The 72,089-nt window shown below is 36.7% G+C and overlaps 1 pseudogene; it reads right to left on the bottom strand.

Annotated features, from left to right (window-relative positions):
* Positions 1 to 31,105: 31,105 nt before the first annotated feature.
* Positions 31,106 to 57,903, bottom strand: LOC114085398 (elongation factor 1-alpha 1-like; annotated as a pseudogene).
* Between the last annotated feature and the right edge of the window lie 14,186 nt (positions 57,904 to 72,089).

The raw sequence follows: 72,089 nt of genomic DNA, 5'->3' as shown, positions 1-72,089 counted from the left end.
CCATGGGTCCACTTGATCTAGAACTTTAAGCCTCCCAAACTGAGGTTAAAAAAATCCCTTTCTCTTCTGAAATAGGTTCTATCAGGTATTTTGTTACAGTGACAAAATTTAAGCCATACACATATGATTGGTTTTGTATATTTGTCTTATATCTTATCATCTTGCCAAAGAGAAGTTTATAGCATTGAAAGCATATGTGAAAAGTGAATAAATATTTTTAAATCAATAATAAATTATCAGTTCTAAGAATTTTGTTTTGCTTTGTTTCTATAGATTTCTTAAAATTTTTCTATGTAGGACATTAGATCATCTGCAAATAATGACCTTTTTTTAAAAAAAAAAAATCTTCCATTGTACTCTGAATGTATTTTCCATTATTTTCTTGCTATTGCACTGGCTAAAAATTCCAGAACTATATTGAAAAAGAATAGGAAGAGTGGACATACATGCCTCTTCCCCAATTTTAGGAGTGAATCTCTCAGTATTTAATAATTAAGTGCTATCCTAGGAGTAGGAATTATTTGTAGTTGCTCCTTACCATGTTTATACCTTTCTCTATTTCTCAGTTTTTAAAAGTTATCACAAATATTTGATGAATTTTTCAAATCATTTTGTGCACCAATTAATAAATCATGTGGTTTTCCTTTTTTAGCCTGTTTAATATGGCATATTATATATACCCAAGTTTCAAATATTTAACCAGGCATGTTTCCCCAACCTAAACCAATTTTTGTCATGGTATATAATTCTCTTTGTTTTTTGTTGAATTCTACTTGCTAATATTTTGTTGAGAAGTTTTATTATTTTTTTCATTAGGAACAAAAATAAACTAAGTTTCTTAATTTTTAATGTTATTGTTTGGTTTTGATATTAATATACTATTAACTTCATAAATAAATTGAGGAGTGTTCTGTTTCTGGTTTTTTGAGAAAGATTGTATGTAACAGATGCTAATTCTTTAAAAGTTTGATAGAATTATTCAGTGAAATCAATTGAACTTAGAAATTATTATTATTTTGACTCTAAAATTTTTCAAGGAAAAAGTTTTCATTTAGTTATTTTTGAATCTTCTATTTCTTACCTGAGGCATTACTCTCTTTTGTTGCTGAAACTTTGAATTTTCTAATTTTGTTTCAAGTATACTTACCACTTCTTTTTAATGCTTCTTTCAGTGGCTGTATTAAGAGTTTTGTCAAGCCATTGCAACATCTCTGTCAGCCTGGTGCTCTCATCTATTTGTTACTTTTAAATTTTTAATTTAATTCACCAGTTTTTCTTGTTCTCAATGATTTTCAGTTGAAATATGGACATTTTTATGTCATTTCATGAGACTTTGGTTTTGATTTAAATTTGCTTTGTCTTTTTAAATTTAGTATAATTTAATTTTTTTTTGAGACATGCTCAGCCTGGGGAAGTGGGCATGTGCCTTCTCTTGCTAGGGAGTTTCTAGGCTCCCATGTCAAAAGTTGCAGCTCTCCACAGGGTTTCAGTGATACCACGATGGTGCCTGTCACAAAATTCCCTTTCTCTAGGCTGTATACTTTCTGGTTATTTGGTTGGAGACAGTAGGCTTTTCTTGAGTATGTGTGGTGTAGTGTGTGTGCATTTACGTACGTTGGGGTTACTTGTTTCTTGATGTTCAAGACTGAAATAATTGAAAAGCAAATCTGGACAGTTATAACAATGATATTTCATAGAGGCCCTTTGTAGGTCTATCTTCTCTCCATCTTTCAGAGCTATTTAAAAATATATATATTCATGGTTTTTAGTTGCATTTGTCAAAAGAAATATGAAAAAACACATATACTCCATTTTTCTGAAAGCTGAAGTCTGCACTAACATTTTTATTTAAAAATGCTGACATCAAAGATCAAATTATGAAATTAGGACACACTTAGCTACCCAAGAATAAACTGTTTTCAGTACTGATATCTCTTATAGTCCCTCCATCTCAATGCTTCTCTATCCATATTTATGACTGTGCTATCTATAGCTATTGATATATCATTGCCTTTATTATCCATAATAAAATTTATTCACAGGCAGCAACACACATATCTACATAAATCTCTATTTATATTTGTAGCTACACTTTACTATCAAGTTTTATAGGGAATAATTTTCCCCTTACATGCAGAGGTCAACTAACACTTTTAAATTTATTTATTTTTAGATGTGTGTGTGGATGTTTTAATGTATCTTTGTTTTGCATATGAAATAATGAAATATGATTCAATTTTAAATATAAAACATAATATATAATATATATTTTATATAAATATGCAACATTTATACTAAATATATACATACTTATATATATGGGTGTGTACTTTGTGTGTATGTGTGTGTATGTGTATGTATGTGTGTGTGTATATATACATACACACACACCTTGGTTTGGTTTTAGAAATATACAATACTCCAAAGTATCTTCAAATTTTGAGAGGGACAGAATGGAACTTGAGGCTGCCTTAAACTGAAGTTAAAGTTCTAATCCATTCCCTCTCTTTCTTCTTATCTAGTGATGAGGCTCCATATAACAAAGTACAAAAAAAATCATTTTTTAGTAGAATATAATCTGTATTTTATTGTTTAGGTAGTCTTCTCTGTTTTTTTGAAGAAAAAGTATTTGAAATATATTTTATAGTCTTTAAACTTTCTCAATTCAAAAGTCACTCATAAAGGCAGAGATTACCTCTCAACCTTTTTTAACCAGCTCTGATCACTGTGAATCATGTGCCCTCTCTCTCTCTCTCTCTCTCTCTCTCTCTCTCCACACACACACACACACACACACACACACGATGTGTGTAATTGCTTTCTGGAAAAAAATATATATTTATTTATTTCACATCAAACTGGATATAATGCATATACTACCCAATACTATGGGTTAAAAAAAAAAAAAAAAACAGATGTGTCACTTCTTTTGGTAATATATGAGAGAAGAAGAGTTTTAGAAAGTTAAAAAATTAAGATAATTGTAATTTTGTGGGTTTAACTCTATGTCCTCTGTTCTGTACCATTGGTCTACCAGCCTATTTTGGTGCCAATACCATGCTGTTTTTGTCACTATTGCTCTGTAGCATAGTGTAAGGTCTGGTATAGTGATGCCACCTGCTTTGCTCTTCCTGCTAAGGATTGCTTTAGCTATTCTGGGTTTCTGATTTTTCCAGATGAATTTCATGACTGCTTTTTTATTCCATGAGGAATGTCATTGGGATTTTGATTGGAATTGCATTAAATCTGTATAGTGCTTTTGGAAGTATGGTCATTTTTTGATATATATTCATTCTGCCTGTCTAAGAGCATGGCAGATCTTTCCATCTTCTAAAGTCTTCTTTGACTTTTTTCTTTATGATTCTGTAATTTTCATTATATAGGTCTTTCACCTCTTTCTTTAAGTTGATTCCCAAGTACTTTATTTTTTTCTTTGAGGTTATTGTAAATTGGGTAGTTTTCCTCATTTCCCTTTCTGTAGATTTGTCAGGTGCCAAAAACATGCATTGGAGAAAAGATACCCTCTTAAACAAATGGTGCTGAGAAAACTGGAAATCCATATGCAACAAAATGAAATTAAAATCCTGTCTCTCACCATGTACAAAACTCAACTCAAAATGGATCAAGGACTTAGGAATAAAAGCAGAGACCCTGTGTCTAATAGAAGAAAAAGTAGGCCCTAATCTCTATCATGTGGGATTAAGCTCCAACTTCCTTAATAAGCCTCCTTTGGCACAAGAATTAAAATCAAGAATCAATAAATGGGATGGACTCAAACTAAAAAGTTTCTTATCAGCAAAAGAAACAATCTGTGAGGTGAATAGAGAGCCTACATCTTGGGAGCAAATCTTTACCCCTCACACATCAGATAGAGCACCAATATCTAGGGTATATAAAGAACTCAAAAAGCTAAGTAACAAAAAAACAAATAACCTAATCAATAAATGGGCCAAGGAACTGAACAGACACTTCTCAAAAGATGATATGCAATCAATCAACAAATAGATGAAAAAATGTTCATCATCTCTAGCAATTAGAGAAATGTGAATCAAAACTACTCTAAGATTTCATCTCACTTCAGTCAGAATGGCAGCTTTTATGAATACAAACAATAATACGTATGGGAGAGGATGTGGGGAAAAAGGTACGCTCATGCATTGGTGGTGGGACTGCAAATTGGTATAGCCCATATGGAAAGCAGTATGGAGATTCCTTGGAAAATTAGGTATAAAACTACCATTTGACCCAGCTATACCTCTCCTCAGTCTATACCCAAGGGACTTAAAAATGGCATACTACAGGGACACAGCCACATCAATGTTTATAGCAGCACAATTCACAATATCTAAACTGTGGAAGCAACCTAGATGCCCCTAAATAGATGAATGTATTGAAAAATGGTATATATATATATATATATATATATATATATATATATACAATGGAATATTGTTCAGCAGTAAAAGAGAATTAAAATCATGGCATTTGCAGGTAAATGGATGAAGTTAGAGAAAACAATGCTAAGTGAAGTTAGCCAATCCCAAAAAACCAAATGCCAAATGTTTTCTCTGATATAAGGAGGCTGATTCATAGTGGGGTAGAGAAAGGGAGCATGGGAGGAACAGAGGAAGTGTAGATAGGGCAAAGGGATGGGTGGGGAAGGGAGGGGGCATAGGGTTAGAAATGATGGTGGAATATGATGGACATTATTCTCCAAAGTACATGTATGAAGACATGAATTTGTGTGAATATACTTTCTATACAACCAGAGATATGAAAACTTGTGCTCTGTATGTGTAATAAGAACTATAATGCATTCTGCGGTCATATATAAATAAAAATTAATTTTAAAAAAGAAAGTTAAAATTTACATACTCATTAACTACAGAAATAAGCTCCTAAAAAGAAGAGGGATGGATAGAGAGTGATATAAAAGTTTAGGTTGGTGGAAACTTAATAAAGTGAGGGACTCAGTAATTTTTGAGTTAAAAACTGAGTATCTGGGAGCAGGCAGTGTGGACGTGGTGACTGAGTTTTCTAATTCAATGTGATGGTTTCCTTACGAGCTTTCCCTAAGCTAAATCTCCTGTGTTAGTGCAGAAAATAAAATGATTAGATTATGAAATCTGTAATCAGATTAGTGATTAATCCACTTGATGGATTAGTAATTTGAGTAGAATAACTGGATAGTAACTGTAGACACGTGAGGCATATCCTCACCCAGTAAAATCATCAGTGGATTAATCTACTGATTTGATTAAAGTTCTCACAATCTAATAATTTCCCCTCTGAATGTTCTTATATTGTCTCACACTGGAGCTTTTGAGTGACAACCACATATCCAAATCACAACATATTGTATGACATATATAGTCACTGCTAAATCAATGGTTGTCTGTATGTTCTAGCTTTATTTATTCAACCCTCCACATATGAATGAATATTTATTTGTTTACTATCTAATAGGTCAAGCACCATAACAAGCAATTTTGCATGTATTTACTGAGAGTTTTCAAAATGACTTTATCTGCCATTAGAAATAAATGACTTGGAAATACCTTTTAAACCATTACATACTTGAGATGAATGTGACTAGGATTTGCTCCACAGGACTTTGATACCTTCTAGCACTACATTGATGGTATTGTAATGTACCCTTCACAGTTCTTCTCTTATCTGTATACATTTTTGTGTAAGCTAAGTGATTCCTGGAGTCTAGGTTGGGTATGGCACTAGTGAGAGAGAGTTGGCACTTCCTGGGGCCATAACCTTTATTGTGTTCCTTAGGGATATTTCCCATAGTTGTCTGATGAGGACGTAAGGTAGGGCTGCATGAACATCTCTCTGTTTTGCCTGCTATGTATGCCTCTTCTCAGCAGAGGAGCTGGGAAGAGACTAGTTTTCATCTGACAATGATCATGAAAGTGCAAGGAGTTCAAACAAGAAGGAGATAGCCAAGGGCCATTGCTTGTTGAAAACTATTCTTTTTTAAGCAATGGGATTGAACCCAAGGTCCTGCTCATGCAAGGCAAGGGCACTACCACTGAGTTGCATCTTCAATAAAATCTCTTTAAACAAAACAAGACATGTTGTTCTAGAGAATCTTTGTAAAATGTTAATGTGCCTCTAAAATCAAACTTTGTAATTGTGTTCTCAATCTCAGTCTTAACCTGAAGCTACCCAATTCTCTTCTTCCTAAGCTCCAGAGCTCTGCTGTTCTTTCCCTTTGAAACACTCCATTGCAGTTCCAATACCTGTGATTCCTCTCAGGGTGACCTGGAAACCTTAAAAAACCCCTAAGATCTTAAATTTGTGTACCTCCAATTTGCGAATCACTAGCATACTCTCCCAAATTTCTCAATTGACTGCTGGTAACTTTCACAATTGTAAACTGTCTGGTGTTGGTTTGGATTGCTAATAGCTACTCCAGGGCTATTGTCTGATCCCCCTTGATTTTTAAAAAGTCTGATTTCCCACATGCTAACCTAGATGGCACAAAAACTACCCAAATATAGGAAATTTAATACCAAGTGCATAATTGTGGGGTGTGGTCTCTCACTGAAAGTGTTTTAATTAAGTATGAATAGTCAAAGCTACTGATTGATGAAAGTTGACAGCTATAGCTGTGCCAGTTCAGTCTCCCAATTTCTTGAATGTGGCTGCCACCTATCTGATTTCTTATTCCAGGCTATTTATGACCACTAAACCACCCATTGAAAAATGAAAAGACAAGAACTGACCTATTATTTGCAAAGCTGCCCTGACTCGAGATGAAAATGTGCCCTTTGTTTTGTCTCTTCTTTGCAATTATGTTTTGATTTTCCTTAAAATAACTTTTAAAGTTGTATATCACTCTCTTCTGCTATGACATGCCACTTCATAAAAAAACTTATTTAAAGAAAGAAATGCTGAATCTATACACTATGAATGTAATTTATAAATAATTACTTGTAGGCTTAGAAATGAACACTGCATATGTCTGAATTTTCATTGCCAGGGATTTTCATATCCTCAGGCTCTCTTTTTTCATATGTGAAAGTCCTGCTAATAAATCAGTGATTTTTAAATATACTAAGCCCTCAAGAAAGAAGAGAAAAATTATCATTTTAGACAGGAGTGATCTAAATGAGGATTCTCAGGAAAGACAGTGTCTCTGAATACTTCCTGGTCATCTATAATGTGGGAAAATATCATTATCCTCCTCTGCTATTTTTTCAATGTGATTTGAAAGGTGACTTGAGGTTCCTCTCTTTCAGCACTGTTAATCTGGAACTTTGAAGATGTCAGTGAACTGCAATGTTCAGGTAGATGTTTGCTTCAAATGCCACAGACAGAGAGGCATCCTGAAGGGGGGAGGTTGATGGTGACAAGGATTTGAGGCATCAAGGAAAGCTTCCCATCTCAATGCTCCATTGCTCCATTGTGAACACAGGGCAGGGAAACTGAGGAGGTGATTGACAAGGTGAATGAAGAGTAAGACATATTAACATTTTCCAACCAGAAACAAATCACAATTCTACCTAGAGTACTAACTGAACTTCTCTATGTAAGAACACTCAGGATTTTGGTGGTTCAGGCAATCCTCCTTCACCTGAGTCCTCATTTACATATTCTATAGATAGCTGCACAGCCTGCCACTCACGGGAAGCCTATACCTGTGCGCCTGGCATGGAAGTGGAGGGAAATTTGATGATTGCTTATTGCCATCCACAGCTTCTTCTTACTTCTCTCTTTCTTTCTCTCTCTCTCCCTTCCTTCCTTCCTTCCTTCCTTCTTTCCTTCCTTCCTTCCTTCCTTCCTTCCTTCTTTCTTTCTTTCTCCTCCTCCTCCTCCTCCTCCTCCTCCTCCTCCTCCTCCTCCTCCTCCTCCTCCTCCTCCTCCTCCTTCTTTTCCTCAAGCAGAAAAATCAGTGGCTTCAGAGTAAGGATGCAGGGTTTTGCTTTTCAGTTGAAATGAGGCTGTTCTACACTCAAAGATAAAGTAAAAGGGTCAGGGAATTTTTTGGTTCTCTTGGGAATAAAATTTCTGCTCTTCTTGGTGAAAAATACTTTAAAAGGAAGATAAAGTTTGGACTTTAAAATGAGGTTATTTTCCCAACATTATTGATGTGTCATTTTTCTACTCCCACAATTCAATGAAAAGGGAGAGATCATTCGGATACACTAAGCTCTGGGCTACAATATATGGTGGTTTTAAAATGCATCTTTCATTCTTATAATAGTTCTTTCCAGCCAATGCCAAACCTTGAAATAAGCATAAGAAGTACATTTTAGCATTCAGTAGGGATATGTCCAGTATTTGAAAAGGATTATATCAGACATTAAAGATGATTTCAGAAAAAAAATCACTGTAGTAACAATAGGTATTCATTACATCGTGCAAGCATTCATCTTTACAAATAGAATTCTTTTCTGGTTCTGTTAAAATTACACCTAAATATCCAAGTTTTATACAGAGAGGCAACTGAAAGAGAAGCTTATATAAAAAGTAGAGAGTGCTTTTAGTTACACCTTAACAATCACAACGGAAAGATTTGATTTTAACTTTAAACTTCAGGAATATATTGGAATATTGTTGTAATTTCTTCCTTGCCTTCAATAATATTCTGCAATCAGTTTTTCATTTTGCCTTTCCTCCATGAAATGGCACTTACCTCTTTAGCAAAAGAGATCATTGTGAAAATTATAACTGAGAGCTAATAAAAAATGGCTTCGTAAAATGTAGGTTATTCTTCAGAGAAGTGAACCCAGTAGTTGTGGATGAACCATTCCAGCTTATAAATGCAATTTAAATTGCAAATGTAAACTATCAGAAGGAAACACCTGTAAGTTTTCAACCAGGCTTCCGCTGATTTTTAACCAAATCAATAAATTGTAGCAGGACAATGAATTTGAACCACCCAATCAAAACAAATAAGCACTATCTTCTTATTATCATAAAAGCAATAAGAAAGGCTAGCACAACATTCTTCCCTTAATTTGTCTTTTACTCTGCACCATAAAGATAACAAAGTGCCACATTTCCAAAGAACATATTGTTTTACTCTGTATGTTTTTCATCACTGAAGTCTGAAGATATTGTTTTTTAATTTGCTGATGGAACCCATTCATTAGAATTAGGCTAAATGCTGTGGGAGAATAATGACAGTGGGTATGAAGACAAGAGCATGTGTAGCCTGAATTAATGCTGCTTTTATAGCACTTCTCATAGGATTCGTGGTGGAGCTTATCTGATGAGTAAATAACTTATGGGTATGTCAAAGCTGGGAAGGGGGATGTGGTTAAAGAAATCTGATTAGAGATGCTAATGTAAGAATGTTGGAATCAACCTCTGTGATGAACTGTCATGAAAATCCCTGTATGTGGATGTTTTGCACAACTTGCACTGTCCTTAGGTCTCAGTGTGAGCTGAGTGTCTTGCCTGCCACTAACAAGCTACGTGACTTAGGGACATTCACTAAAGTGAACCTATGAGTCTTTGCATTTCCCCTATAAGAAGGAATCTTTAAGCTTCCTTCCATCTTTCAAGCTCTGTGATTCTAGTTACTCTAATGGATGGTGATTCAGAGGCCAAGGCTCTCTACAGGTAAGTCCTGATGATGTGCTGACCACCCTGTCCAGCATCATGGAGGCATGCTAGTCATTAAAAGGTGGAACAGAAATGTTATGGATGACAAGAACACGGTGCAATAATCCTTTCCTGAAGCACATAAAGGGCATTCAAGAGGCCTGGGCCATTCTAGAATACCTCAGGGGCTTCATCATTGAGACAAAAGACATAGGTGGCATATGGGTGGGCAAGACAATAAGATGGTCTTGGAGAAAGGTTGGAAAAAGAAGGGAATAAGCAACCAGAAATGCTCTCACCAACCTAAGGTAAAATGTCTTTTGTTTTACCCTGGCCAACAAATGGAGGAAGAATGAATGTGAAAAATATTTTTGACCAAATATTAAGAAAAATTACAAAAAAAGTATTAGATGCCAACTATTCTTCTCTCTGTTCATTATGTATTAGCACAGCTCTTCTCTGTACCACAAATAGCTCTTAATTTACAGTCTGTAAAAAATTACTTATAAATACAAGTGAAATTAATATAGGGTGGCATTTAGCAAACAAATTAGACCATCATTCTTTATTGTTGCATACAATGCCATTAATGTTTAAAATCGACTGTGAATTTTACCATTATTTCAGGAAAAAAAAATAGTGAAGTTCTGAATATTTTAAATTCATCAAAAGACAGAAAAAAATATTTCTATTTCAACCAAGTATGGCAGGATAATTAAATCAGTCAGATTGAATTAAAACAGCTAAATTAACATGAAGCCCTTTCTGCCATCCACTGTAAGTCTGAGATTTTTAATTAATGTTTAAAATGCAGTTTGCTTGTAGCTGATATTTAATTTATAGCTGTAAACAAAATATGTAAGCTTATGGTAATTTGAATATTTTCCCCATGAAAGATTCTTTTGGCTTTAAAATGATAGAAAATGAATACAAATACAATTTAGCTCTTTGGTAACTAAAATAAATGTTTTACTTCTTATTGTTTTACTTTTAAGTAAATTAAAACTTAATATACCATAAACCCAAGTAACTGGAGTATTAACAGTATTTAAAATATAGTTCACAAATTATGAAGTCTGAGCTAAATGGTTGCTGACTTCCCAAGTATACCATTTGAAACTCTAGAAATTCCATATCATAGTCTATAATAAATTATGAATACAGTGATGGTCCCTCTGAAATGTATAAATTTTTCAGTGTACAAACAAGATATAATCTGGGTTTTGTTTCTTTGAAATAATATATATGGCTTATTTAGACACATTTTAAAATCTTCGTTATAGGCAAAATACAAAAAGTAGAATTAAACCCATGTTTAGTTTAAATAATTCAAACAAACATGTGACATCTCATTATAACATTTTATGTGAACATGCTAAATTTCTTATGTGTGTGAGTATAAAGAATATTTTTGAAGAAAACAAATATAATGTTGAATTTGAAAATAATAAGAAAGTCAAAAGCTTAAAATTTTTTAAAAAATGAGCTTAGGAATATTGTATCGACTTGTTGTGGTTTTGAGATCTACAAAACATAATAAAAAATATGTGAATCTTGCAAAGTCTTCATTATCTTGACCTAATGGACAGTCTTTAGCAAACCAAGCTGCCAGTGCTTTTATGCTGTAGGCTTGTGGGCAACTTCTTGAAGCCTGGATATGCTTTTCTTAACTGCCCTCTCCTGATGGTAAGGAGCATTAATGTAGTTCAAAGCTCCCCAGGTAGACACAGTGCTGAAGAGGCACAATTTTTTTCTCTTTAAAAAATCTTAACTCGGTGAAATCTTGTCCAGACTGTTTCCTTGGCAGGTGCAAATAGAGTGAGTGTGTCCCTTTTTAGGTATTTTAATATTTTGACCCTTTTCCAAAGTAAATAAATTGAAAAATCAAATGCCTTCCAAGATGACCTGTGACAACGCACGCACTCATAACTCCACCAAAATCAAAACACACATAGTGATTTTCTTTGAAACTAGAAAAAAAAGTTTGTACATCTGAAATTTTGTACTGATCATTTACAAACTGTAAATTAGGAATATTTCATGAGTCGCCTATCATCAAAGCTTTAGATTTTCCTCAGGAACATTCCTGGCGCCCAGGGCAGACAGTGAGCTGCTTAGGGTACGCCTGCTTCCTTTATTTATAGGATGCCGGGAATCGCTTTAGGGCCACTCAGGTGCCCTCAAGCTGCTGAAGACTCAGGAGGACCAAGGTTAAATGAATCCACATAAGAGTTATGCCCCAAATCAGGATAAACTGTGCATTTTCTGTTGTCAAGATTATGGGGATTAAAAAAAATCAGTGATATAGATCAACATAATAATCAATAATCATGCTTGGTTCTAAGAAGTAAGCATGCTCTTGATGGTGCTCACTTTTTACATTTAATACTTTTCAATTTTACTTAAGAAACATGTATCACCTTAGTAAAAAGAAAAAACGAGGAATTATTTAGAAAAAAATCTCTTGGTATACACATTGTGTGTTTACAACTTGCTCGTCATAGTTATTACAGAAAATACAGAGAACCACAAGTCAAGATGGAAATAGATCATAAAACTGAAAGTGGCTGTTTTTGAAGATCAGAACTTTAGGTTATGTTCTTTCTTCTACTTTTTAAAAACTTTCTAACTTTTCTTTATTCATTTATTGTTGACAAAATATTTACTTTTTAAAATTTTTGATACGTTCTAACATGATTACATTTGAAAATTATTATCCAAGCAAAAAATGACGATCCAATCTGTTTCCATTTGTATTTTGATTTCTGTTGAGAGACCATACAAGTCTCAGGAACACTCCTGTACCCAAATTCAAAATGAATTGTGAACATGAGGAAATCATTTTTGTTTTTAAATACAGGTGAGTATAGTGACATTCTCTGAGGCATATGCATTTAAAATATTTAGATTTGGACTCCTTTGCTAATGTCACCATCATTAGTGAAAATGCTTCTCCACAACGATTTCTGGTTAGCCAGAGATGGAATGACTTGAGTAAACTTAAATGAGTTTTAAATAAAAATCCTTTAAGAAAATAAAAGCTTCCTATAATGGGAAACATATTCTGAGTGCAGTGGTGTACGTCATGAGTGCAGTTCATTAAGCACTATTCAATCTTTCTTTGATGCCTGGGTTTCGCATTGCTTAAACGTCATCATTGGGAATGGCAACTGGATTGTACAGGATCATGACAGACATATGAGAAGCAGACTTACCTACTATTGCCTATCAACTTTTATTCTACGCAATTTGTGGGACGTATTGTTCTCAACGTCACCCAACCAGGTGACTTGATTCTTTCTACTTCAAGTCATTCACGTTCCACGGAGATGAAACGGGTTTCCACTTCCCCATCCTCCATAAATATCATATACATGTCAAGTATCTCCTCAAAAAAGTTCTCCATAATGACACCTGTCCTCACTTTGAAACTGTATTTCCCTTCCCCTACGGAAACCTGTATTCTTCTTCTAAAAAGTTATATTTAACCTGCCTCAATTCCTTCGTAATTTACAGTCTAATTTATAAAATGTAATGCTTAAATGAGCAGCATATGTTTTGAGTCAAGCGGAAGAAGAATTGGCTCACATATGCATGAGCTGAGACGGTAACAAGGATAAATCTCCCAAGCTTAAATAACTGTAGATTGCTTCCTTCCTTCTTTCCCTCCCTCCCTTCCTTCCTTCCTTCCTTCCTTCCTTTTGAAAAGTAATAGGTCTCGTTTATTGAAAGTAGTTTTCTAATAGAGATATGGTGACAAAAAGACTTTTTTATTTTTTAAAAATTTTTAATTATGCATAAACATTCATATTTAGGGGCTGGGGTTATGGCTCAGTGGTAGAGCGCTCACCTAGCATGAGCAAGGCCCTGGTTTGATCCTCAGTACCACATAAAAATAAATAAATAAAGGTATTATATCCAACTACAACTAAACATTTTTTTTTAAAAAATCACACTTATATGCAAAAAGTTTTGTGTATTTAAATTAAGAATAAATACATTGAGGGGCTGAGGATGTAGCTCAAGCAGTAGCACATTCGCCTAGCATGTGCAGGGCGCTGAGTTCAATCCTCAGCACCACATAAAAAATAAAATAAAGATGTTGTGTCCCCCCAAAACTAAAAAATAAATATTAAAAAACTCTCTCTATATCTACCTCTTTAAAAAAGAATAAATACATTGAATGCTACCATAAAAACACATTAAATAATATATAGGCAACATCTTCAAGGATATTTTATAAAGCACCCAAGAAAGTTGTAAAATAAAAAAAGCCTTTGTTTTTCATTATTTCTTTTCTGTTTTAATTAGTCAACTCTGTGTGTGAAAGGGAATATTAAATTTTGCTGAAACAATATGCTTCAAGATATCTTATTTCTGATATTTACTTATTTTCAATTTTCTGCAGACTAATTTTATGCCTAGATTTGATTCAAGAAGCATTTGGACCTATTTACTGATTTTTTTAATTGAATAACAACATTTGGGGTATCATTTTGAACTAGATTTTCTGGGTCTAAATATTTATCTATATGTAAATACCTAAATATATCTATAAGACAGAATTAACAAGTTTACTAAAGTATGTATCTGTTAAACCATAGGTTGATGGCACAGACAGGATGGGGGTTGCTTTAAATACACAGTTGTGTGGCATCCTTACTGTAAGACAGGAAGCCATTTGTAAGTGTAGGGAAAGGCAAAGGGAATAGCCAACACGTAGGCTCAGAGGCCTCAAGACCTAGGAGTGGCTAAGGATCATACAAGAGTCCTACTGGAATCTCTGAGTTACAGATGGAGGGAAAAATGAGTTTGGGAAAATAGGCAAAGCTCCAACCAAAAAGCGATTTGCAGTTCAGAGTAAAGACTGTTAATTTCTATTCAACTGCAATGTGAAGAAATGAGAGCTTTTAGTCTATCGTACTATGGGTGGGTATATAGGGATGGTGTTCAGTAGATATCACAGTTACACTTTCAAAAGATCTGTTGGACACTAGGTTGTATGAAGACAGAGAATAAAAGAGAATTATTAAACTTAAAGATAATGGCAAAAGTGTTATGAGAGTCAATACTTTCTCAAAAATACTAGAAATAATAGAAAACATTTTATATCTTTACTAATAAGACACTATTGGCAAATGCACAATTTTATTCTCTTGTAATGCCAAAAAACTGGGGTATATATACATGATGGAATATTATTCAGCATTAAAAGATAAGAAAATTATGGCATTTGTAGGTAAATGGATGGAACTGGAGAATGCTAAGTGAAGTAAGCCAATCCCCAAAAACCAAAGGCTGAATGTTCTCTCTGATAAGTGGATGCTGATCCCTTTGGGGAGGGGGGAGGTATGGAAAAATGGAGGAACTATGATTGGGCAATAGGGTGGGAAGGTAGGAAGGGCGCATGGGGGCAGGAAAGATGGTGGAATGAGAAGGACATCATTGCCCTAGGTACATGCATGACTGCACATATGGTGTGACCCTACATTATGTACAACCAGAGAAATGAAAAGTCGTGCTGCAATTGTGAACAATGAATCAGAATGCATTCTATTGTCATATACACCTAATTAAAACTAATTAATTAATTAAAAAAGACACTATTGGCAACACTTTCCACATGTTGGCTAATTTAGTTTCTTAATAGTCATATGAATTATAATAATCTTTGATTTACATATAAAAAAAAAAACAACTAAGTAAAGCACAGAGGTTAAGGAATTTGCCCAAGGTCATACAATAGGATGTGGTAGAACCAGGAGTTTAACTTCTAATAGTTATTTTCATAATTTCACATATGAAATTAAATTTTCATTAAATGATTTTTGAATAATTATTTTTCTCCTAAACATATTAGATTTTAATTATTAGTAGACCAGGATTAGATTCCCATTCCTCCCATACATAGCTGCTTATTTTGCTTTTCTATCTTTGAGGTACTAGACCAGTCAGTCCACAGGAAGAAGATTTTTCACCTTTTCTTTACTCATATTGCAAAAATATGACAACCAAAAATTAAGGTTCATTAAATATTATCAATTAACCAGTTGAAGACTCAATAAGTAATAATATCACAGAAGTGTTTGATACACACACACACACACATTTTAGATAATTCAAAGTGCAGTTTTGATATTATTTGTTTTTTCCTCAATATTAAATTAAAACAATAAAGGTATTTTAATTTTGTTTATGATTTTATTTACAATTTCTAGAGCTAGGAATCTCTCTATTTTATACATGAGAAAAAAATATTTAAAAACAGTGACTAAGAGATGAAGGATCTGCCTCAAGTTTTGAAGGCATAACAGTAAAGTTCAAAGAACAGGTAGAAAGTGTGGATACCATATGGAGATAAAAAAATGTTTATACATATAGGCACTGAATTTACGTCACTTTAAGGGGAAATTCAGAAATAGCTAGTAAGTTGAACATATGCCTATACTTAAACAATCCTGCCTGCATATTTCAGGTTGTTTTTTTTTTTTTTTTGGTGGTACTGGGGATTGAATCCAGGGCCTTGTACATGCGAGGCAAGCACTCTGCCAACTGAACTATATTCCTAGCCCACTACATGCATATTTTAAATATGGATGTGTGAATGTATGTTTATGTGTTTGTGCATATATAAAGATACACCTATAATATTATTTAAATATTATACACATATACATATATATATATATATATATATATATATATATATATACCCTAGAGAAAATTTTGACCAGGAAGGAATGTTATTCATTGCATAATCATGATAGTATAAAAAGTTAGAGGCTACATAAATACCCAACAACATGAGGTTGGATATAGGATTGTCTTTGATTCAAACAGTAGAAAAATTCATAGCAGTAAAATGCATGAGCTTCATACATGCATATATTAATATAGATAAATCTGAAAAGAATAATTTTGAGTAAAATAGAATTGATACAAAAATATGTGCATGGAATTTTTATTTAATATTAAAATACCCTAAAATAACAGTTTATGATAATTAATATTAAGTAAACATAGAAAAAAAAGGAACATGAAATATGCATGTGAAGTTTAGGATAATGTGCACTCTCAGAAGGGAGAAGTAGATTAGAGAATGAAACGTATCTGTGTCCTTTTTAATTTTACAAAAGAAAAATATTTAATCATGATAAAATGGATGTGGGTATTATAGGTATGTCATGTTGCACTATAAACGTTTAAAATATATCACAAATGAAATCCTTCTATCTTTTCCAAATTAAGTAAAAATCTCAATAAATATATTGTTTCAGTCATCTATTTTGTCACTGTCTGTGACTAAGAGATCTGACCAGAACAATCATAGAGGAAGAAAAGTTTATTTGGGGGCTCAGGGTTTCAGAGGTCTTAGTCCATAGAAGCAGGCTCCATTCCTTGGGGCTCAAGGTGAGGCAGGACATCATGGCGGAAGAGTGTGGCAGAGGGAAGCATCTCACATGATGATCAGGAAGCAGAGAGAGAGGTCTCCACTTGCCAGAGACGAATACACACTCCCCACTCAAGTTGAGTTCCCCTCTCGGGAGAACATCACAGAATCCTTACCCCTCCCCCTCCTCTCCGAAAGGCACCAAGCTGAAGAGCGCCATATTCAAAAGTTTTCTCAACCAATCCCCGCAGGACACAGTGTCCGTGTGCAGTTCCTGAGTCACCCTGCCAATCAGTACCCGCCATGTCGCCTAAGCAACCCTTCTTAAGCCCAAGCTTGCGAGCTCACATTCTCCGCCCTCTCCCTCTCCCTCTCTGCCCTCTTCCTCTCCTCTCTCTCCTCTCTCTTTCTTTGCTCTCTGCCCTCCTCCTCTTCTCTCTCTGCTTCTTCTTTTCTTTCCTTTCAGGCAGCCCCCCCATAAAAATCTCCTGGTTGAATCTCCTTCTGGGTGAGTCACTGGCCTTTCAATGCCCCTCATTTCCCACCTTCTCCAGCCACACCCTCCCACTTCTGTGATCCCTCAGTTAATCCGTGTCATGGCGTTAACTCACTGATTGGGTTAAGACTCTCACAGTCCAGTCATTTCTCTTCTGATCTGGCTTGCTTTGTCTCACATGTGAGCTATTGGGGGCCACCTCACATGCAAACCATAACACACATTAAAAGGTGTAACATCCAAACATAACAGTAAATTCTGGTTTCCACTATGGCAAATTTTCTCCCTTTTTACAGGTAATGCGATTTTGCAGTTTCTGTGTGGATTTCTAGATGGCCCCTGATTCAGGAATTCCTACCAGAAAGCATGCCAGGGTTCTAATGGCAGGCAATTGGTAAGTTATGCCAGAGATTTTTTAGATTATTATCATAAAAAGAGTGTGTACACTATACTCTCCAAGTCCTTAATATCCATGAGGCCACAATTACCTGAATGCACAAAAATCCCAGAGTATGTTGGAATCCTGCTGAAAAGACCATGTTTTCTCACTGAAAAATTATGATTTCAGAGAAACAGAACTTTCTCCACTTACTCTTTTTTATCCCTAAACTGTTTCACCCTGATTGGTACCAACTCCAACCAGGCAGCCTTCAGTCCCTCTTTCTTTTTGTTTCCCTCCAAATGAGGAAAAATAGAAAACCAAATCATACTAAGGCTGTAATCACATCATAATAAACACCTACAAACAATTAGATAAATTATATTCAATTTTTATGCCTGTCTGATAATTTCCTATAAATTCTATATTTGTAGGTAATGCAGATAAAGGCTTAGAGACAGTAACTTGACCAACTTCATGTGTCTAGGAAGCACCAGTGTAGTTTCCAACATAAGCCCATCTGATTTCAGCATTCCCAACCTAAGCAACCATACCAAACTCTCTCAGAAGAGGAAGGTTCCTGCCATTGTTTGGTCCACAGAGATACAAACAATCACTACAGCATCAACATGGATTTCTTGATCCTCTGTGTTTAGAGTAACTAAAATCCTTTTATTAAGTAAGTATTTAATATCCAGGTCAAAGAAGGAGATAAAGGAATTAATATTTTTTCTTAAATATCAGCTTAATATAGATTAAAACTTTATTTTAAAAGAAAATGAAAACTGTCATACATCTGAACAGTTGGATTGAATTAACATTCACACATTATCTGCTTCAAAATGAATCAGATAAAAAATAGAATTTCCCAATGTAAATAGCAATTAGAATCATGCTTTGTGTTTCTATTTGAATTTTTTGTGTTTAAAATTATAAATATGACATATAGTAAAATTCATTTTAAAATGCAACTATTTAGCTCGGCACAGTAACACTTGGCTGTAATGGGAGAGACTCAGGAGGCTGAGGCAGGAGGATCACAAATTCAAGACATTAGCAAGGCCTTAAGCAATTTAATGAGACTCTGTCTCAAAATTTAAAAATAAATAAATAAAAAGGTCTGGGGATGTGGCTTAGTGATAAAACACCCTTGGATGCAGTCCCTGGTCCTTTCCCACCAACCAAAAAAAAAAAAAAAAAGAAAGAAAAAAAATGCAACAATTTATACTGCACTGTATCAGGGGTACTGTAGGAAAAAGAAAAGATATTGAATGAAATTTAAAGATTTATACAAAAATAAGTATTTATGAAGATTATCAGGTAAGTTATGTAAAAGTATTTATTCACATGTACATAACATTCTAATATTGTTGTTTATTTTCATTACTTGTTAAAAGCCTCCTATCTTAAGTCTAGGTGGTTAATTATTTGTCATAGTTTATTTTTTTATGTATAATTACAAATAATTCTATACTATAATTACCTTCCCATTTATGGTTAAATAAAATAAATAGCTGAATTAAAATGAAACTAATACATGTGGATCTGAAGTATGTCATACTTATATTCTACCAAAGTAATTATTTTTTTCAGAAAATAATGCTGTGTTTATCACTATACAAAGTAATCTGAAGCTAATTTCACATTTATAATATTGTTAAAAACATGGCAGGATGATTTTATACTAATTCTCTGAAGTCAATCTAATCTGTTTGTTTTGCTTTATGTTTATTTTTAGAACTTTTTCTGCATTAAAAGAGATTTGTGATGAAGCATTATTTATTTCCTCTTCTCTGGCAGCTCAATTTACAGGTGGAACACTTAGATTGGCACATTTCTCTTGCCTTCCCTTGTTCTCATTAGCAGGGAGTCCTAATCTCCTCTTTCTCTGCCTTTCGGAATAATCACACTATATCACTCTCCCAGTGGGAACTAAACAAAGATTGAGTAGAAAATTAAGATCACAACCAAGTATGTTTAAGCATAAGGTCATAATCATGAAAAATCAATATAACGTACAAAGAGGCCTTTTAAAATCAGTTTGGTGCTTGTTTGTGTATGGTATTTGTGTTACAATTTTCACTATTCCACTACTTTTCAATTGAAATCTATGACAATATAGCCTTTTTTTTTCTTGGAGAAAAACATATTGCTCTGAGCTCTATAGGCCCCCCAAAATTGATTTCAGTCCTCATAGGCCCAGTCGGTACTATTCCTCATGAGCACATGGAGCCCTACTGTGTCTATAAATGAATCTATTTGTGTACAAAGAACTGCAGAGAGCTGTTCTGAATTATGTAATTGCTCTCAGTTCTTTTTGCCTTTATTCTGAGACACATGGGTAAAATAATAAGCAGAGTGGGTGGGTTTTGTTCACTACAGTTGGGCTGACATGGAAGGACCTGGTTGCTTCTAGCTCAGCCAGGTGACTGAGGGGATGCATGTCTGACCAGCATCTTGATCTGTTGCCAGAGCAGGTACTGGTATGACCCAGGGGATATCTAATGGAGGCAGAGAAGGTGAAGACAAGATTAAAGACAGCAAGCACTGCGGCATTGTTCACAGATTAGCCATCTGTGAAGTGAGAACGGTTGTGTAACACAAGATGGATAATGCAGGTCTCTCCATGAAACTCAAAACCAAAAGCAGTTAGCTAGCAATTAAGGTTCTAAAGATTAAGAATATCACAAAAACTACCCCAAGATTGGGGAAATAAAAGCAGAACAATCTACATAGTAAAAAACAGTAGCAATAAGGGGTTTGCAGGAGCGGTATCACAGAATTTGAAGGAGGAAAACTCCATTTTGATTGTAATCAAATGTTGGTAGCACTGATTAATGGTTCCTTAGGATGGGCATTAGAATTTAAACACATTAAACACTTATTAAACACTTGTCGATATTTGAATAAGTACTGGCAATATGTAAAGCAGTGAACTAGGTATTTTGCTAATATTATTTTATTTGGTTCTCAAAATAATACTAAGATTGATTATAGAATCTCGAAACTATTCAATAGTTGAAGTATGAGCCTATTATCAGTCATTAGGTTATATTGCCTAAAATATAGTAAAATAAATATTAAATATTTATCAATTTATGATGTGACTTAGATAGTGTATGTATGTATATCCTTATTACAAAATGAGGAAATAGTAAATTTAACATTTTTGTCATTTAATAAAATGCTAAATTTAAAAACTTTCAGGTGTTGTTTTATAGCTATATTTCTGTTAGTTGATCTTGCTTAGCTTTGTTCTACCTGAAAATGAGAGCCCAAATTCTATAGCCCAGAATTGGAAAATTTGGCAAATAAGGCCTATCTTTAGATGAATGTATTCATTTATGAAACACACTAAGCAAGGAAAATATTATGGATCTCTAAAAACACGTACCGCTTGTTGTAGATATTAGAAAGTTTCGACTTAACATTATATTGGTGTACAGTAAATCTTAATAACATTGATATTTCATACAAATTAAAAGTGCAGCTTTTTCGGCATAAACTTTCATTTTATATTTTGCAGATCTAATAGTTGCATGTGGGTATATTAAAATTCTCTAGAGGGACAGAATCTACAGGGTAAGTACATGTATGATTACCCAAAATGATTCACTAGATTAATTTCCATGACCAGAAGCTGTATAGTCCACAATGGCCTTCTGCAGGCAGAAGAGCCAGAGGAATCAGAAATTGCTCAGTCCAAAAACTGCAGCCCTAGAACAAGAGAGACCAATGAAGCTGGCCCAGTCCCAGACTGAAGGCCTAGAAGAAGCCCTGGAGAATGTGGTCAGAGTTCACAGGGGAAGAGTGGAGTTCCTGGCATCTGATGTCCTCCAGTGAAGGCAGCATCAATTCATGACTCCCTCAAGAAGAATGAAATGGAGCCTGCATCTTAGCCTCAGCCTATTGGACATTGATGCCCACAAATTCAGAGTGGGGCTCCCTCACCCCTCAGTTTGATATCCCATTCATCTCTGGAAACACCATTATAGACACACCCAAAACTCTGGATACTAGGTGTCTCTCAATCCAATCAAGTGGGCAATTCAAATTAACCATTACAATGGGGGAATCAAATGTGCAGGGATTATAGGGCTCAAATGAAAACCACACACACTACTGAATGGAGAACCAGAAGCTGATTTAAACACCACTGATATCTACGAGATCTATCTTGAGATTACTCCACTGTACACGATGAGGTATGCGTTGGAGAGACACTGAAGAAAGCACAGTGAAGGCTGACAACTTGCACTGGAGGCCTCTCACCCTCATCCTCAGAAGCTGTTCTTTTCTACCTCCGTTTGCTACTCATCTGGATAAAATCTAGAATGTGCACTGAATTCTATTTGCGTGATAATCCCTCTATTCTCAAAACTAGTTGAACTTTGAACCTTCAATTAAAACAATTTAAATTATGGTGCCTTCAGAGTTCAAGTTTGAACACTTGTTAGGAAGTTTCTCATCTCAGTAGTTTTTAAATGTCCTACTTGGTTTTGTCCTATGATAGTCGTCACAGAGACTGGTACATTGCCTGAAAAAAAAATTCTTAAATATTCATTGCTGAATAGAGTATGTAGATGGGGCATAGAGTCATATTACAGCATTTTAGATATCCCCAGTTAGAGCATGTTCCTAGTCCAGTATGGTTCCCCTCCCCAGGGGACAATCAAAACTAGAAATTCTTTGTTGTTGCCACATTTGGGGTGGGTTCTGTGCTACTGGACTCTGGGGAAAGATCAAGAGATGATGCTAAACATCCTCTAATGCAGAGAACAGTTTCCCATGGCAAAGGATTATTACATGCAAATGTCATCAGGGCTAAGGCTGAGAAACTCTGATTTAGACAAAGGTGTCAGTTACTATGTAAGAAACACAATCTTAGTAAACATTTAAAGCCCAAGGATTTAAAAATTCTATGAAATATCCAAAATTCATCTAAAGGTGGTTTAGTGTTTAATCTTCCTTTTTCTCTATAGGAAACTAAAGTTAAACTTTGAAACCATGCATTTAAAAGCAGTTTCCTAGCACTTAAAGGAATTTTAACATTCTTGAAACTCTAGCATATTTCTATTCTAGTTAGCACATCTCTATAATTAACTCCAATTTTACCCCAAATATACAATGAGATTGACACTAATAGTCTAACTTATTTGAGCTGATTAAATTGTCTCCTAATTATAAAAGCCTAAAAATAGAACTAAAAAATTTATTTGGTATAGTTAATTTTTTTTAAATAATCAAACACTTTCTAGCTCAGTTTAAAAATGATTATTTTTTTCTTTTGGTTGCACATGTACATTTGAACTTTCAAAGTTATGTGTATTAATTTGTATTGGCAGGAGATACTTATGAAAATAATCCTTCATGTTGTATTTGAAATATACAGGTCCCATTGCTGACATCAGGCTTCACATATCCAACTAAGAGCATAAATGGTAATTACATATTTTACATGTTGACAACATCCTGAATTTTGGTAACTGAAATTTGATGCAGTTTAAACCTGTGGGGATGATGCAAATCTAAGAATAGCATCCATGCAAAAAAGAGAAATACTACCTTAAGTTAAAATTTGAAGAAATTAACACTAATTTAAGACAATGAAGGTTATGCAGAAAATTTAATCCAAGTTAAGAATGGCAAGGAAAGATATCTGGAAAATAAGAACTCTTCCCCAGAGTGCAATTCTGGTTACACGTCATTCCTTATATGGTCCTTATGTTTTTCTATATGTGAACCAACCCAACAAAATCTAGTACAAGAAGCTTCTAGACAAGAATGAATTGAAAACCCTTAATGCAGCATCCAAAATAATCTCTTCAAAAGATTGTTCATATGCATGTGTGGATATATCCATAGTCATTGCTTGTCCTCAAGAGAGCAGTTAGTTGGGTGTGACTGGGGGACAGAGATTGGACTTTTAGAAAAAAATAGACTATGAGAAACTGAATAGTCTCAATATCCACATTGATGCTCTCAAACTGTGTCCTTTTGGTGTGCGACAGAAGAGTGACATGTGGTCTAAATTTAACTAATTCACAAGATGAAGAACTTCATGCACAGATGGTGTTTTGCACATGGGTCATGACGTCATGAATGCTGTTTATTAGGGACAGCGACACTGGTCCATTGATGGCCCAGACAATAAGGGGGTGCCTTTTACTTGTGGAAAATATGGAAATTTTAAAACAATAATAAAGTTGGTGTGCTTTTAACTGTCACCAAATACTACTGAATCTGAATAATGCCATTGATAAAATATTTTTCCTTTGGGGGAAGACACTGTTAGCCCTGCCCTGTGGTAGGCTGTCACGTATGAACAATCTCCTCAGGTACTCTTTTATCCCCGAACTTACAACCATAACCTTTGTCTTAATGTTTCCCATAATTCAAATAAATAATTAAGTATTTGATTAATCATATGACACCTTTCCCCTTCTAGCTTATGATCTCCAAGAAAGCAAAACATTTTTCATGTTCTCTGGTATATCTAATGTGCCTCATTTTCGGAGACTTACATATGTAGAACTTCAACAGATACTTATGAATTGAATGTGCAAGTGATAAATTAATGAAGAATAGATAGATGAGTGAATGAATAAAATATAATGCCTAACTTAAACATTCCTGAAAAATTTCAAGGATTATGTCTAGATTTTGAAACTTTGAATCATAACTTTCATTTATGGCAGCATCTCTAATGGATTGGCTAATTCATTCTCATTTAGCCTTTATGTAGTGAAGACACTGTTAAGATGACAATGACTAAGTAGTATTCAATGATAACAAGAATTTCTACACATTTCCCTGAGTTAGAAGGTGAAATAAGTTGATCACCATTTTTTTAAAAAAATTATTGCAATAAAGATATCAAAATGAAATTACTTAGTAGTACTACTTGATAAACACAGTATTGTGGGTCTTTGAATTTATTTTACAAAACTCTTATTAAGTTTTTTAAATGATCTATGACTCACAGAGAGCTACTGCCTCTACAGTTGCTTCCTTGCTCAATTAAAACCAACTATATTCTCAGCTTCTCAGGTATCATATTTCAATTACAAGTCACAGTCACTGATGCTATTTCACATATATATATTTGCATAAAACTGGAAGTTTTGAGACATGCAAGGTGAAAACCTTAATAGTACTCCCTGTAGAGGTGTTTGTTTCTATCTCTTGGATGGTTTTTGTTGTTGTTTTGTTTGTGTATTTATTTTCTGGCTTTGCCCATGGGCTGGCTATCTTTATGTTTACAAAACAGCAAAAGCATTTCTCAAAGTCGTCTCACAGCAATCTTTATGTGAGAATATTTTCTAGAAGCCAGCTTCCTTTCAAGTTTTGTTGGCCGGAATTGGGTCACATATTCATCCCTAAGCCAATCACTGGCAAAAGGAGAATGTTGTTATTGTGACTGGCCTAAATCACCTGCCCCTAAGCCATGTGGCAGATGAAAAAATCCAAGAAAAAATACAAGTTTCATTTAGCAAGATTGAACGATTTTAACCTTAAAACTTTTCTGCCACTCTTCATTATTTTGCAAATCTTTCTCACGGAATAAGTTATGTCCAGGAGTTTAGAGACCATTATTCATACAGTACTAATCAATGAGATGTCTTTATTTGCATTTGGTTTCTAGATTTGAGAATAATGTTCTTATTCCCACTGTTTCATCGATGTTGTGAGGTTAATTTGATGCAGGTTTATCATAAGATTGTGGAATATGATTGAAGAACATAAATAGCTCTGAGGTCTTTACATATTAACAAAAAACCCCACAACTATTTGTCATTTTAAGAATAACCACTGGACCATTTCTTTCTGTTTTTATGAGCTTTACTCTCTTTAATTCTGAAGCATTTTTAAAGCTTTTCATTGTTATTTCATGATTAGATTTTTGAAAGATGATGTTTATTTTTTTAGAAACAGAATTTAGAGAGGGACCATACAGGGACTGATCCATGCTCTGAGCCGTTCTTGGTGTCTTTATTCATGTGCTGCATGTCAGTGATTCTCCTACTGAACAGGAAGCCTCACCTTTCATTAATGGAGAATTTATTGTACTTTTCTTAAAAGCCCTACTTCCTCTCATATTTTAAAATCATCTGGCTTGAAAAACTAAACAGAAATGCATTTTGTACTTAGTGGTTACTGGAATGTTGGACGATGTTTGAAATGCCCACTAGTACATCACAACATACATTCATATTTCTGCATTGAGCAAACCATCCCTGTCCAATGCAAGACCATTAAATACAAAGCCTATGGCAAAATATTCGAGTGCTCTTCTTTTGGAGTACTAGAAATATACAGAACTTAAAATATCCCAGGATCAAAATAGGATGCTATGGCATGTCAGAAGTACTAGAATAATTATCTGCCCTCTTCCTGATTCTGAGTAGTGAAGAGAGACTATTCTCAGTGGGTGAAAGGATTAGCTGTAATAATGATTGTAGGTCAAGCTCTGGTAATTCTCCAAATTTGTGGATGACGATTTCTTTTATTTTCACAACTCACACTATTGGTAAACACAAACCATGCACTTGATTTACAATCAAAGAAAATGAAAAAGGAGAACTGGTATGAATTAGCCCTGGCAGGTGAGTTTATTGCAAGGGGAGCAGATGACCAAGCTGAGGAGTCCATAAAAACCCAGGCCTTAAGTCAAAAGGGAGAGAAATACATCAAGCAAGAGAGGTGATCTTTCAAATGTTAATTTACTTTAATGAACAATCGCAGCCTATTCCAAGATGAAGAGGCTTTAGGAATGAGGAGAGAGGAGCAATTCTCCTCCACTGCTTTCAAACGTAGGTGTTCCTCTTCTCTGAAGTCAGGCAGAACAGGAGAAGAGGGGATTGAAGCCAACCTACCTATACATAATGGCCCATACTAATGAAGTGCTTGTGTGTATTCTAGGTGCAAAAGCAATGGGGGAAGTACGTCTTCAATTTAAATACTTGTTATGCAAAACTTTCATTAATTTTACTTGAGGGATTTATTATGTCTTCCTACACAAGGATTGGGAAATAGGGAATCATACAGTTCTGCGTCAGTCATTTAAGTTAGGAAAGATTAACCATTATTTTGGTCAATCTAGGATAAGATACAAAGTGAATTTTATTGCAAAATATTTTTTAAGAAAAATTATAAAGCAAAATATACTAAGAAACATCTTCAAAAAACAATTGAGACAGATTTTCAATATGATGACAAAGATTTTTGCTAGGCCAAACTCTATTTTTAGTTAGGCTCCTAAATATCTCCTAGGTCCACCTGTACTTCAGTGTATAATTTAATTTTAGCAAAGACCCTGCTAGCTCAGTTTAGCAAGAATTCCTTACCCTTGATATCTGGTTACCCTCCCTTTCTCACCAGTTCCTCATCCTGAACCTTCCCTCAGGTGATATTAAATCTTCTGGTCTGTTTCTGGCAAGAATCCTGTCTGTTTAATCAGAATCCCCATTATTTTGAATGGTTCCTCTTAGTACTGTTCTATCCACTGAAGCCTGCTCTGCTCTTTGGCTATAAATTCTCATTTGCTCAAGATATGCTCAGAGTTGAGTCCAGTACCTCTTCCTTGCTATAAAATTCCATTACCATGATCCCTATACCTACCATGACGGTCCTGGATAAAGTCTTCCTTTCCTTCTTTAACAGGTATCATTCATGTGTTTCTTTAACACTGAAATGCTGCCACAGAGCAATAGAAAGTTGGACCTAAAAGAGATTAAAATTGAGCATATTTAATTGTCTTATTAAAAATGTGACAAATGGGTCTTAGGATGTTTTAATACCTTGTCTTATATCATGACTTTGGAACAAGTATCAAAAGATCAAAATTCTTCCCTGTAAACTGGTGCCTTACCCACTCTATATTCCTGTTTAGCTTAGCTTTAACACAGTAACAAACAGTAGAGTTGGAATACAAATGACTTTTAGCAGAGAAATTATATATTCTTCTCTGTTTTGTCTTGAAACATTATAACATCTATAATAAGTTTTAGGTTAGGGGGTCTTTTATATTTTGTGATAATTGACATTGTATTTTTTTCAGTGCTTTCTAAAGTAGTACATAACCACAGAATTTTATTCCTTGAATTAGATTATAAAATATTTTTTAAAAGTTTCTAATATTTATGCATGTATATGATTTTCTCAGTGAGAAATTGCTTACATTCTTTCCCAGAAAATAATCTCTGAATTTGATCTGGTATCCTATGAACATTTCTTTTGGAAGTTATTGCATCAGGCACTGTGGCAATAATGACAGAATCTGCAAATGGAAACAGCAATCTCCTAATAAATCTGATTGTAGGATAAAGCTGAATTATTACATTTCAAGAAGATTTATTTAGAGTTAGCTATTCTGTGTCAAGTACAGTCAGCTCTGAGGATGCAAAGTTTGAGGGAGACTGGGGATTGAATCACAAAAACAAGATGAAACTTTGAAAGGCCCACATCTAAGGTGCGCAGATCACGTTACAATTTCTTCTGGTCAGACTTTCAAGGAGGGCCTCTACTAGGTTCAACTGTGTTCTTCACACTTTTATGAAAGACAGAAATTAAGGAAATGCATCTAAAGGAGGATGAGTGTGGTGAAGAAAAGTACAAGAGTTGGAGGATAATTTTGCTGAGGAAAAGATGTGTGAGAACTTGATGGCTGCCTTCCAGTATCTGAAGGGTCAATGTGTGGAAGACAGATTAGGCTTAATGTAGACTAGAGGGAGAACCAAGGAGCAGAGTGGACATGGGAAAGGGACAACTTTTGTCCCCATATATGAGAAATGATTTTATGGTAAGTAGAGTTAAAAGAAACAAAGTTTACTTTGTAGATGTGAAAGTCATGGTCCTTTCCTGAACTGGGCTGGAGGACTGGATAAATGGAAAAGTTGACTCTGGTTTTCAGAATGTCCAATAGAGTTCTACAGTGTGTTCTTTATTAGCAGATTCAGAACCATTCTCTGGAAAAAAAAAATGGAAAGGCATGTTTCATGAAAGATGGAGAGGAGATAAGAGCTTACTTTCGTATTTCATTCCTTCACTCAAAACCTACTCTTTATTTGCTTTCCAGGGACTTAAAATGGAAAACAAAATTAATCTAACTGTTGACTCCCTGCAGTCTCCAATCATAAATATAAAATGCTTAATGTAATAAAGTATTAATTTGGAAGGGGCAGAGCTAGCAATGTCCTTTGAACAGGCACTACCAGGAAGTGAAGGGGAAAATGAGAACAGCAGAAGAAAGATGCTCTCTTATCTCACTCCCCTTTATTCTACCTCCTTGTACTTTTTTCAAACAGTCCTTCCAAAGAGGGATCCTGTCAATAATAGGTCTTTCAGAAAAGGCATGGGAAACAGTGCAGGTACACAGGGAAGCCTAGACTAAGGAACCCTTCCTCCATGTACCCACTCAAGCATGAAGCTTTCCTGTGTGGTTGTGACCCATGAAGCTAGGCTTGGTGAGAAGAGGGGCAAACCCGACATTGGATGGGGATAGCGTATCTCATTCCAGAAGCAGCCAAGCCTTGGTCCTGAGCTGTCAGAGACAAGGAAAAAAAAAAGCCAACAACTTGAACTTTCAGACCTTGAAAGCAGCAAAAATCTGTATTCTACAGTGGGAAAGGCTGCAGTTGGGCACGTCATTTTCTCTTAAATAAGGGTCAGTTTCTATTATGGTTTGGATTTTAAAAGTTTCCCAAAGGCAGAATGTTCTTCAAGGGCTGATCCTTGGCTGTGGCACTCGTTGGGGTTGGTGGCACTTACAGGAGGTGAGGTCTGGTGGAAAGATGTGAGGTTACTGGGAGTATAACCCTGAAGGGGATTTAGTCGCCGTGGCCGCTTTCCTCTCTCCCTCTTTGCTTCCCAGCCACCATGAGTTGAGTAGCTTTGCTCTACCATGTGCTCCTTAATGTGATTTTCCTCCTGGCCACAGGCCCTGAAACACTGGAGCTCAATGACCATGGGACGAAACCTCTGAAACCATGAGTGAAAACAAACCTTTCCTCTGTTAATTAGATCTTCTCAGGCATTTTGTCACAGTTAGGCAGTCTTAACTTTAAAAATATTGGAGTAAATAAGAAACTCATTGGGTAATATTGCTGTTTAGGTTCAATATGAGACTATATAAAAATATTTAACAGAGAGCTTCCCATATATTAAGCACAAAATAATATTTGCTTACATTGTCACTTTCATCATGACTATCTAAAAGATATCCTAAACAATCCTCATGAAATAATATATTTATACCCAATGTAGACGTTTTCCTTCAAAATAAATTATGCATTCTTATTGAAGGTTTTCCCTGCTTGATTTGGAATATATTTCTTTCTATCTATCTATCCAGCACTAGCTCCGTTTTTCTACTTTTCCCATTTGATGGGTCCTTCCATGAATATAATCATCAGCAACTTACAGCAATATTAATATTTCTGTAAGGAACATTGTATATAATATAATATTTTGTGAATTATGTATTTATTACATTATTTATAGTATATATTATAAAATATATTAATTTAATATATTAAAGCATGCTAATTAAGGTGGAGTTCTATGTTCTAGTGATGTTTTCACACTGAGTTGCTATTAATTCATTGTTCAACATTTTTTGGGTATGGTTTTAAAACAAGCTACAAATTATTATACACATTATAATTAAGTTCATTCACATATTTCATCTTATCTAAAAGGAATAGTAAGATATTTTAAGAAATGCTCCATACAGCTATATGTTGAGCTCTTAATTTTTTTATGGCCCTATTTTTAAAGAAACTGGGACAACTTGTATAATCTCTGTGTGTTTCTCTTTAAAACTGCTAGCACCTGGGGTTTAAAATAATCATTTGATGATATGGCCAGAGAACAATGACTGTACCGTTTCTGTAGTACTATACTTATGCATTTTTCAAAACCGTTTCTTGGACAAAGAAAGAATGTTATTATAGGTACAAAGCTATTTCCTGGGTTTGTACTTCTCTAGAGAAAATCCAGGCTGATTTCTACCCATTTAGGTATGGAATCTTCCTCTCCACTTATGAATGGGCTAGCCTCCTAGGAACTGCTGAGGAAGAAAGGGGTTCAGTTGGATTTCTTTCTTTTCCATTCTGGGACTTTTGTTTCTCCTAACCCAGCTGCATGTCAACATTTCTGACATTTCCTTAGAAGCCAGAGCACAGAAAAGATGGGACAGTGGAGAGAGGAGGTTCCCACTTGACCCCCACAGATAAGTCAGTGACACGTTCTTTGGTCCTGACAGAAACTGACTTTATCTCCTCGTTTGCTTCTGTGGGGACTTTGCAGACGCATCCGTATCTTTGGAGCCCTTGGTGGCACTGCCTTTGAACCAGGTGGTGATGTCAACTGGAGTGGTGGCCTTGGCTTTCTCTACCTTTTAATCACCCATCAATATTTCCGTACAACTCTTTTTTGTGTGTATGCTTTCTACAGCCATATAATGGTTTGTTAAAAATAAATAAGATGTGAGATGAGTTCCAAGGCTGAATAACGATCTCTGTGTCAAAATTAAGACAACTAGATTCCCAATATAATAAATGAAAAACAAAAAGATTTAGAGCTGATATAAATTTGTAATTAATTTATAGCCGCAATGTTCAAGAAAATATTATAAATGTTCATATTTAGAAATACCATGGCCAATAGCAAAGAAAAATAGTAAAACTGGCATTAGATGTATCTTCAACATCCCCAGAAAGCATGGTTAAGATGGTACAGATGAAAGATGAAAGGAAATGTGGTTCCTAAATGACCAGTTCTTTTTTTAAATATTTTTTTCAGTTGTAGATGCACACAATAACTTTATTTTTTATTTATTTATTTTTTTATGTGGTGCTGAGGATTGAGCCCAGTGCCTCACACATGCAAGGCAAGCATTCAACCACTGAGTTACACCTCCAGCCCCTTATGTGACCAATTTGAAAAATGCTACCCACATTTTACAGGAACAAGAAAGCAATCTGGTACACAGCTGTATTTTGCTTAACTCTGAGCTAGAAGAAGTTTAGTTTTTTGCAGCTAGTATTGTTACAACAGGATTAGCAAGATAGTGGTTTATGTTTTATGGTTTTTTCTTCTTTGTCTACTTCGTGAGTTTTAGAGTATCAGTAATAACAGTCCCTTGATTTACCTCCTGGGAGTTTTGGCCACAGCTTTGAGTGTCAACTCTTAATCACCAGCTGCACCTGGCATAGACCTTCTTGGCCCCACCTGAGTGTGATGGGTTGATGGTGCCCCCACAGAGGACTGATTCTGAATTGTCATAGGAGCCATTCAACTTGCTCGTTCACTTTCTTCTTATACTTTTCCAGCGAAGTGTAAGCACTTGAATTTCTTCTGTTAATTTTTTCCTGCTTACTATAAACAGAATTTCTCTATTTTAACTTCCTCTATTGCACTCAGTCTATGTAGTTTTCATCTTTCACAAGAAGCTTGAAACAAATACAAAGAATATAAAACATTAGTGTAGCAGAACAGAATAGTAGTGCTAGTGAAGACAGAAAAGAGAAAGTAGAGTGGGCAGAAAGGAAGAAAAAAATGTGAGTATGGGAAAAAATAAAGAACATATTAGAGTAGTATAATCTGTTAAAAAATTCTCAGATTTCAGGTTTTCACATAATCAAAGTTCATTTTATCATCAAGTTTACTGTCCAATATTAGTTGGTACAAATGGCTTCTATCCGTGATTATTTAGAACCTCGGCTAATTGTCCTATTTTATCATCCTCAGCCTCATTAGGCTAAACAACTGTCGGGGTTTGCTCTGGAAACCCAGAGTGAAGGGTTGGGGCAGTCCTTGAAATCCTCACCATTTAAGTAGGTGGGTGGAGAAGAGAAAAGGTACCATGTAAGGGAAGCTTGCATGGCCCTGGAGTGGCAGGCAGAACTTCTGTTACCCGTATACTGTGTCTATCTCCGTCTCAGGGCCATACTTGGTTGTAAGAAAAGCTGACAGCTATAATCTAGTGTTGCCTAGGGAGAATAAGGAAACAAGAATATTGGAAGCAGCCTCTGAAGAGTCCATTCCTCTCTTTACCAAAATTGGGTTCACACTTTCCTTCTATCTAGAACACACTTGTCCTTCCTCCAGGGATAGAATTCAAAGTCCCATAAAATCACCCCATCTAGCAAAATCTCCAGGATTTCTGGATGAAGGATATCAGGTCATAATACAGTCCCTTGGCAATCTATGAACTAGAAAGACAGTTACGTGTTTCATCCTTAAGAACATAAATCAGGCAGTGAAGGGATAGCAATGACAGAAGTTTGCAGTCAGAGGAATGGGACATGTGACCAGGCTTTGTCCACTCTAAGCTGTATCTTCCCTGGGCAGGTGTCATGGGGGTTCCCTACATGTGGAGCTTCCTGGTGAAATGTTGGTAAGAGGGGGACTGAAAGGTGGTTGTTCGTTTTTCAGACATAGAATCCGTCGGTTTGCTGAGGCTGCTGTAGCACAGTACCACAAGCTGAGGGACTTACACACAGAACCACAAGCTGAGGGACTTACACACAGAAATGCATTACCGCGTGTTCCATAGGATGAAGCCTAAGGTCAAGGTGTGGGCAGGGTTCCTGCCGTCTGGGGGCTCTGAGGGACAATGTGCTCCTGGCCTCCCCTGGCCTCTGCTGGCTCACGGGTGCTCAGGGTCTCTTTTGGCTGGAAGATTTCTGCCTTTCTCTTCACATGGTCTTCCCCCATCTGCAGGACTCCATCTCCACCTTGCCCCTTTTTACAAGAGCACTCATTGTGTTGAAGTAAACCTCATCTTCCTCCAGAAGGGCCCATCGTCACTTTAACTCTGTGATGACTTATTTCTAAATAAGGTCACGTTTTGAGGAACTGGGGATTAAGAAAATTGAAACTTAGGAGGATAAAATTTACCTCATAAAAGACATGAACAAAAAATAACTTTATGGTTCTATTCTCTAAGCTAGAACTTCCCTCTTTTTTTCCATGCACCAATAAGGCGCCCTAAAGTGCTCTTCCACATGCCATTCTTGTTACATTTGGATCTGGAATGTCCCCAGAGACTCATGTTTTGAAGTACTAATCCCAACTATGCCATGTTCAGAGGTGGAGCTCCTGGGGAGGGACATTTCATCGGTGGTCAGATGGCATAGTAATTCTGTGGCATTATTGGGAAGTGGTGGAAATTTGGGGAGTGGGGCTTACTTGGAGGGAGGGGTCACTGAGGGCGTGTCCTGAAGTATATATCTTGCCCCCAGCCTCTTCCTCACTCCCCATCTGCTTCCAGCTGCCGCATCTTAAGCACCTTTCCTGCTTCTTCCATGATGCTCCGCATGGCCTTAGGTCCAGAGCAATGGAGGCAACCAGCCGTGGACTGAGACCCCTGAAACTGGGAGCCAAATAAATAATTCCTCCTCTGAGTCATTTGCATCAGGTGTTTGGTTTCCGCAATGAAAAGCTGACTACCACAATCTCAGGCCTGCTTTTGTCACTGCTGTAAGAATCTCCTCACAAAGCTCACAGCGAGGGTGGCAGACTGAGGCAGAGAAGCCACCCTCCTCATCTAATCTTTGCTCAACACTTAGTTTTAATGAACTTTGATGATCTAATACAACTGCTGCTGCCTGCTCTGTAAGTGTGGAAAGAGTCAGCTCTCCACATCCTTCAGAGCCTCAATGTCTCAGCATTCTCTATTATTTTCATTTGCAAATTAGCCAGCCCCTTCTTGGGGTTATTTCTTTCTGAGGACACATTACTAAAATCGTCTTTTCATACCCATTGCACTGTATTTTGGCTCTTTCCCAACACTTCTCCTTGAGCTAATGGACATGTGGTCTGTCTTCCAGGTAGCTGTGGAGCATAGCTTAACAAATATTTGATTAACAAGGATTTCTGACGCACCGATTTCCTTTGGCATTTTCTTTCCATTCAGCACCAAATGCTTTTGGTTGATAGTAGTTCATCCTTCAGTTTCAAGAGGTTGGTTTCAGGATGCCCCTAAAAATTCCCAGATGCTCCAATCCCCTTTACAAAATGGTGCAATATTTGCATATAATGTATGCACACCCCCCATATACTTGGAAGCATCTCTAGATTATTTATAGTAACTAATACAATGTAAATGCTATTCAAACATGTGTGATACTGTACTATTTAGAGAATAATGATAAGAAAAAGAAAACTGTACAAGTTCAATACAGACAAGTTTTTAGAAAATCGTTGGAAAAATTTCCCAATTGGTGGCATGTATAGATGCAGAATCCATGGATACAGAGGGCCAACTGTGCTGACCAATACATCTATGTTGGTCAGAGTATGCTAAGAGCTGAAGCAATAACTCAAAAATCTCAATATATGAACAAAGTAAAATTGATTTCTTTGTTACATCCCAGATTTGTAGAAGAGTGTGCACCACTGAGTTGTTCTGAGACCTGATGCCTCCAGTCTTGCACTCAGGGTGTCCTCCATGCACAGGCCGAATGGAAGAGAAGACACGTGTACAGGAGGATTGTAGGAGCCAGGAAGAGCATGTCACCTCGTCTTTGTGGTCACATTTCAGTAGTCAGAACTAAGGTAGGCAATGGCCACACCTAACTTCAAGAAAGACAGGGAAAACATCATCAAGGTGTGCCCACAAGGATGAGGTGGAAAGCCAGGCACAGTGACACACATGTGTAGTCTTAGATCCCTGGGAGGCTCAGCTGGGAGGATCGCGTGAGCCTAAGAGTTTGAGACCAGCCTGGGAAACATACCTGGACTAGTTTCAAACAATAAAAAATAAATAAAAACTGAAAATGTGGCTGGGGATGTGACTCAAGCGGCAGCACGCTCGCCTGGCATGCGTGCGGCCCGGGTTCAATCCTCAGCACCACATACAAACAAAGACGTTGTGTCCGCCGAAAACTAAAAAAAAAAAAAATGAATATTAAGAAATTCTCTCTCTCTCTCTCTCTCTCTCTCTCTCTCTCTCTCTCTCAATCTTTCTCTCTCTTTAAAAAAAATGTAATATTTTAAAAGCAAGCAAAAACAAAGAAGTGGAAATATGTGTGCAGGAGGGTGCAGCAGTCTCTCACTCCCAAGACAAGGGTGTGAATGAAATATTCACATTTAAGAAACTAAACCCCTTTATCTCACCATGTACAGAATTCAACTCAAACTGGATCAAGAACCTAAAAATTAGAACAGAGACCTTGCACCTAATAGAAGAAAAAATAGACCCAAATCTTCATCTTGTGGGATTAGGCCCCGTCTTCCTTAACAAGACTCCTAAAGCACACGAAATAAAATCGAGAATCAATAAATGGGATGGATTCAAACTAAAAAGCTTTCTCTCAGCAAAAGTAACATTAAATGAGGTGCAAAGAGAGGTTATATTTTGGGAGCAAATTTTGGCCACCCGCACATCAGATAGAGCCCCAATCTCCAGGATATATAAAGAACTCAAAAAATTTGACATCAAAACAAACAAACAACCCAATCAATAAGTAGGCTAAGAAGCTGAACAGATAATTCTTAGAAGAAGATATACAGTCAATCAACAAATATATGAAAAAAAAATGTTCAACATCTCTAATAATTAGAGAAATACAAATCAAAACTACTCTAAGATTTCATCTCACTCCAGTCAGAATGGCAGTTATCAAGAATATAAGCAACAGCAAGTATTGGTAAGGATTTGGGGAAAAAGGCACTCTCATACATTGCTGGTGAGACTGCAAATTGGTGCAGCCAATATGGAAAGCAGTATGGAGATTCCTTAGAAAACTAGGACTGGAACCACCATTTGACACTGCTATCCAACTCTTTGGACTATACCCAAAGGACTTAAAAACAGCATGCTATAGGGACACAGCCACATCAATGTTTATAGCAGCACAATTCACAACAGCTAAACTGTAGAACTAATCTAGATGCCCCTCAGTAGATGAATGGATGAAGAAAATGTGGTGTATATACCCAATGGAATATTACTCAGGAATAAAAGATAACAAAATTATGGCATTTATAGGCAAATGGATGAAGTTAGACAATGTCATGTTAAATGAAGTAAGACAATCCCCAAATTCCAAAGACTGAATGGTTTCTCTGATAAGTGGATGCTAATCCATAATAGGGAATTGCATGGGATGAGTGGAAGAAATTTGGATTGGCCAACGAAGAGGGAGAACAAGGATGGGGCATGGGGGTAGGAAAGAAGGTATAATGAGATGAACATCATTACCTTAAATACATGTATGATTGCAGGAATGGTGTGACCCTACTTTGTGTACAACCAGAGAAGTGAAAAATTATGCTCAATTTGTGTACAATCAATTGAAGTGCTTTCTGCTGTCATGTATATCTGATTAGAACAAATAGATAGATAAAATAAAAATATTCACATTTAGGAAAACAGGGAGTCAATTGGTATAGACAAATTTTGATGGAGAAAAATATAAAACTTTTAGTGCATTTTTTGATACAGAACATTGATGTGTGGAGGAACTGAGAGTAGGGATATAATTATAAGCTGAAGTGAAAAAGAAGCTGAGAGTCACCCATCGCAGCAGGACAGTCATTACTTTCTCAATAAGCAAAAGAGAGACATCACTAACTTATTCAGGTCTATCTGTAGCCACAAGAACGAAAATTAGAAATCTTTAAAAGTTTTGGCTTTGGGGACATAAGACTAAGAAGAGGAGGAATTGTGTATATCATTGTTATCACTATTGAGAGAATTGACTCTCTTCAGTGAAACAGTGAGGCTATCTATTGCCTTTGTGATGTATTTACAGTTTGTTTCTGATTGTCTTTCCAACCTATATCTCTGACTTTAGTTCATGTCTTCATCCCTGCTGTGTTTAGATCATATCTCTCACTGCTGATGCTGAAACTTAGTCACCAAAAGATAGTATTAAGAGACAGGGCTTCAAGAGATGGTTGATTGCGAAGGGTGGGGCCCTCATAGCCGGGATTAAGGCCCTCAAGAAAGGACTCCAGAGAATGAATTCAGGGTCTTCTGCTCTTTCCTCATACAAGTCAAAGCATCTGCCCCTTCTGCTGTGTCCCAATGAAGCCAGAGGGCCCTCACCAGACACCAAATGCTGGTGCCCCAATCTTGGTCCTTCCTAACCTCCAGAAATGTCACAAATAATTATTTGTTCTGTTGATAGATTGTCTAGTCTCAGAAATTTTGTTAGAGTAGCATGAATGGAATATGATGATGCCACCAAGAATGATCAATGTCTCTTGATTTTCCTTGATATTTATTATTTAATTATTTGTTATTTATTTTTTATCCTTATTCAGGTTTTGAACTTGGAATATCTGCTGTCACAACCAATCAGTAAAGTATATGTTTCCTTAATAACCTGGCTACCACACACTTCTTCCAATTTTAATTGATTGTACTGAGGTCTTACTATATATAAAGCACTGTTTTAAGTATGTTAATCTTTTTCTGATTTCACCAAATCTGTTTTATTATATTTTGACATAGTAGTTTTTAGTTGAACTTGTGTTTATAGCTTCTTTCAGAAATAGTCTTTTCTTTTTAAAGAATTTTTTTCGCAAATGCCTTTTATTTTAGTTATTGGTTTTCATGTGGTGCTGGATTTTATGGAACCCAGTGCCTCCTAAGTGCTAGGCAAGCGCTCTACCACTGGCTACAGCCCCAGCCCTCAGATATACTCTTAAAGTTTGGCATTTTTAATGCATTCAGTACCTTAGAGTGGAGACTGCTTCATGACAAGGGAAATATATTGTAAAGATGTATTAGAAACTTTAAATATTTAATGAATAAATTAATGTACACCCAAATATGAAACAAAGGAAATTTAACATAAGGTTCTATTTTCAAACCATTTATAAATTTCCAAATTTCTAAGTTACCATAAGATTGATTTTGTTCCGTTGGTTTATGATATAATATCATAATATCCTGTGGAACATGTGTGGCTTATGATTTTGGACAGCATATATCAGGAATAAAATTTAGGCATGAAGTGATCCAACATGTTTAATCAAGGTAAGTAGTTCAAATTTCATATAAGTTTTGTACTTGTATTAGAAAAATGAATAATTATAGACTTTCTCACTGATAACAGAGATTCTTTAAAAACATAACATTTATTGTGAAATAGTTTATTAATACAACACAGTAGTAAGGTACAAAATATTCCAACCAAAGAGGCAAACCACCAAAAAATCTGGTTAAACTATAAGGCATAAAAAACACATTAGTGGTGTCCATTAGAGTCCATAGAACGCATGACATCTCTTTGTGAGTGTGTGTTACATACAATGGATACTTCATAAATACTGCTCATTGATTAACATTTTCCTGCTTATGAGTATTTAAAAAATATACTATGTATACTCCATTTAGGGAGGCATTTGTTGAAATATTTGTTGAAACATTTGTTAATCAGTAGTATATCTGTGACACACTTATTCATTTAGGAATATTTATTAGTCACTTTAGACAACGATAGTTTAGAACAGAGCTTCTAAGCCTTGAGATAATGACGTTTGGGGCTGGATCCTTCTTTGCCGTGGGTGGCTGTGCTCTGCAGCCACAGATGTTAGCAGAGTTGCCCAGTGATGGTGCTGATGGGGGGACAGGGGCGCACCTCTCTCTTTCCAGTTTAGAGCCCCTGCTTGACTTGATAAGGATATGTCAAGATGAAAGTGCCTTTTATATGATTTCTGGCATGCAGATGATACATGAGCAGATAGGACAAGACACACCAGAGAAGGCATTCCAGTGATTTCCTCTGCCATCAGAAAAATCCACACACATTTCAATTTGTTTGAAAACTGTTCAAACCTAAAGAACAGGCTTTGTAACTCTACCCGTCTCTGTTACATGACAGAGGTCTAGTATCTCCGCTAGCAGAAAGTGGGTCAACTAGTTCTTTACAGAAGATGTTTTTGAGACGAGTAAATTATTGTTCTCCAAGAACATTTTTCTAAAGTGCTTCAGTGAAAACAAATCCACAAAATAGCAGAGCAGGGAGTAAGTGTGGGAATTATTTTGAGAGTGGCTCTTTGATGCCTAAGGTACAGTTTCTGTCAATAAGGATGGGCAGAAGCAGCAAACAGCCCAGTGGACACTCAAGTCATGGATGATAGTTGTTCATGAATTTCTTAAACGCCAGTGTAGTTGAGAATCACCTACTGGAAATTGTAAGACAACCCTGTGTTTTACTTTTAAATCTAATTAGATGAACACCAAAAGGACATCTGGAAGAAGTCTGAAGCGGAGGCTAAGCACAGCACCTTGGTCTTCACTCTAGGGATTCTGGTGGGTATTTAAGTACCACCTGTCTCCACTGAATGGCGCCGTCGAGAATTAAGATATGCCAGTGAGAATCGCTAGACTGTGTAAATCTGCCGTTTCAGGATGAGTTTTAAAAAGAGTTTGTTGTTATTTAAAGTCACTAAGTTTGGGGTGATCTGTAATGCCACGATATGTAAGTGAAACAGTCTGATTTCAGGAATGACTTCTGATATAATACTACAAAGCATTTTGCCTTTGTTTGAGTTGTGAGTAGGTTAAGGCTGAAAGAAAGAGTGATATCTAACTCTGAGCCATTAACAGAAGCTGGGGAATTGGAGGTCTGTGTCATGTGATGACAGGAAGATTAGCCAGTCTCTCACTTGCAGATACAAAATGCCCTGATGAACTACTGGATCTGGCTAAGGAGATTTTCAGCCAGACTATCAGAAGTTATCAGTTGGCTCATTTTAGATGTAAATTATGACATTGCAAAAGAGAAATGCATTTTAAAATGTCACTGGCCCATTTCTTAGTAAAACTTAGAGGACACATAGAGGGTATAGAATAATCTCTTTGGTCAGAAAAAACATTCTTTAAGTAAGAATTGGACTCTGACTCAAAATCCAGAGTATGTCACAGAGAAATTTAAGACAGTACATAAAAGAACCTCACAGTTACACAAAGGAGAGTTTGAGGATTTTAAGGGTATTATTCTCTAGTACCAGGCCACAGCTATCAAACTACAACATGGTCTGACTCCAAAAGAATTGTGGGTGAGGCTTTTGTTTAAGTGTGGATTCCAAGCTTAAAACTTTTTTTAAAAAGGAGAATTATAACAGTATAGAATAAAAGGGATTGAGATAGTTCAGACTCTCGACCTACACTTCTAAAGGAAGCAAAGAGATTGAATCATGAGAACAAGGAACATCTCTTAAGAAGAAGGAAAGATAACTCAGACATCAGAGTTGAGAGCCCAGGCAGAAGATCCAAGGGCCTCAAAGAATAAAAACAGAACTGCACCCATGGAGCAGAGCCAGGCACACATGAGGGGGCTGACACTTGGTAAGAGCCTGAGGTCCGCCAGGCATTGGGGACAGGTGTGTTTCCCAGCCCCTTCCCCACTTCATTTTGAAGGGAGAATCTTTTGCAATCACCCCGTCTCCATCTCACAATTATGTTTAGTGTAGGAGGATCAGGCAATTTTTAGTTTTTAAGTTTCCAGGTCACTGAACCCACATGAAGTATACCTAAGGGGACACCCCTAGATACTATAGTCAGCAGACCTCATCTGCATCTGGAGCTGAGTTAGGATAACGAAATCCAGAGCACTGAGCAGGTCTGGAGAGAGGTGGTTCATTCTTCACTGGGAACCAAGACTGACTAAAAGAGATACTTACAGTTCTCCACAATGAATTCTGCTTGTCCAAAGGCCTATACAATGCAGCGCTCACATTCCACCCATAGGCAGATAGTACCTGCTTCTCTAATATGTGCTGGGTTTGGGATTCGGTTTGGCCCACAGAATGGGGTGGAGACAACACTGTGTGATTCAGATCTCTGCCTTGAAAAAGCTGTTTCCTTCCCAATTCTCAGAACTCTGAGACAACCACATTATAAACAAATCCTACTAAGCCCGCTAGAAGAGAACCGGGGCTCCCAAGCAGATAGCAGGCACAGGCTTCAGACAGGTAGGTGGGGACGTCAGGAAACTTCCACCACTCTCCAGGTACCGGCTGAGCAAAGCTGTGTTAATGAGCTTCAGTGGGACAAGCAGAGCCAGTGAGTATAAATCCACAAAATGCTGTTGCCAAGTAACATTGTTACTTTAAACCACCGAGTTTGGGATAGTTTTCCATGCAATGATACATAATGAGAATATATTCAAGATTTAACAAATTGAGAATCAATATTGTAATTTTTAGGTTGGCACTAAAAGAGGGTAAGAATTTGTAATAGGTAACTACCCCAAACATGTAGTACCCTTCTAGGTTTGGATAAGTGTACTGCAAAGGCATGTGTGTTAAGGGATTGGACTGCAGCGTGGCACTAATGGAGGTGGTAAAACCTTCCGGAGGGCCCTAGTGGGAGGACCTTAGGTCATTGAGGCAAGCCCTCAAAGGAATTTTTCCTTTCTTCCTTGGCTTGTGATGTAAATGGTTTTGTTCCACCATACTCTCTTTATCATTGCCATTGAATGCACTCAGACAAAGCCAAAAGCAATTTGTCTACACAGTTTTGGACCAAAAGCTCCAAAATTGTGAGATAAGACAAACCTTTTCTCTTTTTAAGTTATTTATCTCAGGTATTTGGTCATAGTGATGGAAAGCTAACAATTACACCATTAGATTCCTAAAGTGCACTTAGATAAACTTAATTATTAAGGCTCCAAATATTGTTGGCTTGTTATATCACCAGCAAAAATATTTCTAGCATTGAAATATGTTCTGTTGACTACTATGTGGATTAATTCCAAGTACTAAAAGGAGTCACTGTCAGAAAATTTGGGAAAGTGGTGGACTTTGCACAATTAACTTAATTTTGTTGGGGACATAATAATTTATTTGACATGAATTTTCAGTTTTTTGTGAATTCTAATTTGTATTAGTTGTAACTAATAAAAGTACATAAAAGTAAGATGATAAAACTTGGAATCTCAGAAAATGGAAGGAATACATGTGAATCAAATTAACATATCATTTTTTACTATCTATAGATGATGAGGGAAAATAGAGTAGTTTAAAGATACTTTCTCATCAGGTAATCTTATCAGAAAAATGTAACCACTTTAAACTAATAATTGACTATGAAGAAGGAAAATATTAAAGATCTTTAAATTCATGATCATTTTTATTTCCTGTTTATGTGGTATTACATACAATTTTATCTCATCCTGTTTAAAGGAGAGTTAGAAAGTTGGCATGAGTTGTATAACCAGCCTCCCTCTTATCCTTCCTAAGGATAAGATGTTGGCTTTAAAAAAATAAACTTTTTGGGTATTGGTTTAACAGACCTTCAGATGCTAATACAGCATTAGAGTTTGTAAATTTGATTATTCTCAGGGAGACAGGGAAGAATTTTTGTGTAATTTTTTTAAAGTTTTTATTTTTTTATTTTTTGATACGAGGTATTGAACCCAGGGGTGCTTCCTCTCCATCCCTCACCCCTCCCTTCCATGTGTGTGTGTGTGTGTGTGTGTGTGTGTTACTGGGAATTGAACTCAGGGGCACTAAACCATGAGTCACATCCCCAGTGTTATTTTAAATGAGAAAGGGTCTGGCTAAGTTGCTTAGGGCCTCACTAAGTTGCTGAGGCTGGCTTTGAACTTGTGACCCTCCTGCCTCAGCCTCCATAGCTGCTGGGATTACCACCTAAACTGGCTCTTTGTGTAGATTTTGAAGAAAGACATCTGAGAGGGATATTTAAATTTGGTTATGCAATGATACAAAGAACACTGACTTTATTGTGCATTTTCGTTTATATAAACATGAATATATGAAATGTTTGTTTAAACCAAATGCTTTCCATACCCCTCACCTTAGGTTTGTCTTTAATATATTGATGACAGAAGACTTTAAAAACTTTGGCAGCTATTCACAATTCTTTGTTATACAGTGTTCAGAAATGAAGATGAACTTCTTGGTTTCACAGTGTGTACACATGGTGAAGTGAATTGAAAATTGTGTTCGACTGCATTATAATGTTATGCAACACTTTTAACGTATGACTTGGACAAATGATTTCCTTAATTATTTACCTTTTGGTATTCAGTTTTAGTGAAATATTGGTACTGCCAATACATTAGAAATTGAAAAAATACTGGTGGTGGCATTAATTCATTCTCATTTTAGGGAATGATTCAACCTTATATATAATATCCAGAGTATACAAAGAACTCAAAAAATTAGACAATAAGATAACAAATAACCCAATCAACAAATGGGCCAAGGACCTGAACAGACACTTCTCAGAGGAGGACTTACAATCAATCAACAAGTACATGAAAAAATGCTCACCATCTCTAGCAGTCAGAGAAATGCAAATCAAAACCACCCTAAGATACCATCTCACTCCAGTAAGATTGGCAGCCATTATGAAGTCAAACAACAACAAGTGCTGGCGAGGATGTGGGGAAAAGGGTACACTTGTACATTGCTGGTGGGACTGCAAATTGGTGCAGCCAATTTGGAAAGCAGTATGGAGATTTCGTGGAAAGCTGGGAATGGAACCACCATTTGACCCAGCTATTCCCCTTCTAGGTCTATTCCCTAAAGACCTAAAAAGAGCATGCTACAGGGACACTGCTACATCGATGTTCATAGCAGCACAATTCACAATAGCAAGACTGTGGAACCAACCTAGATGCCCTTCAATAGACGAATGGATAAAAAAAAAAATGTGGCATTTATACACAATGGAGTATTACTCTGCATTAAAAAATGACAAAATCATAGAATTTGCAGGGAAATGGATGGCATTAGAGCAGATTATGCTAAGTGAAGCTAGCCAATCCCTAAAAAACAAATGCCAAATGTCTTCTTTGATATAAGGAGAGTAACTGGGAACAGAGTAGGGTCGAAGAGCATGAGAAGAAGATTAACATTAAACAGGGATGAGAGGTGGGAGGGAAAGGGAGAGAGAAGGGAAATTGCATGGAAATGGAAGGAGACGCTCAAGGTTATACAAAATTACATACAAGAGGAAGTGAGGGGAAAGGGGAAAATAATACAAGGGGGAGAAATGAATGTCAGTAGAGGGGGCAGAGAGAGAAGAGGGGAGGGGAGGGGAGGGGAGGGAGGATAGTAGAGGATAGGAAAGGCAGCAGAATACAACAGACACTAGTATGGCAATATGTAAATCAATGGATGTGTAACTGATGTGATTCTGCAATCTGTATACGGGGTAAAAATGGGAGTTCATAACCCACTTGAATCAAAGTGTGAAATATGATATATCAAGAACTATGTAATGTTTTGAACAACCAACAATAAAAATTAAAAAAAAAAAGGATAGCATAAATAAATTCCTCTTGTCCCTGTAAGTTGCAAGTTTAGAATCTGAGGCCCAGCGGAAGGGATTATGACCTATATAAAAAAGTGTTTTGTTATTGTCCACCCAATGCACAGTTTCATTTTCAGGAATGGCTGGAGGTGAGGAAGCAAGGCATTAGGCGTTCAGAAACCACACACACATAGACCAAACTTCAGCGTGGCAGATTTCCTAACAGCTGTGATGTTTGTGAAGGAAATTCTGCTGGGAGCCCCAGACATGGAATTCAAAGGCAGTCACAGATCCCATTTAAAAAGCAATCTAAATACGAATAATTTTCTCTGAAGAGTAGAGCATGGAAGAGAAATTCTCTCGCCTGAAATTCTCAATAGTACAATGACGCATATTCCATTCTTGAGGGAAATTTGATGTATTGACTTGTGTACCTTGATATTATGTTATTCTTTTAGCAGACAGCACTCATTCCCAAGACAATTTCTAAATAAAAGATCATTGGGAACCTGTTAATTAATTACCCCTTGAATCAAAGAGCTTCATTATCCCTAATTTATGTTCATTTGACCTACATTCCCACTTTTATTTTTTATAGAAACACTAAAAATGAAAACTTAAAGAAGTAGCTTTTCAATTCTTGATTAACCTTCAAATCAAGGAACACTAAATTTGTGATGAGTGGTTAAATGGCACATCTTCATTTGGTTCAAATAGAAAACTTTATCCACTATTAGAATCGAATTTCTTCTCATCTTTCACAAGTTTATAATCCATTTTTTGCATTGTCTATTTTGAAAGTATATGGTTCAATCTAGCATTTTTTCAATGACCCATAAATAATTTCTCACTCAAATACCCTGATGCAAATTTGTATGTTTTACCTGTCAGGATTCCTTATATCCATATATGTGTTTGTGTGTGTAAAAGCATTCAAAACCTGTTCATTAATTACACCTCAAGCTAAAGTGCTTCATTATTCTTAATTTATATTCACTTGACCTACATTCCTAGTTTTTACAGAAACATGGAAAACTAAAGTGTATATATATATATATATATATATATATATATACACACACACACACACACACACACACACACATAGTGTGTGTGTTTGTGTGTGTACACACGCACATATATAAAGGGTTGTCTTATTTTCATCTTTGTAATAACAGCTAAAATATAACATTCATTTCCTTTTGTGTGTGTGTGTTGAGGGGGGGTGCCGGGATTGAACTCAGGGACACTCAACTGCTGAGCATCATTCCAGCCCTTTTTTGTATTTTATTTAGAGTCAGGGTATCACTGAGTTGCTTAGTACCTCACTATTGCTGAGGATGGCTTTGAACTTGAGATCTTCCTGCCTCAGCCTCCTGAGCCACTCCCAGCTCATTCATTTCTGTAACTCACTTCTTGGTTATTATCTGAAGTATGTTCATTTCTTTCTTTGGTGAACACTTGCTGAGCAACTAATGTCTGACATAGGCATATCAATGAAACATTTGTTTACATTATCCTTTACTTGTTATTAATTTGTTGAGGGTCACAGAATTCTGAAGAGTTCAAATAAAAAATACAGCAGAGTGAAATAAAAGAATAGCTGAGCTGTGTGAAGATAACAATAAGCATAAAGACATAATTGAATTTCACCAATTCACCTTTTAAACCACAGTCAGTATTTAACAAATATATTCATAATTTAAGGGGCACACACCTAGAATCCCAGTGACATGAGGCAGATGACAAATCAGAGGCAGCCTTAGCAACTTACAAGACCTATGTTGAAGAAGAAAGAGAATGAGAAGAAGAGGAGGAGGAGGAGAAGAAGAGAGAAGAGAAAGGGAAGAAAAGAAGTAGTTAGAAAGATCTGGGTAAGTAGCTTAGTGATACAGCATCCTTATATATCCACATAGATAAGCACACACACAACAGATGATTTCAGGGAGAAAAAATCTAAAAAAATGACTTAATTAGTTACCATTCTGATTTTAGTCACAGTGTTATATGATCTTTTAACTTAAAGGGATTTTAGAAATAATGGAGTCCAACAGCCTGAATTTATTATACACCATAAATTATACACACACTAAATTATAAGTAATGATTAACTAATATATAATTATTAATAACTATTACTATGTGTATAATAATTAATCCTTTCCATACATTTTAATCTAGTGCCTATTCTGTGCCAGGTGTTGGGCTAAGTACACTTGAAGAGTCAAAGTTTAACAAAACAAATATGTTCTTCTTGTATTTCTTGAACCAAAATATACTAAACATACTAATAAAAGGAAATTATGAGTGTATAGCAAGAATTACAAAGAAAATGAGTGGTGGTGGACAAAGTAGTTCTTTTAGGACATAATTTTAAGAGAACCAATTTTGAGATCTGGATTCAAAAAGCAATTTTCAATATTATCTGTCTCCTAGTAGCTAAGTCAGGAATGCAATCCCAGTTTCTTTACTCAAATTGATTTATACTAAAATTTTTATTTCTATTTGATTTGTGATACTAAAACTTAAAGTGGATAGTAGTGGTAGGACATCTGATGTTCTATACTGTCAATTCAACTTAAGTCAATATTAGAGCATAAAGATTCAGAAAAAAGAAAATCCCAATTCTAGTCTGCCTTCCTTGTGAATGAACAGAGGTGTCTGTGCAGTGTGGCTAAGATTTTTAGCCCCATGACTACAGAGAGTTGATGACATATTTGTTCAAATTCAAATCTTTTTGGTAATCTTAATACATTGTCTCTTTCAATTTAGACTACTTTTTTTTTTTCCTTTTGTATTTCCAATAGCACATTACCACGGCCCTCAATTTCAGAAGTTCTCTTGATATAAAGTTCAAAATGCCAGAGCATTTGGTGCCATTATCTTGAAACCAGGAATTCATGACTTTCATTTGGGTTTCCTATAGCTATTTTCTTTTCTCCTTTTAACAATAGAGCAACAAAGAAATTATGAAAAGAAAGATTATGAAAGGGATATTTCCACTGTCACATATTTCTTTGTTGCTCTTCTTGAAGAATACCCTTCCCGGTACTCCTTTGACTTCTGTTTCCTTAGTCCAATTAGATTAGAGGCAATACAATAGGATGTCTCTAAGCCAGACAGATTAAGTTAAAAAAAATCATTTCTTCTTAAATTAGCTGTGTACCCCATATGGTTTGTATTTTCACCATACATTCTCAAGGATGATCTTCCAGAAGGCCTATCAAGACCATTAACACACTAGGTACAGAGTAATTGTGAGAGAGAGAAATCAGAAAGTTAATGAAAGATTGGATGAAGTACAGAAATTCATTTCATCCTACCGGGAAAAACGGGACCCTCAGGAAACTTGAAGCTATGCACCAAAGCAATGTTGTCTATATTCGTAGCATACCTCCTTATTTTCTCAGAGGGAAGATCAGTCATTTTGATTTTTTTTCAAAGGAGAACAGAAATGCATACTGGAGAATAAGTTTTGGAACATGAATAACAGTACCAAAATAAAGTCATACATATTTAAGATGACTTATATTAGTAATGCTTGCTCATATACATTGTATATAACACTAATGCAAGACTGATTTTTTTTTTCCTCATGAGTCCTACTCTCCCAGAGTGGGATTATTACTTCATTAAATTATTTGAAGTTTGTCAAATTCCGTATAGAATGGCATCATAGCCAAAAGTAGTATCTCAATTCTGGGGAGAAGTGAAGGGTAACGCTGCTATGATTCATACTTAGCCGTGGGTAATGCCCTGAGATGCATCATGCATACATCTATTAGAGAGTTGGAATTACTCCACAGAGAATAAAGAACATTTGAAGAAGTGTGGAAAACATGCTGAACTTTATAGGTAGGTAGGTAGAGTTAAGATTTGGCTGATTTCCATTGTCAACATTATTTTTCTGGAACTTATCACAGCTCTACCAATAAACCCAGCAAGGGGAAAAAAAAAATTCTCTAAGAAACTTTAAAAGAAGTAACTTTTTAAGCGAATTTAGATAAATTGAATTTAAAGTGAGATTCTCAAAGAGAGAGAAACCCATATTTGAGTTCTGTATGTGTGTGAAAGAATAGGCCAGACTGAAAATAGAGGCTCTAGTTCTAAGAGATTGAGGACTCCAACTCTGTTATGGAAGCTTTCTAGTTGGTATATTAACAGATCCCACAAGCAGAGTAAGGAATGTAGTCGAGAAAACAGATAGTGTGAGTTGGCAATGCTTTCCCAAACACTCTATGGTTGTTCATTGAAATCTGATGATCAACGCAACCCAACCAGGGTGAGATTCCTTCTAGGACAGAGAATTCGGAGCCAAACAGGCAGGGGATGAAGAAAGTGGGTATGGAAACTTTCATTTTCTTCTTCTTCTTCTTTTTTTTTTTTTTTTGTACCAGGGATTGACTCAGGGGAGTTTATCCAATGAGTAATCACTGAGCCAAACCCCCATCCCTTTTTAAAATATTTTATTTTGAGATAGGGTCTCATTAAGTTGCTGAGGCTGGCTTTGAACTTGCAACTCTCCTTCCTCAGCCTCCCTAATGACTGGGATTACAGGCATGTGCCACTGTGCCCAGCAGAAACTTCCATCTTCTAAGGTGGAGCTCTTTGACACATTAGCCTCTAGCCACAAGCCACATGTGGCTAATTCAATTCAAATAGATTAATACTAATACAATTTCACATTGAGTTCCTGAGTTTCACTAACTGAATTTTAAATGCTCAGTGGTTACCATAGCTAGTAAGCTACCCTCTGATTAGCACAGAGAGAAGAGCACCAACATCACAGAAAGTCCTATTGGAGGATTCTGTTCTAATGTAGGGCACTTCTTGCTCACCTACGAGATAGTTTCTGTGTTCTGTTTTTTGTTATTTGGTCATTATGTCTTCATTTCCTACTATGGATAATTATAAAAATGTAATACCAATGAATATATCAAATTTATGCATATTATTTAAAGTGTTTGTGGGCAGCACATACTTATTTAATCTTTGTAAATAGAGAGCAAAGTGATTATTCTAACGAATCAAAAACATAGGAGAATGGTAAAAATTAAGAGCCAGTATGGGGATGAGAGGAGTCTACTTACACTCAACTCAGAAGAAATTTCTAGAGTGTCACAGGAGTTCAAGCAGATTATCACAGGTGATTTATCTGAATTGACTCAATTTCAAATATATGTCATATGGGTATTTCCCTTTGTTATTTGTCTTCCTACTAGGCAAAAATAAATTCTGTCTACAAGGGGAGACCTCTACATTTAAAGAACATTTGAATTAGATTTTTAAATGAGATAGCATAAAGAAAAGCAGAATAAGGGACATTAAATATGCAAATTGTGATAGGGTAAATGATGACCCTCCAAGGGTGTTCACATGATAACCAAGGGATCCTGTGAATGTGTTACGATACATGGCAAAAGGGACTTTGGTTGGTGTAATTAATGACACATACCTAAAGCAAGGCTTTATCCCGGATTTTGTGGGTGGGCTACACTAACCAAATCCTTCAAGCAGAGATGCTTCTCCATAGTAGACACTTTTCCAACAGAAAAGACGAAGAGGGACAGGCGGGGAGTCACAGATACTCCAAGTGCGAGGATGTGATTGACGGATGTGGTTGAAGAGGGAGATAGGAAACCACGATCCCAAACTGAGAGTGACAACATAAAGCTGAAAATAAGACCTCACCATCCTCCAGCAAGGAAATAGGAACCTAAGTCAAACAGGCATATGAACCTGAACTCTGTCAACACCCTGAATAAGCCAGGAAACAGATTCCCTCATAGAACTACCTGATAGCAGTCCAAGCTTGATTTTAGCTTGGTGAGCCCATAAGCAGTACGCGGAGACACAGGGATTTCTAACCCACTGCACTCAAAAATAATATGTGGATGTTGTTCTAAGCTGCAAATTTTGTAATAATTTCATATGATGACAAAAGAAATCTAATATATAGGTAAGTGTGAAGTCCACCATCATATTTCTCTTAAATGCTCTCAAGTATGACAACCTGCCAGATTCACCATGAAGAAGGGCAGGGGACAGTAGAGAATTGTGCCACTCTCGGTCAGTCATCCATCTGCTGATTTGCAAATTCTTCTATAACTGCTTTGTGTTTCTACTGAACTTGAAGGAGTCAATACTTCTTATTCAAACATCGCCTTCCTCATGAATATTAGTGAGCATGAAGAATGTCCCAATATTTTACAGGGAAATGAACTTTTCTCCTATACCCATGAGAGCGCATCTTTTAGTTCCCTGCCTGCACGAGCAGCCTGCCTGTCTGGAGAGAGCCCCATACCAACTCACCTTCTTTGTTGACCTTCGTCACATGCCACTTTCCTCCCTGGGGGCAGAACTCCCTGCTCTTTGTCTTGGCACCAACCTCTCCACCTCTCCTTCTTTCTAGTTCAGAGCTGTTCATCTGTCTCATTTGTTGTTTTTGGAAGAGCATATTGTGAGAGAGAGTGAAGGACAAGACACTGCAAAGTCGAGAATTTTCCTTGGTGATGCGCCTTTGTCTTCTTTTTCCATGGCTTTTTCTCTCCACCTCTCTTGAATGTGACTCTAAGTTCTAACTGTTCCTTTCCACCACTCTTGATGAAATTCAGCTCGCCCCTAAGTTGGCTGTTAATCTGCAAGTGCAATTCCCTGATTCCTACACCTTCCTTAACTCCTTCTTGCTAAAACCCTGAAAATATTCTACCTTTTCCCCAAGTTAGAGTATTGCTCTGGAGTTTCTGATGCCTGGAATTAGTTTTGTCGGAGTTTTAACCCCATGGGCTCCCGAGCAGGTCGCAGAAATCTCTAATACCGAATGCTTAGATAAATCCTGGAACTGGGAGTGAAGCACAGGAGGAGCAGGAACGAGACTGAGCACTGTGCGGCAGTGTCCTGCCAAGTCCACAGCGTCCAGCACATAGGACTGCTTTGGCTGTGGCTGGTGGCTGGTGCTATACACGTAGCCATGGACCTTGAAGGTTGGGAGTTTAAGAGAAGCTCAAGTGGTGTTTCCGTGTCTGCCTTAGGTTCCTGCTAAGTGAATGTCTTACTAAAGTCGGGTCTTTATTAGCCTTTTCTTGTTGTTCCAGGAATTGAATTCACAAGTGCTTAACCACTGAGCCACATCCCAGTCCCTTTTAAAAAATATATATATATATTTTGAGACAGTGTGTTGCTGAGTTTCTTAGGGCCTCGTTAAGTTGCTGAGGCTGACCTGGTACTTGCCATCCTTCTGCCTCAGCCTCCTGAACTGCTGGGATCACATGTGCCACCATGCCTGGCTCTTGTTGGTCTCTGAGTATGTTCTAGAGAGCAGGATTTTTATGGTGCCACTGTTTGGTTTTTTTTTTTTTTATGTCTACTCATCTGCCTTATATTTCTGGCTTATTCTTTCTTTCTTTTTTTTAAGGTTCTTAGAGGTTGCCTGGGGGAAATGACACAGCTCTTTGCTTGCATAACAAATTGACTTGGAATAAAGCTAAGGTGGGATCTCTATGATATTTCACTTCAGCCATCTGAGCAATTTTAATGATGCAGGATGGTTGCTGAATAATGGGATTAGCAGTAGCAATTAATATAAAAAAATCATAGACCAAGCTGGAGGGTATGTAAGGGCCTGTTTTGATTTAGTGACCACGTATACATTTGACATTTTATTTTAATGGTTTCCACATAGCATCTTCTACCTTTCAACTCTGTCCCACTGCTTTTGAAGTGATAAAGCCATCTCCTATTTAGTTATTTATGTGTGAACACAAGCTTTTCATTTAAATTGGGGCATTTTTATGAAAACAAGGAGGCTCTAGTCATAATTAGTCTGAACCAACAGATGTAAAACAGGATGAACCCGGGAACACAAGAACGAGGGTCCTCTGACTGCCAACACATTCAAATCCTAATCCAGACCCTTATTTAACCAGTTTAAGAGGCAGAAACTACAAGGCTGTTTCTAACAAGTGAAAATGTCATGTCATTAACTTCAAATTAAAAAAAAAAATGCTTTCTATTGTAGGATAAGTAGCAGGGAGTCTAACCACAGTCCAGGTGTGATGTCTTGCACTGAGGGAAGGGGCAGAAGGGCCAGCCACCTGGTACAGGGTGGCAGTCTAGGTGAGAGTGGAAGGCTGTACTGGTCAAAGTTTCCTTTAAGTGAATAAAAAATTAAATGGGCATGTTCTGGCAGACTTGGTGTATTTCTAATAGGAAAGTCAAATATGGATAATACTTGAGTGTGTCTGATAATCATGAACTAATTTTAAACTGACCATTTAAATTATGTGAATGCAAACAAATGGAGTCAGCATTCATAAAAGGATAAAGGTGGAAATAAGTGGTGACTACTTTGCTTGTCAGAGCATAGCTGGAATAACTGTTTCCATGAAAATACTGAAACAGGTGTGACAGATGGGCCTCATTTTCTCCCTTGCTTTCTACATTTTCCCTTTCTCTTTCCTTCCTTCCTTTATTTTTTCTTTTATTTATTTATTTATTTATTATTCTAATTTGTTACACATGACAGCAGAATGCATTACAATTCATATTACACATACAGAACACAATTTTTCATATCTCTGGTTGTATACAAAGTATACACACACCATTCATGTCTTCACACATGTACTTAGGTAATGATGTCCAGCTCATTCCGCCATCATTTCTACCCCCATGCACACTCCCTTCCCTCCCAACCCTTTGCCCTATCTAGAGTTCATCTATTCCTCCCATGCTCCCCCTCCCTACCCCACCATGTATCATGCTCCTTATATCAGAGAAAACATTCGGCATTTGTTTTTGGGGGGGATTGGAATACTTCACTTAGCATTATCTTCTCCAACACCATCCATTTACCTGCAAATGTCATGATTTTATTCTCTTTTAATGACGAATAAAATTCCATTGTGTATATATGCTGCATTTTTTTTAATCCATTCATCTACTGAAGGGCATCTAGGTTGGCTCCAAAGTTTAGCTGTTGTGAATTGTGCTGCTATAAACATTGATGTGGCTGTGTCCCTGTAGTATGCTGTTTTTAAGTCCTTTGGGTATACACCAAGGAGAGGGATAGCTGGGTCAAATGGTGGTTCCATTCCCAGATTTCCAAGGAATCTCCATACTGCTTTCCATATTGGCTGCACCAATTTTCAGTCCCACCAGCAATGTATGAGTGTACCTTTTTCCCCACATCCTCACCAACACTTACTGTTGTTTGTGTTCTTAATAGCTGCCATTCTAACTGAAGTGAGATAAAATCTTAGAGTAGTTTTGATTTACATTTCTATAATTGCTGGAGATGTTGAACATTTTTTCATATATTTGTTTATTGATTATATATCATCTTCTGAGAGGTGTCTGTTCAGTTCCTTGGTGCATTTACTGATTGGGCTATTGATTGTTTTTGGTTTTTAGCTTTTTGAGTTCTTTATATACCCTACAGATTAGTGCTCTGATGTGTGAGTGGTAAAAATTTGCTTCCAAGAGGTGTGCTCTCTTTTATTGTCAAAATGACCGTACTACCAAAAGCACTATACAGATTTAATGCAATTAAATAAAAAATCCCAATGACATTCCTCATAGAAATAGAAAAATCTGTCATGAAATTCATCTGGAAAAATAAGAAACCCAGAATAACTAAAGTAATCCTTAGCAAGAAGAGTGAAGCAGGTGACATCACTATATCAGACCTTAAACTATACTACAGAGCAATAGTAACAAGAACAGCATGGCATTGACACCAAAATAGACTGGTAGACCAATGGTTCAAAATGGAGGACACAGAGACTAACCCACATAATTACAGTTGTCTTATATTAGATAAAGGCACCAAAAACATAAATTGGAGAAAACACAGCATCTTCAACAAGTGGTGCTGGGAAAACTGAAAATCCATATGTAACAAAATGAAATTAAACCCCTATCTCTCACCATACACAAAACTCAACTCAAAGTGGATCAAAGATCTAGGAATTAAACCAGAGACACTGAGCCTATTAGAAGAAAAAGTAGGCCCTAATATCAAACGTGTTGGATTAGGCCCCAACTTCCTTAATAAGACTCGTATAGCACAAGAATTTAAATCAAGAATCAATAAATGAGATGGATTCAAACTAAAAAGCTTCTTCTCAGCAAAAGAAAAAAAGTCAGTGAGGTGAATAGAGAGCCTACATCTTGGGAGCAATCCTTCTTTTCTTCTATTCTTTCTTTTTTTTTTGTCATTTACCTCCCTAGTCCCATAAACTGACTGGGCAGAAAAACCACAAGTATTCCAAGAACAGTTCTTAGGAAATGGAGATCTGATAGTTACTGTAGTTACTGGAACATCAGGCTTGGGACATGATGGGCAAAAAACCCCTCACCTGAGTTTCAGATGAAGTCCAAATGTGTCACCTAAGCCACACCCACCAGCATGTGAGCTGCTACCTGTGCCTAAAGAACCCTGATCCTGTCCATCCTGGTCTTTCAGGCACCCCCAGATGCATATTAGCTTGCTAAAGCCTTTACCCTTCATTAATGGCTGAGGTTGTTCTGTTTTAAAACATTATGATAGGCTATCAGCCATGTTTCCAATTACACAGCTACTGGTACAGCCATCCTGAGATAATGGAAGAAACTCCAACATTAATCTTTAGATGGGAACATCTGTTGAAGAGCACAGAATTGATTTGTTTTTTACTTTAAGATTAAAAACAAGAGAAACATCATAGAGATAAAAGCTCAATTGTAAGGCTGATTGAATATAGAAATTTCTTTGGAAGCAGCCAACTTTCCTTTTCTGTGAATGTTGGAGATGAGGTTGAATGACTAATTTTCAAAAACTATTATTGAATTGCTGCATTAGGAATGAGACAAGGTTTTCATAGCCATCGACAGACTCGTTTCTCTCCTATTATGTTCCTGTCATGTGATGAACGCAGGACATTTTTTTTAAATAAGGACTTACCACTTCCTTTGAGAATGTTTACACAATTTTTCATTAATTAAGGAATGATTATTAAACATTGGCATGTGTAAAAATTTGGTGAGGATTTTTCAACTCAGGAAGTTGTTCTCATTTACTGCTAAAGAGTTTTATAATGAGACACAAAACTCACAGCTACATTCATTCTTGGGATATGATTTATGAATAAACATTATTTGAAGCACACAAAGACTGGTGACATCTGAGTCAGTGAAATTTTGTCTGCTCTCCTTGTTTTTTGAGAGATGACAAAAGAGCAATCCTTTGGAGCTTTATAATGTTAAAAATTATCTAGACGTATTTTCCCCGGGGAACAACTGTGCTAGAACCCACTCTAATTATCAGTCCTCGAAATGTATTTGCTCTTTTTTCAGGCTAGGTGATTGTGCATCCCTGGTGGACTATTAACCTAGTAAAACAAATTACTGTAGATGAAACACTATGATTATTTCATTTAAGATCCCATATATATGCCTTTAATTAATTCCCATTCATTAGAAAACACTAATAACTCAAAACTGCCACAAACCAAAAACAAATGGTCCACAAAGCATTCTCCTTTTCTTCTGAAGCTTTTACAATGCACTGTTATCATTAACCAGTCTTTTCCTATTAAACTTAGATGGGCAGACTTGGGGACCCTGCCAGCTCCAGCAGCTCTCCTGACCACTGCTTTGATGACACCCACAGCAACTGTCTGCCTCATATCCTGAATAGCAAAATGACTCAGAGGAGGATGGACAGAGAAGCCCTCAACACACTTGCGCTTTTCTGGAACCTCTTGACGATGGCAGAATCACCAGATTTTAAGAATTTAGAACCATCTTCCATCTTCTAACCAGAAGGGTGATTAGTTTTTTCTTTCAGCTCAGCAAACTTATGAGCAATGTGAGCTGTGTGACAACCCAGGACAGGGGCGTAGCCAGCACTGATATGGCCTGGGTGGTTCAGGATAATCACCTGAGCAGTGAGACCAGCTGCGTCCATTGATGGGTAATTTTTGCCACCACCAGCAACTTTGCCACGACAAACATCTTTGACAGATACGTTCTTGACATGGAAGCCCACGTTGTGGCCAGGAAGAGCTTCATGGTGCATTTCAACAGACTGTGCTTCAGTTGTGACATCAGCTGGAGCAAAGGTGACCACCATGCCCATTGGCTTGAGAACACCAGTCTCCACTCAGTCCTCAGGGACAGTACCAATGCCACCAATTTTGTAGATACCCTGGAGGAGCAGATGCAAATGCTTGTCAGTTGGAGGAGTAGGTGGCAGGAAGCAATCTAAAGCTTGGGGCAGTGTGGTTCCACCGGACACTGCCATCTTTATGGGTGACTTTCCATCCGTTGACTCAAGGCATATTAGCACTTGGCTCCAACAGGTTGTCACCATTCCAACAAGAAAATACATTTTTAAATTCTTGTTTTCACCACATCTGCCATTCCCCTTATATTTTAATAAAAGCTTAAAAGCATATATGTGGTTTGAAATCAGGCTCTGTTCCCCGTGGGGGACGAAGTTAATGTTGCAGCTAATATATCTGTCTCTTTGCACATACTCTTTTTCCTTACCAAGAATGCCTGCTCTGGTCTTGCTTTGCCTTTTCTATTGCAGTTCATTTTCCACCCCTCAAGTTTTCTTAGACAATGTCACTGACCTTTTATGTCATATAATTTGTGATCTTTTTTTGCCCATTTAGCGTCATATCCTATGCTTGTAGGTTAGCTCTAGTGCTCCATGTTCTCTTTGCATTTGTACATTATTTCCTCTACTAAATGATAGGTTTGCTTGTTTTGTTGTTCCAGGGCCTATAGCTTTTATTTCAATGCATTCCCCCATAGGGATAAGTACCTGCCTTGACCATGTGAACACTCGGTAAGTGCTTGAAGACTAATTTATTTGAATATGATGGATATGTCAAGTTCAAAATATCTGCAGGAGAGGTTGGTTGAATGGATCTCGGCTTGCCTGGATTCCAGACGTCACTGGAATCCAGTAGGTGGATTCCTTTTGACTGAACTGGGAACGGGCAGGTTAGATGAGCCAAACTGAAATAATAAATTTGTATTGATAAATGAATGCACTGGATGGGTCAGATATCTGACTGTTTTTTTTTTTTTTTTTTTTTTTGAGGAAATTCCGCTCTCCCTAGAGATCATTCAGGTCATACCACAGACATGTGCTCTTTCTGTCTACACTGCTGAATGAGCCCATGTGACTGGCACAGTCTATCTTTAGTCGAATCAGTATGTTATCTTCTCAATTCTAAATTATTAGTAATGTAAGAGACACCAAAGATTGAAAAATATCTTTTGTGAGAAAGGAAGGTAAATAAAAAAGGGGGAAAAAGGAAGAGAGACATGATATATGTAGTAATTTTAAATTAAAAAAATGATTGTTGAACCCTATTAGTTGATATCTCCACAAATAGAACTCTAAAGTTTTCATCATAAATTATTACTATAGCTGATTTTCACTAGTAGTCCTTTCCTATATTAAAGTTTCCTAATTTTTAAATAAAAGAATTTGTACTTTTCAGATAATAAAAATTTTCATTTTGAAAGTAGACATTAGAATCTGTATAGTATTTCCTCAGATTCAGCTACCATTTTGACCAGGTTTAGAATTCTACATGACTTCAAAAGAGAAGAGAACTTCTTTATATTACTTACACTCTCCCTACTGAGTCTATTTGTAGCATTTAACTTAGTAGGTCTGTTTTTTTTTTTAAATATTCCCTTATAATCTATATTAATTTAAATAATCTCTCAAATAATGGTACAGTTATATATAAAACCTATGAAAACAGCCCTTCTGGCTGTCACAAATATTAGTTTTAAGTTTCATGTTCTATAGAATATTATTTGAGCAAAATTTTCAGTTTTATACATAATGTGAAAAGAGGAGCTGGTCTGGTGTCACCACCTGGCACATGAGTCAGAAGGTGCAAACCCAAGACTTTATGAAGGCACTGACCCACTTACAAGGGCAGAGTCCTATTACCAAGACTTCCAACCCCATTCGTGGGGAGTAAGTTCCCATCTATAAATTTTCAGAGAGGATATCTTCAATCACAGTCGTAAATTTGCAAAATTTACCTCTAGTTCTATCTTTACATTTATCTATCTATAGATTTATCTATCTATTTATCTATCTATCTATCTATCACCTATATAGACTTGCTTTCTGGATGTTAACAGTCAGGAACAACCTGATCTATCCCCTGCCCCTACTTTTGGACTTTTGGCTTTTGTACCCCAAGTCACATTTTTTAGATTGTGTTCTTTGCTCTGTCATTAAGAAGTACAGGCTTGTTTGTAGTAGAGTTAAATCTACAGCCTATATTTATCTTTAAAGATAACCATTGGTTTATCATCCTTAGCAACTTAGTGAGACCCTCAGAATGTAGTGAGACCCTGTTTCAAAATGAAAAAATAAAATGGGCCAGGGATGTAGCTCAGTCATAAATTGTCCCTGGGTTCAATCCCCAATACCAAAATTTATAAAATAAATTAAAAAATAAAAGTAGATTAAAATAAAACAACTGTTGAAATATATTGCAACATCTAAAGAGATCTTTATGTTCAAGATAACTTTCTGTAGTGATTTTTCTTTTTGTTATGGAGTTAATGCCATTTCTTGTTCTACTAGAAAAAAGTCTCAATCCATATATTTATTTTTCATATGTAAGAATTTTGCAATGACATATTACTAAAGCAGGTTTCCTGACAGTGCAAAGAAAACGTGGTGTTTGATCATTACCAAGTGTGTTCTGAGGATCAATCTAGATTTAGGGCAGTGCCGTAGCAGAAAACAAATGTTCTTTTTATTACTCAACTTTATTAACAGAACTGTCCTACAGGTTTGTCTCTAAAACATTTGGATCTCTCTTTAATCAGCAAAACAAAATATCAATACTTTAGTCATTTGTCATGGAATTCAATATTGGATTGACTTTGAATCATTACTTGCCAAAGGCTTAACTGAGGCATTTGATGTCTGGGTCTGTCACACGTGTTAAGTACACATTTCTTTAGGCTCTGTACTGACTGAAAGCAGTAAGCAAAGTGAAGGGACTATTGGATTTAATTTCCATGAGAAATGCTTTAATCAACACACTGTCTAATACATATGCAAGTCAGATTAAACCTTGGGCCATTCCTGGGACTAGGAAAGAGAAAGGAGAGGTATTCTATGCTTTACAATTATCTGCTAAATTTCAAAAGGTCTCTTTGAGTCAGGTATTAGTATGCTCATTTACAAAGGAGTCAATTAAGACTCTGAAATATTTAAAACTTTAAACACACATTATAGTAGGCCATGATAGGCAGAAGGGCTCCTCAAAGGTGCAGGTACCCAGAGCCCTGGAACCTGTGAATATATTACACGGCAAAAGAGACGCTGCAGATGTAATTGAGGTCACAGAACTTTAAATAAGGAGATTAATCCAGAATTATTCTGGTGGGCACAATGTAGTGAACTCTTAAAAACAAAAGCTGTTCTCTGCCTGGAGACAAGAGAGATGTTACACATGGAGAAGTCACTTCAAATGTCACCACATTATGACACTCTTATGTGCTTATTAATGGAATCCTGCATATTTTCTACTATACTATAACTTCTAGGTATCATAATTTTACCTTTATAAAATTAAAATGATTTAATTGAGAAGGGAGCACCTTATTCAAAACTTTATGATCTGTAGTGTTAGATAAATTTTCAGATAAAATAGATGCAAATATTTATTAAAAATGTTACTCTTCTTGCTTTTGCTTAAAAAAAAAATCACTAAAATAAATGGCTTTTAAAAAATCCTAGCCATGATTTTGCGATAATTTACCAAAATATAATACTATTGATTAATAAGAGTTATATATGTGTGTGTTTATATGTACATATATAAACATATATACACATACACACATATATTTATGTGTGTATAGACAGAGTGAGGGAGAGTTCAAAGAAACAGTGCAGATTTCCTCACAAGATAGAAATTTTATCAGATACCCATGCTCTGAATCCTCTCAGGGTGACACAAAAGATGATCCTATTCCATTTGCCCACACACTTGGGCTTATATTACAGGAAAGCAACCTCAAAAGTATGACACTCAGTGCTTACGTAGGGGCTGCTGGCAATCTGCCCCTCCTTCCCTCAGGTGAGACAGACTTACCACACTATAAAGTTAACAAATCTTCTCCAGGGAGTGGAGGACAATGTCCTCCTTTTTATTTATTAGGACAATAATAATATGCAGCAAATATCACTGGGAAGTCACGTTCCAAGTCTCTAACTTACCAGGCCTTGCTATTTAAACATTTTCCTCAGTTAAAAGGCTTGGACCATGTGTAATCATGAAATATCCAAGGAAATTATATTTCATCACACAGTCATCTTGAAAATTAGTGAACATACCTGGTTATTTTAGCTGAACTCACTAATCAGATCTCCACAATTATTTATACCCCTGCAATATTGTTTATTCTGATTCAAGTCCTTTGCCAAAACTCCTTGTCCAGGTTTATTATTGGCTTTAGATTTTTAGCAGACCACTTTTTTACAATACCACCATGATATAATTGGGTTTTCACTACTGTTAGATTTAGGGAAAGGCTTCAAAATCAGTTTGTTGGGTATTTTGAGGTCCCTCCTGCATTCCTGATTCAAATCTACCTTCCTTCCAGAAGCAGTGTGGTCACTTTCTGAAGTGGTATTTACTCCAATATAAATATGGGCATGGACTAAAAGATGATCAGAAATTATACAAAGTGATTTCACAAATCTCCCGGCTGATTAATCCCTATGTTACTGTTATTGTTTGACTTTGCAAGACTGGGGGCAAAGAGGAACAATGATAAACAGAATCATCTCTAACGTTTGAGATTTCGTATTTACCTACCCATGAAAGTTTCCCTTCTATCCCAAACTTAAAGAAGTTAGGAAATTTAATCTTCTCGTGTCTGTTTGAGCTATATGGAGAAACAAATTACATATATGTGTATTGTGTACATCCATACACATATAGGGGTTATGTGTATATATATATGCACATATATTTACAGATACATATATATTTCTGTAGTATATGTATAGAAAAATTTGTTTCAAAGAATTAGGTTGATAAACAGAATCATCTCCATAACCATGGAGGCTCAAAGGCTGGAAACTCTTTGGCATGAGATGAAGCCATAATCTTCAGGAAGAATTTCTTCTTCCTCATGGGAATCTAAGTTGTGTTCTTAAGACTTTTTTCAATTGATTGGATGAGGCCCATCTTCATTGCAAAGAGGATCTCCTTTACTTAAAGTCCACCAATTGCAAAACACAACGTAGTAGCACCCAGATTAATGTTTGACTGGATAACTGGGTAGTTGCCTAGCCTAGATGATAGCTGAAAAGTATTCATCAGACCATTGCTTGGGATCTGGATAGAAGACCCAATTGATACACAATTTACTTTATGTCTAAATTCCTGGTTCTGTGATATTATACAGCATTTTTGTTGAGATTGCATGGTCTGTAGCATTAGAGTGCTGGAAGCAGGTGACCCTGTCTGTCCTTTCCCTTTTATTTCTGTTTCCACACTTAGGTTCCCAGATATCACCCCCCCCCCCAAAATACCATATCTGCTAAATAAGAAACTAACAATAGGAGATATTACTTTGTTAAGAAGTGAAAGTTCATTAGTCCTTATGTACCATATATTTTTAAAAAATAATTAAACTCCTTATTTTTAGGATTTTTATTGATATATTATAATTATACACAATGACTCACTGTGATACATTTGTACACACACACACACAGCATAGTCTCTTTCATTCTCCTATACTCCCCCTTTCTCTTTCTTCTTCTCCCCCTGCCCAAACCCCTTTCCCTACTCTACTGGTCTCACTTCTATTTTCACAAGTTCCCTTTCATCTCTTTTCTTTTTTTCTCTCTAGCTTCTGCATATGAGAGAGTTCGTACAACCTTGACTATCTGACCCTGGCTTGCCTCACTGAGCAGGATGAATAACCACACGTTCAGAAATGCTGTTCTACATGTGTGGCAATTGGAGAGAAATGCACATTTACCTGATGTTTCTGTGGTGCAGTGAAGATGAGTAAAAATTAGGAGACTAATCCTTACAAGAACACTATACCAGTTCTTGGACAACAATTTTATAATTAAAAAAAAATGTGACTTTTCTTCATTGACAGACAACATAGTATTTAAAATGGAAAGATCAGAATCTTAAGAGTCCTTAAAAGCTTTGAACCAGAAACCTACTATTAGAGATGACACAATATTTTTGTAGAATAAATGATTTCATATTATTTCTAGGATTCATATATTTAAAACACAAGAGAGGATAATTTTATTAGCATATACTCCATTTTACTTAATATTATGAATCACAGTATTTGTTCCAGACAAGAGTTGATGTAGCTCTAATTAAAGTTCTATTTTATATATACTTATAGCCTTCCACTGTCCTTGTACTGCTAATTTTAATAATTCAAATATAATCTCTCCTTTATCACAGTCTTTTATTCTTTTAATATTATTCAATCTTAGAAGTAGTAATCTATCCAAAATTTTAGTAACTTTATCATTTTATAATTTTATTGGAAGCTTGGTTATTGCTCATAAAATTCAGAATCTCTCATAAATAGTCCACAGCATGGCTAAAATATATATTAAAAGAGGTGCACTCAGACCAGGAATCTTGTAATTTGTAACAATCCTATGAAAGCCAATAATTTATAAAGACATTTTATTACATGAAATAATCAAACTTTAAAAATTTGAAAAATAAATAAATAACTTTTTCACTTCTGGGAAAAAAAAGTATACCTAAGGGCAATATAAATGAATCAAAATTTAAATATTAATTACCTTGTAATAAAGATTTCTATTGTAAAAGAGTTTTTAAACACTAATCACTCCCAAAATGAAGTTATTTTAAAAATGCTGATGCAATTCATTTTTTTTCTGATGTTGATGGGCTCCTGTCATACTGGACCACATTCCTTCATGCTGTTCAATGTAGTCAAATGATTTTAAAAACCTCAATGCCATGGTTGGTGCTTGGCCACTCCTTTTTGAGCTCTGAGAATCTTCTGTCAGGCAGCAAATGGGGGGAACATACCCTTGGCAGTTGAATTGTTATATTATGGCAGTAAATATTTCACTAGCTATTTTCTTGTGATTGCTAATCTGTTATAGGAGAAAGCACTTGGGAATATAATAGACAGACTATCTGTCCTATCATTAGGATGTGTTTTAAAGGTCTGGAATTATTTAACCCACTGGCAAGTCTCTACTCAGGATTTGAGCCCTAATTTGCAGTCTGTTGATGGACAAAATCCACTGAAGGGGGCTGGGATAGTCATAGTACATTGAGGATAAAGAAAAATTGAGGCCTGCAAGACACACCAGGCTCCCCTCATATTTTTTTTCTGAATGGCTTCAATATTTGTATTCCAGATACTTCAAATAAGTGCCATTTTTGTAATGTAGATGGTTAACACTCTTTTCTCTCCCTAAAATCCTAAGAGTGGCATAATTATCACATCTTTTAGAAGTGCTCCTGAGACAGAGATTCCTGTGTAAATAAGTGAATTATACAGGGATTTCTTCCAGGAGGAAGCATAAAGGTGTGCAGGTCATACAACAGGAAAATTAAAGCGAGAGTCTTGCATCAGTTAACACCTGTTGCCCAAACAGACAGAGCCAAAAGACATGCCACAGTCTATCAGTCTAAAACAAAGGTAATTTATTAGCCTATGACTGGGGGCAGGGAGTGGGTAGCAGTTTCGTCTGGGCTCAGAGGAATGGTTATTTTGCTGGGCTCCATCTTTGTCTGATTGGACTAGGGTGTGCTTACATGTTTGAAAGTCTTGTATATTGGCTGGTTGTCTGGCCCAAGTGTCTCCAACAAAGTAGTTCAGCTTTATTAAATGCACAGTGTTTGTAAGGTCCTCAGGAAAGACAGCAGAGGGCAGGTTTCTAAGCACAAGTATATGATGTTTTCCAGTGCCCATGGATCACAGAAAGTTACATAACCAAGCCAGAGCCAGTGCATATAGTGATTATTCAAGGTCATGGACACAAGGAGAAGCAAATCATTTTAGTTCATTATTGCTATAATCTACTGTATGTAAAACACAAAGAGCAGCAAAAAGTAGTTCCAACCTCAGCTAAAGAGAAACTTGGAAGTGTAGGTTACAAATCAGAGGTGTATGGTCCTTATGCAAGAGAATAGGGCTCTAGATTCCTGTGGTGGCTAAGCAATGGCCTAGGGGCTGGTCTCCAGGTCCCTGCATCTATCCTCTACAACCAGCAATATTAGTCCTGGGGGAGCTGGCTCCTGGAAGAAAAAAGTGCCCTTTAGATGTAGAGAGGGCTTTAAGAGGAGACAAAGGAGTAGGAGACGCTAAGAGCAAAAAGGCATCTGCACGAATCTGGACTAAGCAACTACATTGTCTGCCACAGCATCCCTTGACATTGGTCAGACTCAATAATGTTTATCAGTTAATGGACTAGCTGACATGAAGTCTTTAAGATGGTGATTTTCTGAAAGAAGCACACAAAATGTAAAGAAGGATTAGCAAGGATAAGTCCCATAAATGATTCTTAGTGTAACTCATGTTCAGCATCTCATCCCTGTGCATCTCTTCCCCATGTTCAACATCTCTTCCCCAGTCTGGAGTACCACTTCCCTTAGCTATCCATTCTGCAGGACCATATGTGTTGCCTACTGGCGTGACCCAGACATTCATTTCTGAGGAGTCTGTGATCCTCAGTATCGTTCTTCAGTAAGGGTGTAATTGTTGTGATTCTTCCTTCAAACTAGGCATGATGATATTGAGAAAAGTCCTGAATGATGGACATATTCCTCCATTCTTCTGTTACGCAGTTACAAGCCTATCCCATCAAGAGGATCAGTGTCAATTGTCCCACCCAGAACAACTCTTCTCTTTGCCTTTTGGTTTCTAAGCACCATATAACAAGGTGGCAGCTGTAACTTTTGACTTAGTACAACTTTTATAGTGTTTCCTGGTCAAAGTATCCTCCCTCTATAAACCAAGATATCTCAATATAAAGAGCCACAAGGTGTGAAACTAGAAATCACAAGTGCTTCTATGTCAGTCACTGGGAGTAGTGGGGAGCAGAGCCACTTATTTGCATTTTTGGTGTCCAAATCCACTGTCCCACCTGCTGTAGATACAGGTCCTAGATGCTTGGTAGAAGGCCCTGCCACATCTTGAAGGGCAGAACCTGATTCCTACACAGGAATACCTACAAGCTGGTGCCATAGCTGGTGCTTTTCAGCACTCTTTAGGGAATGTAGTTTCTGGTGATGTTATAAATGAAGGTACCAATGAAGGTAATGTCCATAATTTCTATTCTCTTGGTTTAAATTTAGTTAATTTTTTTGAGTGATGCTCTGCAGGATGAATCTTTCAATAAACAAGAGTCTGTGTCCACAGATATTGGTGTGGCAAAGACAGTGCGAGAACAACCATTGTGGAGGGTCCTTATGAAAGCTCAGGTTTTACCAAGATTCACGTGGGAAGGTTGATCTAGCTGCCATTCTGAACTGGCTGATAATTAGAGTAATGAAATTCTACCTTATCTCTGAATTAAATACGGCCACCTGTATTTCTGTCATCTTATTTTCACTTTAGACACTAGTGAGTCCAGTAGTGTTACCGTATCTCCTACAGTCATCACCACTCTAACGAAAATAGTCGTGATTGCTGTCTGATGAATTCTTTCTCATCTTTGAAAGTAACGTGCCCTCTGGCTCTCTGCAGGATATAATCTTTGGAGGTGGGGGTGGGTAGTGATTTTGAATAACTTGTCAAATTCACCTCCCTGAACCCCAGGGATACCTTCTCAATGCTGTGACAGGGCAAATACAACATCTCCACTTTATGTTATATAAACCATATGCTATGGTTTAGATAGGAGGTGCCCCCCAAAAGCTCATGTGAGGACAATGTAAGAATTTTTGGACATGAGATAATGAGATTATGAGAATTGTAACCGAATTGGTAGATTAATCCACTGATTTGGATTAACCGGGTAGTTACTGTAGGTAGGTAGGGTCCAACTGGAGGGGGTGGATCACTAGGGTCTGCCTTGGGGTTCATATTCTGCCTTGGTAAGCAGAGCGCTCTCTCTCTCTCTCTCTCTCTCTCTCTCTCTCTCTCTCTCTCTCCCTCTCCGCTTCCTGACTGTCATGCCCTGAGCTGTTGTCCTCTCCCATGTGTTTCTGCCTTATTTTCTGCCTCACCTCAGGCACCAGAGTTTTGGAGTCAGTCAATCATGGGCTGAATCTATGAAAACTTGAACCAAAGTAAACTTTTCTTCATCTACACTGTTCTTGCCAGGTCATTTTGTCACAGTGGTGAGAAAGCTGAGTAGAGCACTGGCACTGCAAGAGTTGGGGTGCCATCGGAGCAGTACAGTAAGACTTGACGTAGGTGCTACGTCCTAGCATTGCCCTGAGTCCACGGGAAGCTCTTCCCAAACCCACACTCTCTGCCCTATCCAGATTGCTGGACGGTTTCTAGAAAACCAGTTCCCTCCAGGTCTGTCCTGGACATGATTCTGACAGGTGGCATTCAGACATGAGCAACGGGGACTTGAGCCATGGGAACATGAGATTGGGGGGATGTTGCCGTGGACTGGGGCCTACTGTGCTCACCCCCACATGCTTTCTTTTGAAGGGCAAATTGTCCAAGGCTGCTTTGGTCCTCCAGACTTAAGTCAATAGGTATAAGCTTCATTCCTAAGCAAACAACCTGTTACCTGCTAATTACTCCACAGAGTGTGGGGTGCTTTTCTCTGACGCTTTACCTCAGTACTCAGGGAGACAGGATAATTAGGAACAATCATATCATCTGTAAGAACAAATTCTGAATTCCAATTCCAGTGGGAGAGCCAGAATTCCTTTGGAAGGTGCTGTTGAATTGGATGAGGGCTAGAAATTCACAGTAGGATAAAAATGGACTCTCATTCCCTAGTGTCTTATTGAATGGAATATCATCTTTATTACAAGTGGGAATTTAAAATCCACTTGCTCATATAAATGGTATTTTAATTATTTAAAAAATCGATCTAGTGCTACAATTGCCTATTCATATGACAAATGCTTAATCTATTTGAAATATTTTATACCCTATTGAAAATTGTGAATTTTTGTAATAATGCTCTTTAATAATTTTAATGCATTGCAGATATTTCAGTTGATTGGTTCATTACTTAACTGTGTTTTTTCAAAATTCTTTCAAAAGAAAATGTGTGTGAATGCCCAACAAATAGTTCATAAAGGAGTCTTATGAACGTCACCAATCCTGTTACACTCTCTCTTGCTGTCAACAGAGAATTTGCCTCTGTCCTTCGTTGACTCCAGCCAGTGAATTTAAACAGTTGAAACAATAGATTCTCAATCTCTTTCATTAATAAAATCTAATTTTTAATGAAACTTTGTAAGGTATCTTACGTCTTGTTGATAAATATCTTTATGGAAGACAGTAAGAAATTAAAAACTCAATTTGAACATCCTAAAAACACTTATTTAAGTTTTTTATTCCCTATATTCAATATTAGGATTATCCAGGATGAATATAATAAGAAGACTTGATTATGTTCATGTTGCCAATACAAGGCAACACTCCTGGAAAGACACAAAAGCAGTGCCACCCAAGACAGACCATAACTGAAGAGTGTCAACTGTAGCAGGAGAGACCATGCACAGGCCTTGAGATGAAGCATCCAATTGCTTACATCATTTGACCATATTTGCTCTATTGCAAAGTAAATAATGCTGATATTATAGAATTGTGTAGAAGACTTAGTGTGTCCACATAAAGGACATGATATGATAGCTCACAAGTAGGATAAACATCTTATGAAAGTTCTTGCTCTGCATGTAAGGTCCATACAAACTACACACTGTACAAGCCATCTGTGGGCGTGTGTGTGAGCTATGTGCATTTGAGCGATATGAAGGGACTGGTATGACACTGCTGCCTGATTGGGCTGTGTGAGGCACACGTGTACCTTTTCTCTTGCTATGCCTATGATCCCACACTGGACCTGAGATGGGTGTGGCTTTCTAAAATGTTAATCAACCTGCTGATCACAAGACATCACCAAGCAAGACTCCAATCTTTAAAACCCAATCCCTTGCCTTATTTGGGTGGAATATTCTATGAATGGGTTTTCCCCAATAAATAGGGGAATTTCAGGTGTGCTTGCTCTTTTGCTTCTTGCCTCCCTTGCTCCCCTGCCTTCCAGCGTGAGAGCTGACACCTGATGTCTCAGAGCCGTCCCTGATCCCCCCAAAATCATTTCTGTGTTTGTGTGTGGTTTTTTTTAGTTGTCAGCCTGGCCCATTGGTGACAGCACACTACCTTGAACATAGCAGTCCCTCATCCGTGTGTGCTCACACACATAATGCACAAACCCTATTCTCATCATACTATTACTAATAAAGCATATGGTCACACTGGCAAAGCTTTTAATTGTGTTGAGATATTGAAAAAAACAGGCTTTCATTTTTGAAATCACATATTGACATATTTTTGTCACTATTCGTCTCAAAGAAAGAAGAAAGAAAATGTGACACTCTGAGGACTGTGTGATCATGTGTCTCAGGATTACCCAGGTTGCAGCAATTAAGGAAGCAGAGCTTTGTCATGGGTAGTCTGACATTTAACAAACCTCCCTGGCTTCTGTGTGTTTGCCTCTCAATCTCTCTTATGTATCTTGTATCTTACATGCATTTTTTTCTCTATTGTTATGTAAAAAACATGAGTCATAAACTTATTGGTTTAATTAACAAGATTTTTTTTTTTTAATCAGCTCACGTTGTTTCTATAGTTCACAAGTCTAGATGGTGGGCTTGCACCAGGTTCTCTGGAAACGGACTCAAATTAACTTTTCATACCCCATGTGTCCTTGGTCAAGCTGTATTCCCACTGGACAGTCTGGGGAAGAAACTGCTTATAAACTAATTCTGATTGTTAGCACTCAACAATTTTATTATGCTATTTTTCATTGCCTGGAGACTTGAACACTTGAGTTTTCTGTTTACTTCCTTCTGACTACCTGGCCCACTCTAAGGTCCTCCTTGCACTTTTGAGAAGTGGCCCCTCGAACTTCAAAACCAGCAACCAAGGCTGGGGCTGTAGCTCAGCTGCAGAGCACTTACCTAGCATGCATGAGGCACTAGGTTCTATCCTCAGCACCACATAAAAATCAACAAATAAAATAAAGGCATTCTGTCCATCTACAACTACAAAAAGATAAAAAAAAAAAAAGACAAAAAACCCAGCAACCAAACACCTCCCTCACTCCCTCATACTGGATCTCTCAAATGCAGCTAGCTCTCTGATTCCATATCATCCCTTTTTAATGCTATAAAATTCTGTGCAGTGGGCTTGTTCCCAAGAGATTTGGGGATATGGTGAGTAGAATATTGTATCAGTGAAAAATAAGATAAAATAAATTTGCAGTCATGCAGTCCAAGACTTGCATCCTGTATGAACCATAGTGGATAAGTCTTTGTGGTTCACTCAGTCACAAAAGTGGAAAAACGTTATCTTCCATCAAATCTAAGAGTAACATTTAATTTACCACCAAAAAACAACAAAAAATAAAGAGAAAAAAATAATCAGCAAAGCATAGCATTCTACAAATTTTAAATGCCTGTGCTCTGGATCCATTAAATATTAGTTAAATAAGAAAATGTCTCCTCTGTATTCCTAGCTTAAAGAATAACTTACATACCCTTTACAAATTAGTTAATGTTGTAGTTCTCACACTGAACTTTGTGGAATTTTAGTTGTTAAGTATTATTGTTATGAGTCTGGTTGCTACTCTTTTTGGTCTAAGATCATTTTCTCAAGAAATCGGAAAAATACTCCAATTGATCCTCTATTCAATATCTGGTTGTTGAGACAACTTTTAAGATCCATTGGAGGCAGGTTCCTGCCAAGACAGAGCAGTGAAAGGTAGTGAGGGCAGGCAGTGACACTGGCTGCTGCCCTGTGACTTCTCCACTGGTTCCCTGAACACGCTGCCTCTTTTCACTTTAACAGGAAGGCCTGTGTGGCTTTATTCAGGCCACTAGACAGAAGCACTTTCCACAGCTGTGCAGGTGCCACCCCTCTGCTTCATCACAGTAAGCTCCCTGGAGTCAGGGCCATTGCCACAGAGGATTCGCCCTCTTTGTGTGGAACAAATGGAGCTTCATTGTCTGATAGAGGATAGGCCACGGGTTTGAAGCATAGCTGTGTAATCTTTAGCACCTGCTTGGAATTAGTATGGCAAGCTTTATCAAAAACAAACAAGCTACGGAGTTGGAGGTCTATGTCACCAGAATCGTTTGATGAAGAATTATAAGTAGTAGATATATAGCTCAACCAATGTCTAATTTCTTATTAATTTTTGGGGGGAGCGGCAGTGTTGTTGAATGGCAGATAAAAAATTAAAAAAGTCAAACTTTGTTTCTTCTGTGCCTTTTAATTAAAAAAAAATGTAGACTTCGGTGCTTTACTCTGGGACTCTCATTACATCATGCAGGTGTTACAGAGGTAGAACATTAAAGTGATTGCACAGGAAATAAAAATGATGTGTATTAGCTTTATATTATAGCTCTTGGCAATATTGAATTTCCTTCTTAATCTAAATATGTGGTCATGAGTCTTAAAACATTTGCCCTCAGTGTGAGTTCAGATGTACCTACTTTTCTGTAGGGGATATTAAGGAAAGTTCTACTCTTATTCTTTGAAAATGATTCAAATTATTTTTTAGAAGTGGGTTCACACAGGTGGCAGGGAGATGGGAATGCTAGCTATTATCGACATCACACTTAGATGTGGAGGATTCAGGGACAAATCGGGTATTCATCTTATTCAATGGAAAGATGCTTAAGCCAGAATATTATGGTCTTTTCCATCTTATTGAGCACAATTATGGGCTCCAGACCTCAAAAAACCTAATTTCCTAGATTTGTACCTCTTTGTACTGGGCCGTTCTGACACT

This window comes from Marmota flaviventris, chromosome 7, assembly GCF_047511675.1.
Source record: "Marmota flaviventris isolate mMarFla1 chromosome 7, mMarFla1.hap1, whole genome shotgun sequence".
Taxonomy (NCBI): domain Eukaryota; kingdom Metazoa; phylum Chordata; class Mammalia; order Rodentia; family Sciuridae; genus Marmota; species Marmota flaviventris.
This window is presented reverse-complemented; position numbering and strand designations above follow the sequence as displayed.